At 35.6% G+C, this 72,089-nt stretch overlaps 1 long non-coding RNA gene across 1 annotated transcript; it reads left to right on the forward strand.

Moving 5' to 3' along the window:
- The first annotated feature begins 9,004 nt into the window (after window positions 1–9,004).
- On the forward strand, window positions 9,005–60,387 carry LOC107986068 (uncharacterized). The gene is made up of 3 exons (XR_001740619.2): window positions 9,005–9,092; window positions 46,790–46,905; window positions 57,653–60,387. It is a non-coding gene; the product is annotated as an uncharacterized LOC107986068 (long non-coding RNA).
- Window positions 60,388–72,089: the final 11,702 nt, after the last annotated feature.

Here is a 72,089-nt window from a genome sequence, read left to right on the forward strand (position 1 = left end):
GTATTAAAAATACAAAAATTATCTGAGCATGGTGGCACACGCCTGTAGTCCCAGCTTCTTGGGAGGCTGAGGAGGGAGGATCGCTTAAGCCCAGGAGGTGGAGGTAGCGGTGAACCAAGATCATGCCACTGCACTCCAGCCTGGGCAATAGAGTAAGATTCTGTCAAAAAAAAAAAAAAAGTTTTGTATAATCACTTCCAAAAAATAAAGACAAGTATTATCTTGACATCTCTCAAGAACTAAAATGTCAAAATCTGCGACAAGATTTCAGCAAATTTATGGCAAAAAATGAATAAAAAATACAATATGACTAAATGAGATTTATGTCAGGTGTTCAAGCACTGATATTAAAAAATAACTCAATGTAGTCAGTCCACTCTAACAACAGACTATGGAAGAAGAATTATATGATCATATTAACTGACAAAGAAATGTCATTCGACAAAACTCAAAGACCTGTTCTTGATAAAACTATCAGAAATAGAGGGGGATTTCCTCAACCTTATGAAGAGTATCTCCAAAAACCTACAGCTAACATCATAATTAATGGCTGAAGACTGAATGTCCCTGTAAGATAAGGAACGAAACAAAGATGTGTGCCTTCAATTCTCTTATTCAGTATAATACTGGAAATGATAGGTAATTAAATAATGCAAGGAAAATAAAGGCACACAGATTAAAAATAAACAAATAAAACTCTGTTTGTGAATGAAACGATTGTCCACATAGAAAACCCCAAGAAATCTTTAAACATACCTCTTAGACTGATATGTTCAGTAAGGTTGCAAGTTACATCAACACAAAAATTACAATTATATATACTGATGACAAACAGGTGGAAACCAGAATTTTAAAATATGCAAGTATACCACATACAATTGCTCCAAAAATTGAAATACTTAGATATACATTTAAAACAACATGTATAGATTCAATATAATAAAATTATAAAATTCTGATGAAAGAAATCAAAGAGGACTTAAAATCTTTTAGAGACATGCCATGTTTTAAAATTGGAATATTCAATATATTAAAGTTGTCTGTTCTCCCTAAATTGAGCTATAAGTTTCATACAATTCCTATCAAAATCTTGCAAGTTTTTGTAAACACAGACAAGCTTATTTTAACATTTATATGAAAAAGTAAATTTCCTAGAATAGCGAAAACAACTTGAAAAATAAGAAAAATGTAGGAGGAATAAACATTGTTCTCAATGTTAAGGCTTATAGCTGAAGTAATCATAAGAGTGCGGCATTGGAGGATGTGTAGACAAATAGATCAGTGAAACAAAAATAGTGAACACAGAAATAGACCCACAGGAATATGCCTGCCTAATTTTTTCAAAGGAATAAAAGTCATTCAATGGTCCTGTAGCAATTTGATAGTCATCAGCAAAAAAAAAAATGAATCTTCACCTAGACCTCAGCTCTTATGCTTACATCAAAATTAACTCAAAATGAATCATGGACTTCAGTGTGAAACTTAAGTTCACTAAGAACATAGGAAAAACGTCTGGGGGCCTAGGACTAGATAAAGAGTTTTCAGATTTGAAACTAATAACATGACCCAGAAGAGAAAAAAAAATGCTAAATTGGAACTCACCAAAATTTTTTAAATTTGTGCTGTGAAAGACCTTACTAAAATTACTAAAAATATAACTATAGACTGAGAGATAATATTTTCAAATCACATATCTGACAAAGGTCTTGTACTTAGAGTATGTAAGAACTCTCAAAACTCAACAGAAAAAAACCCACAAAAACAAAAATAGCTGATCCAATTAGAAAATGGGCCAAGGCAAATGTGCACAGATATTTCGCTGATACAGAAGAAGATAACAAAGGCAAATAAACACATTAAAATATCTTCAGCGTCATTAGCCAATAGTGAAATAAAAATGAAAACCATAATGAGATATTACAGTACACCTATTGGAACAGCTAAAATGAAAAAGTGACACCACCTAATACAGGCAAGGCTGTGAAAAAACCTGGATCGCTCATATATTGCTGGTTTGAATGTCGAATGGTATACCACTCTGGAAAATAGTTCCTCTAAAATCTAAAAATATACTCACCATACAACCTAGTAGTTGTGCACTTGGGTTTTACCATGAAGAAATGGAGACTTAATAGGCCATGTTGGTGTGGTGGCTCATGCCTGTAATCCCAGCACTTTGGGAGGCCAAGGCAGGTGGATCACTTGAGATCAGGAGTTTGAGACCAGCCTGGCTAACATGGCAAAATCCTGTTTCTACTAAAAATACAAAAATTAGCCAGGCATGATAGTGTGCACCTGTAATCCCAGCTACTTGGGAGGCTGAGGCATGAGAATCACTTGAACATAGGAGGTGGCGGTTGCAGTGAGCTGAGATTACACCACTGCATGCCACCTTGGGTGACAGAGGGAGAGACTCTGCCTCAAAACAAAAAAAAAAAAAGAAAAAGAAAAGAGAAAAAGAAATGAAAGCTTATTATATTCATGTAAGAACTTGTATGAATATTCCCAGTAGCTTTATTTATAAATTTATAATAAGCAAAAACTGGAAACTATCTAGATGTCCATCATAGGTTAAATGGTTAAACACACTGTGATGCATCCATATCGTGGAATATTACTCAGCAATGAAAAAGAAATGAACCATTTATATACTTAACAACTTTGACCAACCTCAAGAAAATCTATGTTGGGTGAAAAAAGTCAGTCTCAAAAGGATACATGGCTGCATGATTCCATTTATATAACATTTGTGGAATAACACAATAATAAATATGGAGAACAAATTTGTGGTTGCTGGGGGTTAGGGATAAGAAAGAATGGTATGGGCTGGGTGTGGTGGCTCACGCCTGTAATCCCAGCACTTTGGAAGGCCGAGGTGGTAGATCACCTGAGATTAGGAGTTCAAAATCAGCTTGGCCAACATGGCGAAACCCCGTCTCTACTAAAAAAATACAAAAAATTAGCCAGGCATGGTGGTGGATGCCTGTAATCCCAGCTGCTTGGGAAGCTGAGGCAGTAGAATCGCTTGAACCAAGGAGGCAGAGGTTGCAGTGAGCCAAAATAGCGCCACTGCACTCCAGCTTGGGCAAGAAGAGTGAAACTCCACCTCAAAAAAAAAAAAAAAAAAAAGAGAGAAAGAGGAAAGAGAAAGAAAGAAAGAAAGAAGAAGAAAAGAAAAAAAGGATGGTATGGCTATAAAGGGTAACACAGGAAAGTCTTATGGTGATGGTATAGTCGAGCATTCAATCATAGTGGTGGTTATGCAAAACTACATATGTGACAAAATGGTGTAGTCAAGCTGTATACACAAATGCATATATGATCAGTTAAATCTGAATCTGTTCTTTGGATTGTGTCAATGTCAATTTTTTTGTATTTGTGTTTGTAGGGTCCCCTCAATCTCCTCCCCATCCCCAGCCTGCTTGCTTTCTGTATCCTGACCGAAAATCACAAGAGTGACTTGAGCATTTTGTGACCCAGACAGGTGCAGGTTTTTTCCAGTCAGCTTGAACCCGAACTGGAGCCTTGAACATTCTTGGGTGCTGATAAAGATATCTAGGTTGTTCCCCAAAACATTAAAAGAAACTGTCCCCAGCCCTCAGCCAAATCCCTTAAAACCTCATATAAACTGTATACCCTGAAGTGCACTACTTGCTGTCATAACCAGGCAGAATACCCCTTTTCTCTTGCTGCCTGTCATGAGACCTAGTAGATGCTTTGGATTCATTACCATGAGTTCATTATCAAACAAAGTGCTTCTTTGGAATCCCAACTGGCCACATCTTGGGGTGGCTTGGGACACTTCCTTGTGGGAACTCCCCTGCTTACCTCTTTTGGGGAGATTCCATCCACGGATTTGGTGGGAGGAAACAATATTGTACTGTGGTTCTATGGGATGTTGTCACAGGAAAGGGCCTGAGGGAGGAGTGCGTGAGATTCCCCTGTGCATTTCTTTGCAAACTCCTGTGAATCTATAATTATTTACAAAACAAAAGTGATTTGCTTTTGATTTTAAGGTTATGAGTGGAACTGATGTTTGAATATGAGTTTCATTTGTCATCTTTGAAAACAGTCACAGTTTTCTTAGTCTTGGGTCCTAGAGTCCTTTTTATATAAAAAATATAAAATCTTAGCAACACAAGCTGAGGTTGTCACCAAATACTTACATTAAAAAAATCTTTCCAGGAAACTGATGTAATATAACTTTCACTTTTGCTTCCTTTTATCATCAAGACAAATCAACTGGATAGGGAAGGAGAAGGAGAACTGGTGGAGAAATGGGGAAAAATAAAATAAAAAAGGCCAGTAAAAATTAATACTAAGATGGACTTTTTTTTTGAAATAATTGCCCAAATCTTTGGATTTGGAGTAATATTTTCTTTTTGTCTCAATGAAGCCAAAATTTGTGTCCATGTGACCATTTTATTTTTAATTATGTTTTAATTGTGTAATTTTTTGTTACTTTTCCCCAAAATCTTTAAATTATGTATCAATATATATTAAAGTCATGTTTCTTAATGCAAATAAATAAAATATCTAAGGAAAACTTAAGAATCCAGGTGAAATATATTTTAAAGACATAGGAAGTAGATATAGGAGTTCTAATAGTCTTACATTGAACTTCAATGAGCTTTTCTCTTACTCTTAATTCAACTTTTGCTTCTTGAATTTTAATATGTATTCTTCCCTTTCTTCCCAATGGGAAAGAACACAGAGTAGAGGTCAAAAAGTTAGAACACATGGTTCTAGCTCCGTCGTTTATTAGCTGTGTTGTCACTGCTTCATTAGCTTCAGCTTCTTCATCAGTTTCATTTTGAGAATGAAGATGGGACTATAAAGCACTTTATAATGATGTAAAAACTTTAGAGCGCTATTAATAGTAGCTTCTTATCTTCTAGTAAACTGGTCAGTGTGAAGAGAAAAGAGAACAACTGAAATATTCAGATTAAGCCAAAAATCACTGTTAAGGACTTCAATAAAAGATCTCTGGGAGCCTAAAGATAAATCTGTGGCATGAAATTCTTCTTGTCTTATATAAGGGATACATGGCAAAAGGGTCTCAGAGCCTGGAATATTGCCTTTTCATAAAAGTTTTGTGAGTATTGATAAGATCAAATATATGTAGAGGACATACCACTGAAAAGAAAATTTAGATATTGTTGTTTCTCGGTATCTGTAGGGGTTAGTTCCAGGACTTCCATGGATGCCAAAATCCGAAGATGCTCAGGTCCCTTACATGAAATGGCACAGTACAGTATTTGTATATAACCTAAGCACATCTTCTCATATACTTTAAATCATTTCTAGATTACTTATAATGCCTAATACAAAGTAAATGCTATATAGATAGTTGTTATTCTGTATTTTTTATTTGTATTATTTTATTGTTGTATTTTTTATTCATTTTTTTTCTATTCATGGTTGGTTGAATCCTCAGATGTGGAATATGTGTATACAGAGAGCTGGCTAATAATGTTTAAAATATGGTTTTTAATATAGTTTGACTCTCTGTCCCCACTGAAATCTCAAGTCAAATTGTAATCCTTGCATGTCGAAGGTAGAGCCTGGTTGGAGGTGATTGGATCATGGAGGTGGTATCTAACGGTTTGGCATCATCCCCCTAGTGCTGCCTCATGATAGAGTCTCATGAGATCTGTTAAGATCTGATGGTTTAAAAGTGTGTGGCAATTCCTCTGTCTCTTTCTCTTTCTCTCTCTTGTCGCCATGATAAGACATGTCTTGCTTCCCTTTCACCTTCTACCATGACTGTAAGTTTCCTGAGGCCTCTCCAGCCATCCATGCAGACATGTAAGTTAATTAAGCCTCCTTTCTTCATAAATTACTCAGTCTTAGGAGTGTGAGAATGGACTAGTACAGTTTTGAAAACATGACTAACGAACAACAAGATGATTAAGAATAGGAAGATATGAAATACATGCACTATGTTACATGTTCTGAATCTGTGTCTTAATTAATAGTTTTATATGAACTACTTGCTGTAAGTTGGACATCAGTAATATATTTCCTTTGTAATTCATTGATTTTATTTGTTTTGAACTATTTGGGTTCTGAATTTTCCTTTGAGGACTTGCTAACTGCCGTGCATAAGAAACCACCATGTGTACAAAGCACAGTTTACCCTTAGGTGCCATGCCTGCACTTTGATTTTCCTACTCTATTAGTACAAAATAGTAATCAAGTGAATTACCCTTTCAAACCCAGAAGTAGCAAAACATTGAACCAGACCTTAATGAAAGATAAATGGTGAGATGTAAAATATTCCACAGCAAAGAACTTAGTGCAATGAACAGTTTCAGAATAAGGAAAGGAATAATTTTGTGAGTCAAAACCACAGGTGAACAGTAGCTACTGTGTGCTGCGGTTCCAGTGAGAGACAAAAGAATCACCAGTCTCACAGATCAGCCAGAACTATGACATAGGTGGCTCAGAGTCTGACAGGGCCAAGACCCAGCACTGGTCCAATGGTACAAAATGGCTGACACAATTTGCCAGGTAGAAGAGATCACAGCCATCATCTTAGAGAACTCAGATAGTAATTTACTAAAATAGGCCATTTAGAGAAATGGAACCAGGATAGGCCATTTCCCAGAAATGAATGGCATGGCCTTTCTCTGTGTGGCTTTGCAAAAGAATAGTCTGAAAAGTTAGAGGATGTTGGAGGAAGACCCTGAAACAGCCAAAAGGTCATGAAAATTGAAAGACAGGTGATGGGGAAAAGATTTGAGAATCTTAGTTTTCACAGAGGCAGCAGGAGGCATTAGAGCAATTCTAAGGCTTGCAGCATGTGGCATGTAGAGTCTCCTCTTATTGGCAAAGGATTATTTAAAAGTTAATAAAATAAAATTAGTCATCTAATATCATTTTGCTTGATAGAAAAGAATTTAGACTTGAGGTAGTCAATTGATTCTGGTACTAGGACCCCAGGTATAAGGTAGCCCCAAGTTTGTCTTTGCTGACTTCCTCCCTTGTGCCAGACCCTTCCTCAGATCCCTGTAACAAACCTGTGGAAAAGAGAAGACGTAAAATATTTCTTCTACATAAATTTTCTTTTTCTCCTCTGGCTGACGTGAGAGATTTTCACTGGAGAGCCCTGTGCACAAGTCCAAAGATTCAATATAGATTCTTAGTGGAGAATGAGAAAGCTTATTGCTGCTTTATGATACCTTCACAAGGCCATCTCTAATCTTGTTCAGTCTGTTCCCTCTGCCTGGAATGATGTTGCCTTCCTCGCCTTGTTCACATTCTCCTTACACTTCAATACCTACCTCAATCATATCTTTTCCCCTGTGAAGTTAACTCTAATCTTTATCCTTTTCCCACTCAAGGAATACGTTGTACTTTCTGGTATTCCCTTGGTAATTTATTCATGCAAGAGCATTTTTGCTCTTATTATTGTATATTATTTCTACCTGGCTCTCTTCCCCACCTGAACAGAAGAATAAGCTCTGGCAATAAAATTAGAGTAAAAATCTTGACTTGGTCACTTCATAGATTAATAATCTAAGACAAATCACTTACTAACCCTTTTGTGCCTCAGTGTCTTTAAGTATAACGTGGGAACAATAATAACAATGATAAATATGACATAGGGTTATTGAAAATATAATATAAGCAGTACAATTAAAGTACTCCCCAAATGTCTGGTATGTAGTAAGTGCTCAATAAATGTCAGCTATTGGTATATTTATTATTTCCTTTAAGGATCTCCAGATTTTCACAGTTATTGACAAATAATACGTCCTCAACAATGTTTGTTTATGACTGAGGCATACTAATCCTCTAGTAAATATAGTCACTTGATTAATGCATCTTTGGTGAGACAGAAGAACAATGGGCTTCTCTGATTGGTCAGCACTATATTGTGGATCACTTATATTCTGAAAAATTTGGAATCCATATTTGAAAACTAATAAAAGGTGAGACAAACAGCACAATTTTAAGGCAGTAAGAGATTGTGCCCCATGTTCCTTTGCCATAACAGGGGCATATGAAGCCATGAATCTGAAGATGTAGCTGGGATCAGAGTTTAGGCATAAGATTAAATGCTAGCATCTCCCTAAGTTTAGAATAAACAAATACATTGGCACAGGAATCCTGAGAATCAAGCTGGATATGGACCGGGTATGGGCCAGATGCTGACATCCAGAAGATGAAACAGTCAGAAAAGTGTGAGTTAAAGCAGCATTAGACTTTCTAGGCTGAAGAGCTCAGGTTGAGCTTTGAGATAAAAAGTAAGAAGATAAAATTTTAGCGGAGAACCTAAAAATAGGGATGCAATAGGCCGGGACACAGAAATGTGGTTTGAATCTTCAAGCTTAGCAATGCTCACTGGCTGTCTCCCCTGGCTCTAAACAGTCTCCCTGTTGTGTGCAGATAAGAAACGGCAGGTATAAGCTGCTTTCAGGAAGAAAGGGAAGGTTTTTGAAATGCCAGTGCCTGCAGGGAAGGTGCTTCTCACCAGCTAACTAACAACTGATTTTAAGTACCCAAAGCTAATGAAGGATCCCTAAGGGCAAAGACACACTGTACTAAAATGCTAAACCAAGGATTAAGTTCAAACATTCTAGGTAAATTTACCTTTAAAGTCAAGATGCTTACATGAATTTGTTCAATCATGCCTTCATTTTCACGATTCTTTCTTAAGACAGAGTCTTCTAAATTTCAATCTGTATTCAATTTATTTACTCAAGTTTCTATTCTTCGTTGCCCTCCTCTTCCTATTTTGTTTGTGTTATGCAACTGAGGTTACTTTTTTGTAAAATCATATTAGTGAATGTCTAGCGTAAAGAGATAACTATTTTTTTTTCTCCTTATCGCTTCACTCATATTATGGAAACTTCCCATATGCTCTTCTTAACGTCTTATTCCGCAACTCATGATGCTTGAGGAGTGAGTCATATGAACGACCTATCTGCTCATAGTCACCTGATCCAATAAATGAGATTCTCTTTCCTTGGATTTTGTAATTGATTTAGAGACTCTTGTTACTTCCTGTGGAACCCGTGGATTGGAAGGTTATCTAGGCTGCTGCAGAACTCTTCCACCCTGTGCACAGAGAAGTACATAAAGTGGTAAGTGAAATATTTTTGGTTGCAAAATAGAAACCAGACATATTAATTTAAGCAAAAGAGAACACATTGCTTCACCTAACTGAATAATCCAGTAGTCTCAAGAATAGCTAGATCAGGGTGTTTACGCATAGCTGTTAAAAACTTTTCACCTCTCAGTTCTGCTTTGTTTCTATTTGCCCTATTCTTTTTCTGGAAAAATGGCCCACACAGATACCGTTTAAGTGATTTTTAAACCTTTGTTCTGAGAAAAAAGTGAGATTTCTTGTATCTAGAATATTTAAAGAACATTTAAAACTAACAATAACACAATTTTAAAAGACGAGGTTTGAACATCACACCAAAGAAGATACATAGATTGCAAATGAGCCCATAAACAAGTTCAATATAATTAGTCGTTAAACCCAATATTATAGTTAAAATTAACAAGATAGACCATACCCGGTATTGGAAAGAATGTGGAAAAACAGAAAGTGTGGCATTTTGAAAAGTTTAACAAAATTGAATAAACTATTAAGAAGACTCAGCCAAAAATAAATACATAGAAAAGAAAATAAATCACAAATGTGAGAGGGACTGTTACAATAGGTCATATAGAAATTTTAAAAACATAAAAAGTAATATTATGAAACTTTTTCTGCAGATAAGTTTATCAACTTGAATGAAGTGGATAGTTTCTAGAAACATGCAGCTATCAAAATTGAATAAATAGGAAATCTGCATAGCTATATATGTTTTTTAAAAAATGAGTTGATAATCAAAATTCCTCTCACAAAGGAAACATCAGACCCAGTTGGTTATAAGCTGTATCAAAATTTTAAGAAATAGTACAGTTTTTATAAAAGCTTTTTCAGAAACTAGAAAGGGAACTAACAAATTCCACCTTATGGATTCAGAATAACCCTCATAAGAAAACATGACAAAACATTATAAGAAAAAAAATTACAGGATAGTGTTTCTTATGACTAAGTGGGATTTATTGCAGGAAAGCAAATTTGGTTTAATGATTTACACACACACACACACATCAGGCACAGTGGCATGCACCTGTAATCCCATCTACTTGCGATGGATGAGATGGGAGGGTTGAGGATCACTTGAACTCACAAGAATCCTATCTCAAAAACAAAACAAAACAAAACAAGCAAAGTGATTTTTGTCCTTTAAGTAATAAAAATATATAAATTGTAATTTTAAAATTTGAAGAAAAAGAAGTTAACGTAATTCAGCACTCATTCATGATGAAAAAAATAGCATGTAACTATGAACAGAAGGGGCCTTTTTGTTTGGGAAAAAATCTACTAAAATCTACTGATAACATTTTCCTTAATGGTGAAATATTGAATGCTTCCCCCCAAGATTGGAAACAAGTCAAGAATGTCAATTCTCACCACTTTTATTGGACATTGTACTGGAAGGTTCAGCTAGTGCAATAATATATGAAAAAGAAATAAAATCCATATGCACTGGAAGGAAAAATGTGAATTGTTTTTTATTTGTAGATGATGTAACTGTATTTTGAACATCATGAGGTATATACATCACAAATACTAGAAATAGTAAGTGACTTTAACATGGTTGCATAATACAAGATCGATATATAATAATTAATTGCCTTTACATATAAAGGCAGCATACAATTAGAAAGTAGAATTCAAAAAGCTGTTTCATTTATAATTACATCAAAAGCATTAAATAATTAAGTGTAAATTTAATGAAATATATGTACATGTAAACTGAAAAGTAAACACATTAGTGAGACATATTAGAGTCCTATGTAAAGGGAAATGCATTGGGGGAATAGATTTATTCACTCAATATAGTTAGGATGTAAATTCTCTTCAGATTGGTGAATATATTTTATACAAATCCAATCAGAATCTCAAGACTTTTTCATAGCAATTGACAAGCTGGTTCTAAATTTATTTGAAAAAGCAAAGAATCTAGAAAACTAACAATATCATTAACAAAGGAAAATGAAGATAAAAGGACTGACAATACCTAATTTGAAAACATTGTATAAAGCTACAGTAATCAACACAGTAAGATCATGGAATCAAATTGACAAATATGTCGCTAAACAGAATAGAGAGTCCCCAAATAGACCCACATATATATGGTAAATAGTTATTTGATAAAAATCCTAGGCAATTAAATATGGAAAGAAAAGGATTCTCAAAAACTTGTGCTAGATCAGCTGTATATCCATAAGGGGAAAAAAATGAACCTCCACTTTTTTTGTAGTACCAACAAAAGCTAATTTAGGTTGATTACATACTTTGTGGGTGGACAAATGAAATAGCCTGACCTCCTTGGAAACTATTTGGAAAATATTTGTCAGTTGCTCATATAGTTAAAGCATAAAAACTAAAAATAAAAAACCTCTAAAAGAAAGTATTGAGGAATACATTCACAGTCTTGGGGCAGGCAGATATTTCTTAGAGAACACACAGAAAGCACTAACTCAAAAAAAATAAATTTGTCTTCATCAAACTTAAAAACATCTCTTTGCTTTATACCATTATTACAAAGCCAAAAAGGTATGCCACAATCTGGGGTAGAATTTTCACAATAAATACTTCTGAAAATCTAATTATATCCAGAATATATAAAGAACTTCTACCTACAAATCTAAAGGAGAAAAATAATATGAAAATAGGAAAAAGGCTTTTAGAGACATTTAACAAAAGATATTAAAATGGCCAATAAGCACATGATATGTCGCTAGTGAAATACAAAAGTAAACTCACAATGAGATGCCACTATACACATTTTAAAGTGGCTAAAATTTTAAAAGCTGACAATATCAATACTGGCAAGCATGTGGTGTGACTAAAACTATTATACATTATTGGCGCGAATATAAAATCATACAGCCGTTTTGAAAACTGTTTTGGCTGTTTCTTGTATCGTTAAATATTCATCTGTCCTTACAATCAAGCAATTTCCTTTCTAAGTTTTTATCCAAGAATATTGAGGACATGTCCTCAGAAAGACCTGTACAAGATGTTCAGAGCGGCTTTACTCACAATAATTTAAAAAACTGGAAGTATAATTCAAATGTCTATTAATAGTTGAATGTATAAACAAATGGTGAAGTAGTCATATAAATGGATACTACCTTGCAATAAAAGAGAATTTAACTACTGATGTGTGCAACAACATGGATGTATTTAAAAAATATTAAACAAAAGAAGCCAGACACACAAAAGCATACTATTATCTATTCATTTAAAGCTCAACCACAGGCAAAACTAATTTATAATCATAGAAGTCAGAAAGTGGTTGTCTGAATGGTGGAACTGACTGGAGAGAAGCAAGAAGAAATATGTTGGGTTGTAAAAATATCCTATTTTAAGTGTGAATATATAGGTCTATGCAACTGTCAAAACTTACAGAGGTAGACAAATATGTGTTTCATTGTTTGTGAAGTATTCTTTCATTTTTTAAAAGTGAGATATATTTCAACACCAGAATTAACAAAAGAAAACAATCATCAGGACTGAACTAAAGCCAATTATCTTTCCATTTGTTTTTGTGTTGAAACTTTTGAGCAGCTTGGAATAACTGGCCTGAATTGCAGGTTGTTATACTGGAATTTTGTTTTTCCTTCTGCTTTTTGACAGTATGAACTTGGGCTAACGTCTTTATCTTTTTTGACTTTAAACTTTGAAATGAATAAATTAGTTTAAATACTCTGTATGTTTCCTTCAAATGTAGAGAAATGCATTTTAGATATATGCTGAATGTTCAGTCCCATTCAGTCATATGACACTTAGCCAAGTATCTTACTACTGGCACATCACTCATCATCCAGGCATTTGTTATTTTAGTCCAGCACTGTATCTGTACCAAACCAACAAACATCACAAATTATTGACCATCGAGATAGAACCTTAGAATTGTCTTTGGCTAAGAAGATACATAGATGATCCAGGAAATTATTGACATGGGAGCTCTTATTTACATTTCCTTTTCGTGACGGGACAGTTAAGAAACAGAAATAACAAGGTGTCCCTAGGTGCAGAGTTGAGCTCTTCCTATACTATACATTGAAATTCTTTCTTGCAGAGGCATTTAGTCATAGGAAAAAGGAATGTGACTCTGTAGCTTGTTTTGAGTTTTACAAAGAAATTGGAGTAGCTGTTTAGAGTTCCAGTCTTAGTTCTGTGACTTTGAATGAGTCACTTAAAAATAAGCCACTAGGCTTTATTTTTATTGTCTTCAAAATAAAGAAGTTTTCCTGGAGGATATCCAAAATTCATTACAGGTGTAACAAGTCCTCTGTAAGAGTCTCTGCACTTCGAATCCATCCTTAACATTCTGAGATAATTTTTTTTCTAAAATGTCAAACTAATTTTCTACTCCTCAGGTTAAATCTTTTATTGAGTTCCCATTATACCAATGTACCATGCAGAGTTTTGCACCTGCACATATTACCTGTCTTATCTTCAATTATATATCCACCTGCAGTCTTTTTGAACCATTAAGCATTAGGTGTAGTTCCTCAAATGTACTAGAAAGTCAAAAGTTTCCTTTAGTTTGCTCATCAGTTCCTTCTGCCTGAGAAACTCATCTACAACTTAATGAATTTGCAGATTTCTATCTTCAAACCTCAGTTCAAAGTTTTTCCTTTAAAGAATCATTTGACCACTTGCTTCCCCTTCTCCCTAGCCATCCTCTTATCCAGCATCATGTGGAGTTAGTAGTCCCTTCATCATGATCTATTTTCCAGAAAATTCCCACAGCTTTACACATCTTTGTTGAGAGACAAGACACCCTTCCCCTTACATTAAGCAAACACACCAAGAAGCTGAATTATTACTTGATAAGTACAATTATTAAAGTCACTTGATAACTATGCCTACGACACACTGAAAAAGCAGATTCAGTCTTCTCTAAGGTTATAAGAAGTTTGATACTTAGGGATTATCTGACTTTCGGAAGTAACAGAGTGTAGGGACTGGCTGACTTTCTTATGCATGGATTTTAAAAAGAGGCTATCACTAATGGGGTGGGATGAACACTGGTTCTGTGGTCATTTAAAATTTTGGACTAGCACCAATGAAAAGGTATTTTTAATTCCTAGCTTAATCATAATACTTAACATTTTTTATACTAATCATTAATTTTTTTGTCTGTCTTCTCACTAGACTTAAACTCCTTCAAGGTAAGAATGCTGCCGGTTTCATCTTTGTATCTCAGAGGTGCTCAGAGATAAATATTTTAAAATATTGATACTAAAAGTTTAAAATTTAAAAAGTACATAATGTATCTACGTATGCCAAAGGAAACACACAAATCTAGCCCTGATATAGTGGCCCTAACTCAGCTTATGAAAGTATTTATTAAGGTAGATAAAAACAAATGATATGAAGAGCATCGCTAAAAATTTAGTACTAGTTGTAAAATTCTGATATTGGCAATTTAGCAGATTTTTTTCTAATGCCTCCCTCACCCATTTAAAAATGCATTTCGAAGTTACACTATTCTATGTTTAGTTATTTATCTATTATCTGTTTATCTCTGCTTATTATTCCTGTTGAGAATAGAGGTGATAGAGAAACAAAGAAGAGGCCCATAATTAGGGGACAGGCAGTCTAAGGATCAAGGAAGTGTTAGATTTCTTTCTTTTGTGTTTAGGAGTTTAAAATCAAGAAAAAGAAGTCAACCACAAGGAAGGGTGTGCAAGTTGCTTTGTCATCAGATGGTTTTCACTTGTGAAGATGTGAGAAAATGAAGGAATTCTACTTCCATTGGTGCCAGGGATGCTATTTGACATATCTTATTTGCACAATCTCATATTTGCTAAAAACACCTTAATAGGTGTTTTCAGGACTGCCTGTGGAAGGTGATTTTCTTGGTGTCTCCTATCTGTAGAATGCTAACGGTTGAGATTTACCTGGAAAACAATATTGCTTAGAAATGCAGCAACACATCAACACAGAATCACTTAAATGGAAATAAGTGGTATGGCATTTTTGCAATGAGAGATTATTTTTAATATGAAATAATGAGACTGAAGAAGTAGAGAACTGGACAGCTTATGTTGGCATTCAGTTTTACACCATTTATTTTGTTCTATTAACAGTAACTTTCCTAAAAGGGATCATGCTTATTCTCTGTCACTTTTTCTACCTACCTAAATAGCAAATTTAGACTTAAGAATTTTATACTTATATGAAAATGCTAGTTAGGGAATTAGCCGTGTTACTATTGCAAAATAGTTTTCTCAATCATGTTCCAAGACACATGGTCATGAACTGCACTATAAGGAAGTAGCCCCTCAAGCATCTTTGGCTTTATTTGAAAGAACCTTTGAAATTTGTAATAGATGAACTTGTCCCACTTCCCCTCAGGAGTTGTGATCCCACAAAATGGTGCCAGTAGGCATTAGAAGGTATTCAGAGAGAACTTGATTTGGGACAACATTTTTGTACTAAAGCAGCAAGGTTCAGCAGACTCAATCTTTGCTTTAAAATTCAATGTAGTATTGAACTTAAGTCTTGTTTTGTTGTGGGGAACATTTGTGTGGCTGGTGTTCAGTTCCAGACTGGGTCCAAATTTCTATATGGCTTTGGGGATTCTAGGATAGTAATGGTGGGCCATCAAGTATCCTATTTGCAATGAAAGCTCCATTAGATTTGCCTATCTGAAGCTTTAAGGAAGATTATGAGTCAAAATTTTCATATTAGGGCTTCAGGACATCCCTGAGAAGATAACACCTGAAACGTATGTTTGGAGTATAATCCTGAAAGACACAATCCAAAATGCCATAATCCCAAATGTTCCTGAAAGCCAAATTTTGGGGAACAGATTTGTGTGTTTTGAAGTGTATTCAGAATAGTTACATCATATTAGTTGCATTATGTTAGGCCGAAATATTACATTATTATTGTTTTTATTTGCATTTCTTGGAAAATTCAGAGTCATGGATTGGCCATGTGATATTGCAACAGTAAAAACTTCAAGTTAAAAATGTGTCATTTGCCTACATTGGCATTCTTTCCAGCTGATGACATTGCAGGAGCTCTTTATTAATTAAAGCTGCATTTGCCTGAGGAAGCCAAGGAAGTTACTGACTACTTTAAAAGTTTTCACCAAGTTTGTGGTCTATATAAGAGTGTATGTGGAATGGATTTCTGAGTACTTAAAACAACATGGAAGCGTGGCAAAAGATGGGAAAATTGAATAGGGAATGCTCATTTTGGTGGATATCCATTTATAGAACGATTTCAAAAAAAGCAGTGCCATGTAGGAAGTGATCATATTCTCCAAGGAGAGTCATGTCCTGAAAGAAAGAAAGAAAAAAAACAAACAAAAAAAACCCCAGCTAGCTATTCATTGTGATGCAGGACTTCAGACTATAGCTAAAGATTATGAAAGTTGGCCAGCTCTTACAAACTGCCTCTGTGCCAATTGCCCATAATCTGTCCTAATAATACAATTTTCATTTATTAAATTTTAAATTTCGTTTTTAGATTTTTTTTTTTTTAGTTTTTTTTCACTATTTTAAATTGTCAGAATTTTTTTTCTTTTACAATTAATGATGCTGTGTATTTCATCTTCACCTCGTTTCCAATACTGGAAGTATAAATTGTGTAAAGACTTTTAGAGAATTCTAATTTGTTTTATGCACTTTTTGCAAATTTAAGTCCATGAAAGTGCATTATCACAATGTTGCCCTTGTGTATAAGAATTGTGTATATACATAACGTTAAATTTTCTCAACATGTACAAAGATGTTCTTTGTTATGTTTATATTTGTGAAAGATAAAATTTCTTGAGATCTTGGCTCTTTAAGTGACTGCATATGCAGTGGTGACCCAACATAATTTTTGATTTGTGTTGTTCATCATGGTATTTCAGATGACCACAATTGTAAAGCTAGGTGCACACAATTACCAAACATGGTAACGTGTTTATAGTTTCTTTTTGGACCTATTCTTTTATAAATATGGTTCATTTGCTCATAACTATTATACCCATATGACTGTTGTTAGTATACCCGAGTGTTTATGTTTGCAAAAATATCTAAGCTTTTTTTTTTCTATTTTATTGTGCAAAGTGGCCTATGAAGTATTCTGCCATGTTTTTATCTGTTTCTCAGATAAGTCTCCTTTGACACTTGCAAAGAAATGTCTTTTAACTTTTTTAAAATTATTTTTCCAGGATTATATTTTCAGGATTTTGATGTTTCACAATTGTGATTTGGGGAATTTTTGACTTTAAAGATTTTGATGTTTAAAATCATTCAGGATTACGGTGTTTGGGACTGTTTTGGAATTATGATTGGCTCCCCAGAAACACTACTCTTGAGAAGGGTGCCTTATCAAAGTAGTCTTTCCCTCAGAAAAGCTGGCTTCATGGATATGAAATCTGTACAGTCACACATGTCCCTCACTTAGAATGGAGGCCCCGCTCCTAATGTAATGTCCTCTTGTTTACATCATGAACTTCTTAATATATTTTTTAACAAGTGTCTGACATTTTTATCTTGCTTTGGGTTTCACAAATGATGTAGCTGGTCCTGCCTTTTAAGCCAAGAGAAATCCACTGGTGTCTGTCTTGTTCCAGGATAACAAAAGTGTGTGGGAGAGAAGCATTTCAGTAACGTGCTAAATAGGTTTACTAATCTGAGACCATAAAAAAATTGATTTAATTCATTCAACATGGGAAACTGTAGAAAATCTTTCCAGAGAAAGGTAACTCCCTGAAATTTGCATCTATGCTGACAAGAAGAAGAAAGGCTGTTTTGGGCCAGTGCTGAGAGACCACAAGCTTGAAAACAGCCCTACAGATGAGGTCTGCAGTGTCTCTGGCTGGATATACTCACATGGATTTAATTTGAGCCACCCGGGACTCAAATTAAAGAGAATAATGCGAAAGAGATGACTGACATGATCTTCCCACCAGATGTGCACATTGTAACACAGTGGAGGTACTGCAAGGGTAGGAGGAAGGGGACCTACTGAAAGCAGAAGTTACACATTCTGACTAGAGCTGGAATCCAGAAGAACAAGGAATAAAATTCAGATGGAGACTTGCCTCTGCCAGGTATTATCTTGGAAACAAGTATATGAGTTAAAGTTTCTGTGATTTAAAACATTGTGTAAAAATAAAGCTGCTTAGAGCTTGAACGAAGTTGAGGAGAGGCCCTTAGGGGGAAATATCAGGAGCTCAGCTTTGCATTTTTATTACATTTTGTGAAAACTCAGAGGAAATTATCTATTCTGTGCTTTTTGTCTTAGTGAAAATCCAAGTATTGTGAGTATATACACATGTGTATAAAAAAGGCTTTATGAGAAAGGTTGCAAAATTGGAAATTTGTAGAGAGCCCAGTAGATGTGTAGACGTAAGATAGGTCTATCACACAAGGATCAATATATTTTTTAAATATGTCCATAAAGCAGACTTGGACCCTGTTATAGAAACAGACGGTCTTGTAGACAGTTTGGATTGGAGTGAAAAGAAGTGTTGCTTGCTGTGAGATGGCCCAGCATTCAAATGAGAGCTACTCCTCAGTCTAAATGCAGGGTTAAAATCTGACCAAAAAAAAAAAAAAAAAAGGCAAACAGGAGCCGACTTTATACCTTGGGTACTTTATACCCAAGGACAGAACCTTTATACCTTGAGTACTTTATACCCAAGGAATAAAGTATGCCTTTATACCTTGGGCACTCTATACCCAAGGACAGGACCAGTACCTGCCATGGTGCTGTTGGTAATGAAGATGCATGGGTCATGATGGTGAGCAGAGATGTGTTCCTGAGTAGCAGCATCAAAGAACAAGTTAAAAAGATAATATTTTAACAAGTCATATAAATTATTTTGCTTGTATGATAAGGTGGGGCTACAATTTTTAAAAGTCTAATTAATGGTCAGAAAGCTTCTCTGAATTGATCAGTGTCAGGCTGGTGTTGTTTCTGAAACATTTTTCTTTGGTTAGATATCATGATATCTGAGGAAGAATCTCTACCAGAGAAATTCTGCTCTGTCATTGTAATTCAAAGGTAAAACAGATGACAGCAATTAGTATATATTCTCCATCTAACTGCTTCAAAAATAAAACATCATGTATTACCATTGCTCATTTGTAAGACAGACCTCTAGATTTCAGGAAGATGCCACTGTCATTGGCTTCATATGTATCGATTGACTTAAGACATTAACAAATGTGAGAAACTCCACAGCATGTAAGGCAGCATGGCATAGCACAAATGACATGGGGTTTTGATAAAATAATCTTGGGTTTGAATAGCAGTCCCATCAATCAATAGCCATTTTATATTGGAAATAATTTATTTTTTCTCATCTATCAATGAACATTACATTATTCAGAATAAGGTGTATTATGTTGTTGTAACAACTACATCAAAATATCAGTGGCTTTACAAAAAAAAAATGTTTATTTCTTGCTTATAACACTTGTTCCACCTGGGTTGATGGGAGTCTGCATGCTGTAGTCACTTGAGGATGCAGGTTTACAAAGATTTCATCATGATCGGTGCTTCCATGGAAACATGGAAAGGGGAAATGTTCTGCATATTGTGCATTAGATCTTGCAACTTCCACCCAGAAATGACATATGTCATTGTCAGTTACATTTTGTTAGCCAAACAGGTTGCATTGCCATGCCAAACCTCAAATGGAGTGGGAGGATGCAATCATACCTTGTGCCCTAAAGGAGAAGAGGACTTGAAAATGTGTGATGAATATCAATGACTACCACAAATAACACTAGTACAATTGTCATTTAATCATTTATGTAAAGCATCTTAACAGTAGTATGAGCTCAGTGAATGGTAGTTATTATCAGAGGTAGGTTTGATTAAATGAAACATTTATAACCAAGACTTCCAAGTAAGTGTGAAAGATTAAATACTCATTCTTAACTGCAAACTACCCCCAAATTTCACTTGTTATAATGATTGACTTTTAGTTCGAAATCCACAATGATAAGGAAAATGAGAGAATGAATGAGAGAAGAAAAATCTCAAAGACTATAAAGGTGGAAATAGAGAGATGGGCAATGACTTACTCACCCGAGCAGATAAAACCAGAATCTGCCTGCAGAACAGAATCCAAAGAGAAGCTAGTAGATAGGAGCATTACAGCCTCAGAGTGGCTCAAATTAGAGAACCGGTTTCAAGTATAACATAAAGCTGAAAAGAAGCCATGAAATGGACAAGATAATGCAAAATGCGGTTGATTATAGATAAATTGCTACAAACATATCTTAAATATTTCTCAGTTTTCAAGAAATAATAAGTATTCTTGAAGCATATATAAAAGAGAGCAATCAATGAAAGCCAGGAAGCAAGTGTGGATGCCAGGTCTATCCTGGAATTTTACAAACTTAAAATTGTGGAAATTCTTAATCACAAGGGAATTAGAAGACTAGGCCTTAGGAAAATGCTGAATGGAAAACTGGAATCTGAGATTCACACATTTTACTGGTATGTTAAAAGCCAAGAGCTTCTATGACATATGGTTTAGAAAAAAAAAAATTGTCCGCCAGCAAACAAAGTACACAGGAAATCTATCAATTTCTGTCACAGTTCCAAATGAAAAAGGACTAACAAAAATATTCTCCTGAGGCAGAATAACTAGCAGCTCCCACTTGGATGGATGGAGCAGCATGTGAAGACTCACATTGTGAGCTTTTGCTCCAAGAACTAACTCAGGAAATTAGCAGGAAAAGTGAGAGAATCCACAGACCTTTTGTCCCAGGCTCCATGGGACGGCTGAGAAACTGTGAGTTGGCTTGCTTTCTCAGCTGGGGGGCTTGTAGCCTAGGGCAAGTTCTCAGCCCTGCTCACCAACAGGCTGGATATAAAGTCAGTGCTGTTGTAGGGGAACAGTGGGAGTGTGATCGGCCTTTCAGGTTGCAGACTGCATGGGAGCTAGGTGAGGCCCGTACCTGCTGGCTTTCCCCCACTTTCCTGGTGACCTGTGCAACACGGCAGAGGCAGCCATAATTTCCTCGGGAAAATAATTCCTTTGGCCTGGGCACTATACCCCTATCCCTCACAGCAGATGCAGCAAGCCTTGCCCAAGGAGTGGCTGAGCTCAGACAAGCCTATCCCTGCCCTGACCTAGTGGTCTTTCTCTACCCTCCCTGGTAGCCAAAGACAAAGGTTATAATCTCTTGGGAGCTCCATGGCCCTGTCCACTGCTTGGTCCTCCCTATATTACTGCAGCTTATGTGCTTTGAAAGTGCCGCCTTCTGGCTGGAGGCCAACCAACAAAAAATGAGCACATTTAACACAAAACAACCAAGGACCCTCACAGAATCCACTTTACTCCCCTGCTACCTCCACTGGATCGATAGGGTGTTGATACCCGTGCCCGAGAGACCTGAAAACAGATCACATCATAGGACTCTTTGCAGACACTCTCCAGTACCACCCCAAAGACTGGTAGTTTGCAGGCTGAGTAGATCCAGAAAAGAAATTATAATCACTGCAGTTTGACTGTCAGGAAGCCCCATCCCTGGGGGAAAGAGGAGACCACCACATCAAGGAAGCACCCTGTGGGAAAAGAGAATCTGAACAGCAGCCCTTGAGTCCCAGATCTTCCCTCTGATATAGTCTATCCAAATGAGAAGGAACCAGAAAAATGATTCGGTAGTATGATAAAATAAGGTTCTTTAACAGTCTGCCAAATACTGTCTCACCAAAAATGGATCCAAATCAACACAAAATCTCTGAAATGCCAGAAAAAGAATTCAGAAAGTTGACTTATTAAGCCAATCAAGGAGGCATCAGAGAAAGGTAAAGTCCAACTTAAATAAATCAAAACATGATACAGGATATGAATGGAGAAATCTCCATTGAAATAGAGAGCATAAATAAAAAACAATCGCAATTTCTGGGAATGAAGGACACACTTAGAAAATTGCAAAATACACAGGAAAGTCTCAGCAATAGAAATGAACAAACAGAAGAAAGAATGTCAGAGCTCAAAGACAAGGCTTGAGAATAAACCCAATCCTACAAAGACAAATAAAAATGAATATTAAAAATGAATAAAGCCTCCAAGAAGTTTGGGATTGTGTTAAATGACCAAACCTAAGAATAATTGGTGTTCTCAAGGAAGAAGAGAAATCTAAAAGTTTAGAAAACATTTGAAGGGATAATCAAGGAAAATTTCCCCAACCTTGCTAATAATCTAGACATCCAATTTAAAAAAACTCAAAGAACACCTGGGAAATTCATTGCAAAATGATCATCACCTGGGCATATAGTCATTAGGTTATCTAAAGTCAAGATGAAGAAAATAGTTTTAAGAGCTGTGAGACAAAAGCATCAGGTAACCATGAAGGAAATCTATCAGATTAACAGCAGATTTCTCAGCAGAAACTCTACACACTAGAAGGGATTGGATAGAATTCTATCTTTAGCCTCCTTAAACAAAACAATTATCACTAAGAATTTTGTATCCAGCAAAACTAAGCTTTATAAGTGAAGAAAAGATACAGTCTTTTTCAGAAAAACAAATGTTTAGAGAATTTGTCACTACCAAGCCAGCACTACAAGGCTGCTAAAAGGAGTTCTAAATCTGGAAACAAATCCTCAAAATACACCAAAATAGAATCTCCTTAAAGCATAATTCTTACAGGACCTATAAAACAACAACACAATGAAAACAAAACAAGGTATTCAGGCAACAAATAGCATGATGAATAGAATAGTACCTCGCATCTCAACACTAATGTTGAATGTAAATGGCCTAAATGCACCACTAAAATAATATAGAGTGGCAGAATGGATGAGTTAACCAACCAAGTATCTGCTGTCCTCAAGGGACTCAACTGACACATAAGAATTCACATGAACTTAAGGTAAATGGATGGGAAAAGATATTCCATGCAAATGGACACCCAAAGTGAGCAGGAGTAGCTATTCTTATATTAGACAAAACAAACTTTAAAGTAACAGCAGTTAAAAAAGTCAAAGAGGGACATTATATGATGATAAATTAACTAGTCCAACAGGAAAATGTCACAATCCTAAATATATATGCACCTAATACTGGAGATTACAAATTTATAAAACAATTACTACTAGACCTAAGAAATTAGATAGACAGCAACACAATAATAGTGGGGGACTTCAATTCTCTACTGAAAGCACAAGACAGGTCATCAAGACAAAAAACCAACAAAGACACAGTGGACTTAACTATACCCAAGAACAAATGGACTTAAGAGATATTTACAGAACATTCTACCCAACAACTGCAGAATATACATGCTATTGATCAGCACATGTAGCATTCGTTCTCCAAGACAGATCATATGATAGTCCACAAAATAAGGGTCAACAAATTTAAGAAAATTGAAATTATAGCAGGTACTCTCTCAGAACACAGTGGAATAAAATTGGAAATCAACTCCAAAAGGAACCCTCAAAATCATGCAAAAACATGTAAATTAACCTGCTTCTGAATGATCGTTGGGTCAACAATGAAATCAAGATGGAAATTAAAAAATTCTTTGAAATGAATGATAATAGTGACTTGATCTATCAAAACCTCTGGCTATGGCAAAGGCTGTGCTAAGAGTAAAATTCATAGCATTAAATGCCTACAATAAAAAGTCTGAAAGAGCACAAGTAGACAATCTAAGGTCACACCTCAAGGAACTAGAGAAATAAGAACAAACCAACTGAAATTGAAACAAAAAGCAATAATACAAAAGATAAATGAAACCAAAAGGTGGTTCTTTGAAAAGATAAGTAAAATTGATAGACCATTAGTGAGATTAACCAAGAAAAGACAGAGAGAAGATCCAAATAAGCTCAATTAGAAAAGAAATGGGAGATGTTACAACAAATACCACGGAAATACAAAAGATCATTCAAAGCTACTATGAACACCTCTATGCGCATAAACTAGAAAACCTGGAAGAAATGGATAAATTCCTAGAAATATGCAACCCTCCTAGATTAAACCAGAAAGAAATAGAAACTCTGAACAGACCAACAGCAAGCAGTGAAATTGAAATGGTAATTAAAAAGTTACCAACAGGCTGGGTGCGGTGGCTCACCCCTGTAATCCCAGCACTTTGGGAGGCCAAGGTGGGCAGATCATCTGAGGTCAGGAGTTCAAGACCAACCTGGCCAATATGGTGAAACCCTGTCTCTACTAAAAAATACAAAAATTAGCCGGGTGTGGTGGTAGGTGCCTGTAATCCTAGCTACTTGGGAGGCTGAGGCAGGGAGAATTGCTTGAACCTGGGAGGTGGAAGTTGCAGTGAGCCAAGATCAGGCCACTGCACTCCAGCCTGGGAGACACAGCAAGACTCCGTCAGAGAAAAAAAAAAAAAAAGGTACCAACAAATAAAAGTGCAGGACCAGATGGATTCACAGCTGAATTCCATCAGACATTCAAGAAATTGGTACCAATCTTATTGACACTATTCCACAAGACAGAGAAAGAGAGAGTCCTCCCTAAACTATTCTATGAAGCCAGTATCACCATAATACCAAAACCAGAAAAGGACATAGCAACAACAACTATAGACCAATATCCCTGATGAACATACATGCAAAAATCCTCAACAAAATACTGGCTAACCAAATCTAACAGCATATCAAAAAGATAATCCACCATGATCAACTGGGTTTCATACCAGGGATGCAGGGATGATTTCACATCCCCAAGTCAAAAAATGTGATACATCACATAAACAAAATTAAAAACAAAAATCACGTGATCATGCCAATAGATGCAGAAAAAGCATTTGACAAAATTCAGCATCCCTTTATGATTTAAATCCTCAGCAAAATTGGCATAGAAGAGATATAACTTAAGGTAATTATTGCAAGATCTGGCCAGCAGCCTGCAATGCAACCGGGCTTTCTCTTTGTTCCCAGGCAGGTCGGCCGGTCGAGAAATAATAGACACATACAAGACAGCGAAAGCTGGGTCCAGGGGGTTCACCGCCTTCTGGTCCCGCGGTGCCAACAATGCACTGGATATACCAGCATTTATTATTAAGTTTAGTGAGGGTGGGGGTAGGTTAGTGGGGGATTTAGGGTCATTTGATTATGAGGTGAGATGGTCACATGGGGATGAAGTAATTCTTTAACATAACATCTGTATGCAGAAGTATAGTATACAGGGAGAAGAATTTACAATATAGTGTGTGCATCAGTAATTTCTAACAGAGCCTTAAAACAGAAACACAGTCTTTCCATAATCTATGATTAGCAAGATATTAATCAGCAGTAACAGTTGCAGCAAAAGCTGGTTACAAGCAATCCATAGAAACAGGATGTGAAGCTAGACAACCGGTTAGACCAGAAATTCTCAGAAGGGAGTGTGCCTTAACCCTAAAGAGGCCTAGAAGAGCCGTGACAAGATGAGGGCGTTTATAGCCCTATCTTATCCATATGGACAGGCGCCCCTCATGCATCCATTTATAGGCTCTCCACAAGTGTCACATTCCATTCCCAGAGCTATGAACATTTGCTTTTCTGGTATAGGAACCTTGGTGATGTGAAACCTCCCTGACTGCATGTCCATTCATAGGCTCTCTTCCGGGGGAAGCACATCATGTGCTGTTGGCTCATTCTGGCAGTCCAACCTGGCATTGTCTTTACACAATCCTGCATGCAATTTTTTATTTACAGTAATCAGGAGCATTTCATCTTTTATTCCATAGCAATAGTTTCAGGGGGTCTCCCTACAGTAATAAAAACCATCTATGACAAACCCACAGCCAACATTATACTAAATGGGGAAAGGTTGAAAGCATTCTCCCTGTGAACTGAAACAAGACAAGGATACCCACTTTCACCACTTCTATTCAACTGGAAGTCCTAGCCAGAGCAATGAGACAAGATAAAAAAAAAAGGGGCATCCCAATTAGTGAAGAAGAAGTCAAACTGTTCCTATTTGCTGATGACTTCATTGTATACCTAGAAAACCCTAAAAACTCTTCCAAAAAGCTCCCAGAACTGGTAAATGAATTCAGCCAAGTTTCAGGATATCAAATTAATGCACACAAATTAGTAGCCCTGCAATACACCAACAGTGACCAAGCCGAGAATCAAATCAATAAGTCAGCCCCTTTCAATATAGCTGAAACAAACAAACAAAAACAACAACAACAATAATAACAAAAAATCTTAAGAATACACCTAACCCAAGGAGGTGAAATACTTCTACAAGGAAAACTACAAAAAACTGCTGACAGAAATCATAGACAACACAAACAAATGGAAATACATCCTAGGCTCATGGATGGGCAGAATCAATATTCTGAAAATGACCATACTGCCAAATGCAATCTACAAATGCAATGCAATTCCCGTCATTATTCCTCACAGAACTAGATAAAACATTCCTAAAACTCATGAATCCAGAAAAGAGCCCACATAACCAAAACAAGACTAAGCAAAAAAAAAAAAAAAAAAAAAAAAAAAAAAAAAAAAAAAATCTGGAGGCATCACATTACCCAATGTCAAACTATTCTGTAAGACCATAGTCACCAAAACAGCATGGTACTGGTATAAAAACAGGCATATAGACCAATGGAATAGAATAGAGAATGCAGAAATAAAGCCAAATACTTACTGCCAACTGATCTTCAACAAAGCAAACGAAAACTTAAAGTGGGGAAAGGACACTCTATTCACTAAATGGTGCTGGGATAATTGGCAAGCCACATGTAGAAGAATGGAACTGGATCCTCATCTCTCACCTTATACAAAAATCAATTCAAGATGGGTCAAGGACTTAAATCTAAGACCTGAAACCATAAAAGTTCTAGAAGATAACATTGAAAAACCCCTTCTAGACATTGGCTTAGGCAAATACTTCATGACCAAGAACCCAAAAGTAAATGCAACAAAAACACAGGTAAATAGATGGTACTTAAATAAACTAAAACACTTCTGCACAACAAAAGAAATAAGCAGTAGAGTAAACAGACAACCCACAGAGTCAGAGAAAATCTTCACAATCTATACATTTGACAAAGGACTAATATCCAGAATCCATGAGGAACTCAAACAAATCAGCAAGAAAAAAACAAACAATCTCATTCAAAAAGTGGGCTAGGGACATGAATAGACAATTCTCAAAAGAAGATATACAAATGGCCAACAAACATGAGAAAACACTAATGATTACAGAAATGTACATAAAAACCACAATGGGATACCACCTCACTCCTGCAAGAATGGCCATAATTAAAAAATCAAAAAATAATAGATGTTGATTGATGCAGGGAAAAGGGAACACTTTTACACTGTTAGTGGGAACGTAAACTAGTACAACCATTATGGAAAACAGCATGGAGATTCCTTAAAGAACTGAAAGTAGATCTACCGTTTGATCTAGCAATCCCACTCCTGGGTATCCACCCAGCAGAAAAGAAGTAATTATACAAAAAAAGTAATTGCACACACATATTTATTATAGCACAATTTGCAATTGCAAAAGTATGGAACCAGCCCAAATGCCCATCAATTAATGAGTGAATAAAGAAAATGTGAGATATATATATCACACATATATATATGTGTATATACACACACACACACACACACACACACACACACGCACACACACCATGGAATACTACTCAGTCATAAAAAGGAAAAAAATAATGAAACTTGCAACAACTTTTATGAATTGGCTACCATTAGTGATACAGTGGACTTTGGGGACTTAGGGGAAAGGCTGGGAGGGGCATGAGAGAAAAAAGACTACACATTGGGTACAGTCTACACTGCTTATGTGATGGGTGCACCAGAACTTCAGAAATCACCACTAAAGAACTTATTCATTAGCCAAACATCATCTTTCTCCCAAAACCTATTGAAATAAATAAATAGATAAATAAAAAGAAACATTTTTCTATAGAATTTTGTCAACCCAAAATATATGAGACAGGCCTCAATAAATTTAGAAAGTGTATTTTGCCAGGGTTAAGGATGTGCCTGTGACACAGCCTCAGGAGTACCTGACGACCTGTGCCCATGGTGTTCAGGGCACAGCTTGGTTTTATACATATTACGGAGACATGAGACGTCAATCAATATGTGTAGATGTACATTGGTTCTGTCTGAAAAGGCGGGATAACTCAAAACGAGGAAGGGTGCTTCCAGGTCATAGGTAGGTAAGAGACAAATGGCTCTATTGTTTTGAGTCTCTAATTAACCTTTTACTAAAACAACAAGGCAGAGGAAGCAATCAGATATGCATTTTTGTCCCATGAGCAGGGGGATGACTTTGAGTTCTGTCTGCACAAGGAATTTGCTTGTGGGCAAATTGTGAGTGAGGCACGTAGCTTTTTAATCTTTGTATCTTCCTATTTAGAAATAAAATGGGAGGTGGGTTTGCCTAATGCAGTCCCCAGCTTAACATTTCCCTTTGACTTAGTGATTTCGAGGTCCTGAGATTTATTTTCCTTTCACAATTTGTAACAAGGATTCCTTCCCAAGCTGGTCTCAACTCTTCATCTATACTAACTAAACAGTTTGGGAAATTCAGAGCACAGACATTAAATTGATGTGGTTCTTGGCTGGTGGCTTCCCTAGTGCCCAGTGGAAGCAAATGCAAATATTCTCTACAACAAAGCTCCTGATTGTTTAGGTTATTCCCATGGGTTAATTTCTGCCAAAGCATCAATTCACTGTAAAAAAATAACACACACTCACAGGGAAAAGCCAACATGAGCAACAGTAAAAGTAAAAAGTCCCCAGAAAACAAAAACCTCACAAAATTTAGAACTGTGATTGGCAAATAAGCACCCATGGGGCATATTTAGCCTGCTGCCTGGTTTCATAAACAAATCTTTAATGGAACAAAGCAAGTTAGTAATAGAGTTATCCAAGAAGTATTCTGAAGGCACAATAATAGGAATGCCTATATTTTTGGAAGAATCCAAAATTTGATTCATTATGTGTGTGTGTGTGTGTATACAACAAAGCATAGTAAGTTATGGCATAATAAAACTGCTGCATGGTATACTTATTTGTGAAGTATCTCATGTTGAATTTTATAAAATTACTTGACAAATAAGGGTGAAAGTGATGGGTGTAGTGTAATGAGGATCATTAGAGGTAGTGTCTCAGCTAAGTCATAATAGAGAAGAAGCATAGCATTGGTTTGCAGTTAAGTGAGAATTCAAATCATTTATTAATTTATGGATTATATAAGTATTATATAAAATATCTGTATACGTGTTATACAAATATTACATACATTATATGTATTTATATAATTCATTCAAATATATTATTATATTATTCCAGGCATTGTTACATATGTATGCATTATATATGTATTATGCATATATAATGTATTATATATTATATGTATGTATATATTAGTAAGTCATTTTTTCACAATACTAGATATTAATAGCTATAATATATAATTACATGTATATTAATCTTATGTTTTATAAACCAGAAAGGGAATTCATGAGTTTATTTATATAGATATATATCTTTATAAGAAAGAAGTTCTATAGGAAGGTGCTTAGTGGCCTTGTATTAGTCCATTTTGCGTTGCTATAAGGGAAAACCTGAGACTGGGTAATTTATAAAGAAAAGAAAAGAGGTTTAATTGGCTCATGGTTCTGCAAGGCTGTGCAAGCAGGCACCGGCATCTGCTTGGCTTCTGGTGAGAGACTTCAGGGAGCTTTTACTCATGACAGAAGCCTGAGGGGGAGTAGGCAGACTGGTGATAGAGGGAGCAAGAGAGGGAAGGGGGAGATCCCAGGCTCTTTAAAAAAAACCAGATCTCCTGTGACCTGATTACCACAGAGAGGGTATCAAGCCATTCATGAGAAATCCACCCCATGACCAAACACCTCCAACTAGGCTCCACCTCCAACACTGGGGTCACATTTCAACATATGTTAGGAAAGGACAAATATCCAAATTATATCAGGCCTTATGATAAATACTTTTCTTCTTATTCATTGTAAGTTTTAAAATAATTGTTGTAAGGTTTTTTTTTAAATTTACTTTTTAAAAATTTCTGCTATATTCACATTCAAAAATTATATAAAAACATTAACTCTTCTGCATAGAATATAATGAGGTATCCAGATTAGTGTCAGCCTTGTATCCAAGAACCAGGTTCTTGACTTACTCTTGTGGAAAATGACTTCTCATTGAATCATAGAATGATTTCAAGCAGGCATTCATTATGATTTGATCTAATTTTTGAAAAGAAAGCTTTACAGGCCGGCGCAGTGGCTCACACCTGTAATCCCAGCACTTTGGGAGGCCAAGGTGGGTGGGTCACCTGAGGTCAGAAGTTCAAGACCAGCCTGGCCAACATGGTGAAACCCCATCTCTACTGAAAATACAAAAAAAAAAAAAAAAAAAAAAAAAAGCCGGGCTCAGTGGCTCACGCTTGTAATCCTAGCACTTTGGGAGGCTGAGACGGGCGGTTCATCTGAGGTCGGGAGTTCAAGACCAGCCTGACCATCATGGTGAAACCCGTCTCTACTAAAAATACAAAATTACCCGGGCATAGTGGCATATGCCTCTAATCCCAGCTACTCGGGAGGCTGAGGCAGGAGAATTGCTTGAACCCAGGAGGCGGAGGTTGCAGTGAGCCAAGATCACACCATTGCACTTCAGCCTGGGCAACAAGAGTGAAACTCCATCTCAAAAAAAAAAAAAAAAAAAAAAAAAATTAGCGGAGCGTGGTGGTGCCTGCCTGTAGTCCCAGCTATTTGGGAGGCTGAGGCATGAGAATCGCTTGAACCCAGGAGGCAGAGGTTGCAGTGAGCCAAGATCACATGACTGCACTCCAGCCTGGGCAACAGAGTTAGACTCTGTCCCAAAAAAAGAAAAAAAAAAAAAAAAGCTTTACATTCAAAAAGCATGTCTGACTCCAATGATGATTGTTCTCTTCATGCCCCACTGCATTTGCCTCAAAGCTTAGATTTAGCTCTAGCCTATCTATCTATCTATCTATCTATCTATCTATCTATCTATCTATCTATGTCATCTTTCATCTATCTATATCTATCTATATCTTTCATCTGTCATCCATCTATCTATCTATCATCTCTGTCTCTCTTTCTCTCTCCATATGTATATATCCATAATCAAATGAGGTCAGACATTTCAGAAGTGTCTTCTCAAATACATGTATCCTTAACAGAGCCCTAGAGTCACTTTTTCACAGTCCATCACGTCTCTTTCAGCACTTCCCATCTTTAAACACTGCGAGCACTTCAGGCAAGGCCAGTGTAGCAAAAGTAAAATAAAATACCCTAAAGGATAATGCCAGGTTTGATTTGTTTTTGTGTTTTCCTTCTTCGAGTTGACATGTCCTGTCCCAATATTTGCTTTTGTTCTCACTTCCGATTTTGACGATGGCCATATACTGGACTCATAGCTTTAAGGATTTTTCTACAGCCCCCTTAAATCTCATTTTTGGTCGTTATCTTATATGACTCAATATACTACGTGTTCTCATTTCTGTTCCCTGCTTCTAGACTTATTGCTTTCCCAACGTGTATGTTCTGCTTGAGCATATTTTCTCATCTGGGGATATATAGCTTGAGTTTCTGGGATTGCTGATTTTTGATATTTTATATTTCCTGTTCTTTTAAAGTTATTTACCTTTACAATGAGCAAAAGATGTTTTAAAAATGACTCTTGAAACATAATCATTCCACTAGTCAAGACTTTCCATCATAAACCCTCTCTATCTCCTAATATTAAGCTACTCTTCTCTCTTGTGCGTTGCTCCTTTGCACATCTCAGTGTTGTGATCCTTTACAGCACTTACCTGATCACTGCTCTAATGTGACAGCACCTTCTACAGAGCCTTTGGCTTTAGAGTGAAATTTTACTGGAACTGTGTATATTTACATTTAATATGCTAGGAGAGAAGGAAGAAGACATCTAAACTTTACTTCTCCCTAGAGAATCTTCACATCGTTGCTCATTGTTTAATCTTTACTCTCTGAATTAAGTATGTTGTTAAAGCTATGTTATGTAAAGCAAGGAAAGGGAAAATTAGTTGTTTTTCTAAGAGAGAAGACAAAGATACAGAAAAGAAAAATAATGGGAAGAAAAAAGAGAAACATTTGTTAAATATAATGTATCTTCATTTTTTTGCTTCACTGTCACAAATAATTGATCAGCTTACTTTTATTTTTTAACTCTCTAGGTGTAATATAGACCACTCTCAGATTTTAAAAGTAAGCAGGACTGTGTACAGGAAAGGTTCTAATCATGGTTCAGGAGACAATCAGCTGTGAACTTGAAAAAGTGACTTTGACTTCTTGAGCCTTAGTTTTCTCAACTCTAAAATTATTTCCAAATTATATTACTGGGAATCTTGGATGTTTCATGGAAGGAGGTGTTTGGGGACCCATCCGCAATGATACTCACCAGAGTCACTATATGTTTAACTATTTAGATCTATTGTACATCTGCTTAAGAATTATTCTGGAGGAAAAACTCTACCACTAAAAATGTTGAAGCTATGCCTCTAGACAATCTAAATTTTCTTTCTCCAACATCTTTTGAGTCTATGAAAGCTACCACCTCAAGCGTTATTATAAAACAAGCTGTTGGTACCAAGTCACTGATTTTCAAGTCTGTCTACATATCAAAATCACTTTGGAGGTTGTTTGTTTGTTTTTAATAACAATTCCTACCTTTCCTTTCAAATTATCAAATCAGAGTCCTTATGGTGAGGGCTGGGCAACTGCAGTTTTTTTTGTTTTGTTTTAAACCTATCCTCAGGTCTTTCCCATTGCAAGCAATAGTAAAACCATTGCCTAAGGACCAAAATGTGGACCTAAACTCAAGAAGTCAAATGAGCCCTACCTGTACTTAATATAACTGATAAATTTTTATTGATGTAACAATTTATATAACAAATAAATTATTTTCGTATAACAAGAAGAATCTTCATATAACAAGAAGAATCATGATATATATGATAACAAGAAGAATCTTTATATATCTGCTATATAAATTTTTATATCAAAAACAATTTATCTGTTATAGCAAGTATAGGTACAAATTATATAACAATGTATATAACAGACAAATTCTTTTTGATGTAACAGATAACAATTTATATGCTTTACATATGTTACCTATTCATCCTGAAGACTCTGATTCAGTAGGTCTGGCATAGGCCCTAGGAAAGTTTCGGAAATAAAGCATTAGAATACATTTTTTTTCAACTCTTTTCTTTGTAATGAGCTGTACTTGTAAATCACGTTTTCGTTTATTTGCTTGTTTTTGCCTTTCACACATATTGAGGGTTGTTGGGTGATCCAAAATTTAGCTAAAATTCAAAATAGCTTTACTTAGTATTTAATTACAGATGCATAATAGATAACACCTGTTGAATAATTGCTAGGTACTAGTGTCATAATTGTTTCTTAATGTATTATTTTACCATCATAACAATTCTGTGAGTTAGCTCATTATCATGTCTATTTTACAGATGAGAAAATAAAAGCACAGTGTATACAATGCATAAACAGAAGCTTGCAAAACTAGCAAGTGTCAGACCCGAAATTCAAACCCAAACTCTTCCTTATAATACACAGATTCTAATTTATTTTGTCTCACTTCAAAACGATTTGGAAAGTACTCCTCTGTGACAGTGCTGCCATCATCTGGCAAAGTACCCCCTTCACATGGGAAGAGAGGAGGTGAAGATAGATTAGCAGCAATTGATTCATAAGGCTAAGTGTTACATAAGACGTTTACTCAGACCCCTGGACAGGTAGTATCTTGGGGATGGGAGAGGTAAGGGACAAAAGTAAATTTGTTATTTACTCACTATTTATTTCCACAGGAGCATGGAAACATGCTATGGTTAAAGAACATTTAATAAGCAGCAAGAATGAAGTTTTTGGTTCAGACTTTACTTAGGGACCGAATTCAGAGAAGCTTCTTGTATTTCATATTATTATAAAGGGAAATTTTAAAACTTTATCCAATTTTATAATTTGCTGGAAACATCGAAACTTGGAATTAGACAACAGTCTGTAAATTTGCAAAACCACATTATACAAATCTTTCCTCTACAATGTCTAAGCAGAAAATATTCTTTTATAATATGGAAAGAAAATTTTGTGTACATGAGGACTGATTATTTAGGCTTCTTTTGCTAATCTTACTTTGGCTTGTTAGTCGAAAATTGCACAATTAAATATTCTTTGAAAGCAGTTCCATAGCTTGAAAATATGCTTGTCTTGGACTCCCTGTAACTTCTTGCCTCTATATTACATTAAATGTTGTTAAAACATTTTAAGAAAAAAATGAATCGAGGGTGTGTCTAGTCTTTGGTGCGAATTGGTATTATTTGGTCTATGAAACAGTGAGATCAAGGAAGAAGTTGAGCTTCCATCTGATGCCTAGGAAAGCCTACCCTTCCAATTTGAGTGACTTTATTGATTTCTAGCCCTGGATTTGAGAAGAATGTTTGTAACGTGTATATTATTTTCCTTTGGATGGAGTCATTTTAAGAACATTCTTGCTTCAATAGATTTGATCAGATAGATGTCCATACCCTCAGTTCTCTGAAAGCTGTCGTGACTGGCTTTTTCTATAAATTAATTGTGGAGAATGTCTTGACAGTGTATATGTCATGCTTTTTATACTCCACTTTGCCCCACCCCTTCAATAATGTTTTTTTTCCTTGGCTTATCTCTTGCAATGGTCTCCAAGTTGGTGAGAATGTACAATTTTTGTCAAATAAATGCTAAATGGCCACCAATCCCTCTAATGCTTGAGCTCAGAATACAAATGACCCTGCAGTCCCTCTCTTTTCAAGTCAACTCTTGGGCTCTTTTCAGATTCTATCTGGGCAGGTTTTATGATTCACCTATTTTCTCTCATATCAGCCTGAAAATTCCTGGCATTCACACAATTTTAACTTGATTAAAATTTGGCCTAAATATGTCGGCTGTTCTTTTGGCACAATATATTACCAAGGTGGTAAGGGAAATAAAAGTACTACCTGCAATTTCTCTTAAGTTTGTTGAATGGTGGACTGTGTGGTATATATCTGTGTGAGTATGTTTTTTCCCAATTAGCATATACAAATCTGATTTATTTGCTCTTAAAGTGCCATAGAACTGTTCTGTATGACAACTGTTTATTTGGAATTATTTAATTCAATGAATGTAAACTGATGCATAAAATGATTTACTTGGATGAAAGATAATTATGTGACTAAAGATCCTGATTAATTGTATTATTCAATTCACATCAAATCTGAATCTAAAATGTGAAACCATTTTATTCCATTTAAATGGGGGGGAACTAGGATCATTTTTTTAAGAAATGAGAGTTGAAGACAGGGCCTTTGTTGCTATGATTATGCTTGTGATTTTAATTGCCAAGATATTCATGTTTGAAAAGGATCTGCTGTCAAAGCAAAGAAGCAGTAAATGTTCATAACACTTTTCTACAATGGCAATTACATTGACAATCCATTTTGAGAATAACCATAATGGTTCCATTTAGCGTGTGTTCTGTGAAAGAGCATCAGGGTCAATATCATGCCTATGAAAACTTCTGATATAACAGATACTTCTATTATGTCATTTCCATTGATGTTATGGAAGGAAAAATGGAGACCTGAACCCTGAAATAATGGAACAGGAAAAGAGCCTTTTATTATGCTACTATTATCACATCTGAGAGGCACTCTGGTGGGAAGCCATGCAGCAGAAACTTCTATTTGAACTTTTTAATGCTGTTTTTTAGAAAATTGAAAAGGGGTGGGGAAAACATTGATTTGAAAAAAATACACGAAGACACTCTGGGAAAATGTTGAGTTGTAAAGTCAAATTAGTGACCTAACTCTCTATTATTTCTTTAATGAAGTATTGCTTGGAGACTAGAGGAAGGATAAAATGAACTTTCTGACCCATTTTGATTCTCAAATGATCTGATACAGACAAGCTTTTTAAAAACCGAGAGCAATTAACATCAGCCTTGAAATAAAAACTAAACCAAAATGCAAACACACACACACACACACACACACACACACACACACACACACACCCTAAATAATCCCAATTAGTTTACTGAACTCCAAAATATTTTAAATAGTTTTGTCTTGCTACTTTCAAGAACACTGAAAGTGAAAGCTTTTAGAAGCGAGGTCAAGAGAGGCAAGAAACATTCCTAGACTTCTGCTCTTCCCTTTCAAGGTGGAGGGAGTAAGCCCTAAGGACAGTCTGGCATGTACGTACCTATGTTGGTGTGCTTTCGCGAGCCTCCCTGGCTCAGGAGGGTCAATTTTTAATTTTCAGAAAATTTGCAATTCAGTTGTTCAACAAAACCATAATTTGAAAATAAACTATGTAAATATGAAATTAAATGATATTGAAAACAAAAGTAATAAATATTCAAACTCATCTTTTTCCAATTAGTTTATTATATTTTATGACTATCTATGCCCTTGAGGTCATTTATATTTATTGTATCTGTATGTAGAAGATACCATAGAATGGTATGCTACTGCACATTTCTTCCCAGCACTGTATTATGATGTCTTGGTAGCTTGAAACTAAAAATGGTGAGAGTATTTGAAAATGGTCAAGGTAGTAGTATTTACACCACAGATATCAGATATCGGCAAATGCTACAAAGTCTTGATTTACTGTTTTGTTGATGGTCTAGACTTAAGAAAGTGCTATATGATGTTAATAATTCAGATTAAATTTAAAAGTGTGTGGTGTGTATAGCTATTACATTGCTTATAAGTCTGTAGGTTGCCTGAGAGTTAACTGCTGTAGGCTGAGCTCAGCTGATCTTGGCTGGGCTCTCATGTGTCCACAGGCTGGTTGGAAGCTTTGTTTTAGTAAAGGCTGAGCAAAGCCAGCTTATATACAGCAGCTCTGCTTCTCACGTAAGGCTATTTGGGACACCTTTGGTTAAGGCCCTTTTTTTCATTCTGGTCATTGAAAGCAGCCTAGTAAGTACAGGCTTATATACGTATGCTGCATGGTATGCCTCCTTTCCCTGGGTGTGCAGACTTGCTGGGAGGGCTCTTAGGGAACGTAGATATGTATTTGTTTGGCATATAGGTGTTGTTCTGAAACCAGTAGGCAAACCCAGGCATGTCTTTTGATGGCCATGGCTTTTTTAAGCATCTACTTAACAAAACGTTTGCTAATGTTTCACTAGGCAAAGCCAGCAATACCATTTAACCCAGACTCATAAAATAGGGAAATATGCTATACCCATAGGGAGAGGGCATTGTAAAGGCTTTTTGGTAAAGAAGTGTACGTGAGGGAAGTGAGTATGTGAGGCTAATGCCACCTACCTCAGACACTGAGGCTGAATGACCAATAGCATTGGAAGAAAACAGAGAACGTGCTGTCCTGGAGGCAAATGAAGAACATATATGAAGGAAAACATGATCTTCTATGTGAAATGTTGCTAATAGGTCAAGTAAGATGAGCACTGAGCATTGAATGTTAGAAGCCATTAGTGACCTTTACAACAGTTTCGGTACAGTGATGGGGATGAAATTCTGATTGGTGTAGATTTAGGAGAGAATGGAAGGAAATTGGAAAGAATGATTATAAAATAATATTTTCATGGATTTTAGCTGCAAAGGAGCATAGGAAGGATAGACTAGTACCTGCCTGAGATTGGGGTCAGAAAAGATTTTGAAGTTATTTTATTTATTTTAATGTGAGATAAATAATAGCAAGTTTTATATGTGGTGAGAATCACTCAGAAGATTGCTGCTCTGCAGCAGGGGTCCCCAGACCCCTGGCTGTGGACCAATACTGATCTGTGGCCTGTTAGGAACCAGATTGCACAGCAGGAGGTGAGCAGCGGGCAAGTGAGCATTACCACCTGAGCTCCACGTCCTGTCAGGTCAATGGTGGCACTAGATTCTCATAGGAATGCAAACCCTCTGTGAACATTGCATGTGAGGGATCTATGTTGTGTGCTTCTTACGAGAATGTAACTAATGCCTGATGATCTGAGGTGAAAGAGTTCCACCTGAAACCATCCCCCTCCACCTGCTGGTCTGTGGAAAAATTTTTTCTTCCATGAAACTGGTCCCTGGTGTCACAAAGTTGAGGACCACTGCTCTACATAGAGCAGAGTATTGTTGGCATGAAGTTTTTGCATAAGCAGAAGAGAGAGAATCTGGTACACAGTTGGAGATTTGTCTTTAGGTGGATCCTGGGGAGTTTATAGTAGCAGAAGAGAGGGTAGAATATGCTGGTATTGAAGAAACGTGGTTATGTGAGTCTAAAGAAGCTCCACAGACTTCTAAATTCTGGAATTGTGTGATGTAAAACAGAAAGGACTATTAGCATAATTATCTACAGCTGATAACATTACTGTATTATTACTACTGAATCGTATCCTCCCAAAATTTTCACTTTCTTTGGCAACTCTCAGTTTTTCTTTTTGTGATTTTCAGCTAGCATATGTATACACTGGGTGTCAGCATAAAAATGTTCCTCCCTCTGCTCCAAGGACAAAAAATCATATTAAAGCACATTCATTTCTAAATGTTGCTTTATACCTGAGAGTTTAAAAGTATTTTTATACCAACTGAAACCAAATTCATGGTTGAAATTACTCTTGAAGTATCTCTTCAGGATTTAACATCTGAAACATTCATTGACATGAATCAACCACTGATAGCGATTGGCTATTAAGTTTTCTTTTTTGCAGTAACTAGGGCTTGACTGACTCAATGGATAAGAAGCCCCAAGTACTTGTAGCAGTCACACACACACACACACACACACACGCGCACACACACACACACACACACAAACACTAAATTAGGAGAAAAATAAAAGCTAAGGATGAACAAAACATCTCAATATCATAAGACCTAAGTGGAATTTGCTAAAGAATGCTATTTGTTCTCCTTATTATGAATTTTATTTTCAAAAAGCAACAAAAACTGTAACTGTTCTCAAGTATTGCAGTATTTAACTAGAGCCTTTTCATATTAAAGTTGCAGAATCTATACTTTATTATTTTTTTTATTCTGCCAGAAATGAAAGTGGCCTCTAGCAATAGTCAGGGGTGACCTTGTTTTCGGACCAGATTGCTTAGCCCAGTGTTTGAATGAAAACAGATAATGCTACGATGTAAATCTGTTCTAATAATAAAAAATTGGAGATAGTGAAAGGTGACAGATGGATTTCAAACTAAAGTTATAAAGAAATCCATCCTCCATGAGTTTTGGCATTTAAACAACAAATTCTATGCCAGGGATAAGAAGGGCATTTGGGACACCTTTGGCCAAGGCTCTTCTCTTCATTCCGGTCATTGAAACCATCCTAGTGACTACAGGATTACATACCTATGCTGCATGGTATGACCTCAGCCTGACTCCTTTGCCAAGCTGTGCAGACTTGCTGCGAGGGCTCTCAGGGCCCTTAGGTATTTGTTTGGGTAGAGATACCACAATGTTTTCTAGCTCTGTCTTGTAGCCTGCTATTAAGAAATCATTTGAATGACTGCTTTAAAGCTGAGCTGTCTTTGAAAAAATTTTGAAATTTATGTCTTTTACCAAAAAAAGGCATAACCTTTAAAATTAAAACCAGCCTTCCAAATGAGCTAAAACTATTTTCTCTTCATTTTGACTAATGAAGTCATGTACCATATACCTTTTGCCAAGTCATGTATAAGGAAAATAAAATAGAGTTTCCTTAGAAAGGAACTGGGCAGTTATATGCCAAGATTGTTCATGACAATGTCTGGAGACATTTTTTGTTTGTCAAAATGATGTAGAGAACTTGCTCCTGACCTCTGGTGGGTGGAGGCCAGAGATGCTTCTATACATTCTACAATATATAAGACCCCTCCACCATTCCCATACCATCACCAGGAGAAAAAATTATCTAGCCCAAAATATCAAAGGCTCTTGCTGAGCTTGAGGAACTCTCTGTAAGATGATAATCATGTCAGATCTTTATACCATCTCCTAGGGAAGCAACAAAGTTAACTTTTTCCCTACAGCATTAAACTAGATCCTCAAAGGATTTCTGCTTCCAATGTAGTATGTGAGAAGGTATAGAAAACCTTCAGTCATAACACCAAGTAAAATATGGGTGGTATAAACATCATACATATTTTTGTAACCTTTGAATAATTATGGATGCAAGAAAGTCTTGAGAAAATAATTTCCAGAGAATAGAGTCCTGCACAGCTGAGCAGTGAGCTGGAGTAGCTTCTGGAACAAAAATTGGACCTGGTTGCAGAGAGATGATGGAGAAGGCAGGCAGGAAACCTAAAACTTTGAGTTTGAGAAGGTAGCCAAGCCACTGGCAACAGTAGGAGCAGGTGGGAGATACTGGAATCTAGAAAATCTTCTAAACAAAGTAATAATTTGCCTGGCATAACAGAGCTACCTGCCTATCCATTTCTCCAATTTGTGTGAAAAAAATAAAGCTAAAATAGGATTAAAAAGAAGAAATAATGCAGAGCAGGTGAGACCCCCAAACTGGGGCTTAGCCCATCATTTCTTTCTCACTTATAAGTGAGAATATGTGGTATTTGGTTTTCTGTTCCTGTATTAATTTGCTTAGGTATATGCAGTTGTAAAAATTCACTGTATATACTTAATATCTGTATATGTTATCTCATACAAATATACCTATATTTTGAAATGTTAATTATTATAACATGAAAAGCAAAAATGTTTATTTTTTAGAGATATACAGTGGGATATTTGTAGATCAGTGATGCACACTTTGAAATTTGCTTCAATGTAACAGAGTATTTGGGAAGTGGGTGGAATCATAGATGAACCAAAAGTGGCCATGAGGTAATAATTGTTGAAACTGAGGAACTGGTACGTAGAGATTCATCCCATAATTCTTTATTCTTTTATACATTTTAAATATTTCAGTAAACGACTTTTTAAAGTTTTTTTTTTTTTGCTTGAATACTAGCTGGTGTAGAAGACTTGCTATTAAGGATATATATTTAATACACAACAAAATAAAATGATGATACCATCAGAGGCATTGTGGGAACCTAATAAGATGTAGAAGTGGCATCAGAATTTTGGAAATCCATCTCGTGTTCACTTCAGGGTGTAGAATAATAAATGACTCTATTTATTAACAATCCTTCTCTTATGTATGATCTTAAAATAAAATAGTAGTGTCAGAAGTCAATTCAATATAGAATTTTCAATGGCAAATTGCTACTTGACCTAACATGTCAGGTACATGTTAGGTAAAAATACTCTGATATCCATTGGTTCTTAAACTTTTTCTCTTTTATTACCAAAACAGCTATAAACATGGGGCTTCCCCATTACAAATTAACATCTGAAAATACTGTACACCCGCTCCTTTCCACGACTAATCTGTGCATATGGGTTGAATAAAGTCTCTTTCAGAGTGTAGTCACATATATTCACTCCCATTCTTACCCTGATAACAAAATAACAGATTTGAAACTTAACAGGCCATTTCAAACATTTGCTATTCTTTGATGAAATTATAAATTAGAAACTTTTGCAACTTCTGGTTTGGGTAGTTTTATTTTTCTTACTTAAAAGTTTTCTCTTTATTTTTAACATTTTGAAGTATAATATACACATAGAAAAGTGCACAAATAAAAAAACTTCATGAATTTTCACAAAGTGAACAACACGTCCATGTAACCATCATCCAGACTGATAAATAGATCAACTTAGAAGCTTTCAATGTGGTCAGATCTAGTCACCATACTACCTACAAGGGTAATTATTATCCTGACTTGCAAAAGTGTAGTTTATTTTTACTCTGTTTAATACTTTTATATTTATGGATCTGTACACAGTGTGACATTTTGAGTCTGTCTTCTTTTGCTTAACAATATGTGCATTAGGGACTTGTGTATTTAGTGCATAATAATATATTACTCAATCCCATGGTTGTATAGTATTCCATCATGGAAATATGTGACTTTATTTATTTCCAGTCAGGGGCTATTATAACTAGTGTTGCTATAAACACCATTGAACATGTATTTGGATAAACATTTATCTGAATTTCTATTACATATATACCTGAGTGGAATTACTGGGTCATAAACTATATATATATGTTTAGCCGATCAGTTATCTAATGTAATTATATCAAATTACACTGCTACTGGTGGTATATGGGAGTTTCGTTTCTTTCACATTTGAAGCAACATTGTATATCACTGCCTTTTTCATTGAACTGTTCTGTGTGTGTAGTGGTATTACATTGTGTGTGTGTGTGTAACACTTTTATTAAGATACAATTGACTTAAAATAATCTGCACATAAAACACACCATTTGTTAAATTTTGGCGTGGGTACTGTATGCATCCTTGAAACCATTACCACAATCAAGGTAAAATAATAAATATACTCATTATCCCACAAATGTTTTCTCATGCCCTTTGTAGTTTCTCCCTTCCGCCACACCCCCACTCCCACGTCCAGTTTTTTGATTGTTTCAGGCAGAAGGGTAGATCTGATTCCTGTTACTTTTACCTTAGCAAAAGTGAAATTTGCACTGTGATTGTAACTTGCACTTCTCTGATGATTAATAAAATTGCATAGTGTTTGATGGACTTATTTTTGATAGCATTATCTTTTAGCTTTATTTTGACCATAAAGAAAAGCATAAATGGAAGAAAACTTGCTATAATCTCTAAGATAGCCACACAGATGGAAAGTTTATCATTTTATTGAATGAGATCATAGCTCAGCTGTCATCTTCACCTTGTATCAACGTATTTATATTTTATATACATTTATATACTTATCATATTGGGTATCCAAATGTCCCAATGATCTTATAAACAATGCTCTATAGATCTCAATTAAAAAATGTGATTAAATGATAAGGCAATGAGTTTCATAGGTCATAACATTTGGGGGTATTTGATTTGGCTACTTACTAACTAGAACTCTTATATTCTACTCTTGTTATGAAACAATTGACAAATAAGACCAAAAAAAAAGGAATGAGATAAACAAAAGTCAAAATGTCACCCTTATTAAGCAGATAATGGAGAAGATGATTTAGATAATTTTGCAATTCTAAACCAAGACTTAGACAGATTGCTGCACTGCATCCAGGCATAACTGGACTAAAGGCCTTTATTCACATGCAGGTAGGAAAGAGAGTGCGGGTCACACACATCAGACTTTCCCCCTAAAGACAAGAGTTTTATGAAATTCTTTCCTGTCCCCAGGGTAGCTGTGAGTGATAGGGTGAGAGAGCATTGTTATTGCCAGTGGAACTCAATGAATGGATGAAAACGTTGGAGGTTCCCAAGAGTGAGAAGCAGCTTTTTATTCTTTTAATCCACTGATTTAATCACTAAATCTTTGCTTAACTAAGAATGAGACTATCTGGAGATTTCTTTGAAAAGAAGAAAACAGTTCCAAAAAACATAAAATAAGGAGCCAATGTGGTGTAGTCTATGTGTCTATGTGCACTGCATATTGGAGCTACACTAGGAATATTGATAATATATAAACCATTAATACTTTTCTCCAAGCCTGGAACTCTTCCCTTGCCATAGACGTGCCTGCTTAGGAAAAGATGTGCTTATTATAATTCAAACTGTAGCAACTGCATCATGATATAATAAAATAGCTTCCATTTAGTGAGTATTTCCTATGTTCCAGGTATTGGTATCACTTACGTAAAGTACTTTTCGTTAACATTTTATATAGTAGGTATAATTATCCCTATTCGGTAGACATTGAAATAGACTCATAAATGTTAAGAAAATTGTGCAAGCACATACAGCCAGCAATGGATGAAGCTAAGATTCAAATTCAAGAATGTAAATATGATACTAATCAGCACATATAAGAAGATGTACAGAATAAGGTGCACAGAGACTCTGGAGTATCACATTGTCCATGAGAAAGGGCAATAAAAAAACATTCTCAGGTCTAATGGGACTTGATACCTGAGTGGAGCGATTTTAACTTGACCTTGGAGAGTGACAGCAACAAAGGCATTTAGAAATTTAAAAAAAAATAGCAGTCTTGTTAAAAAGTAAAAAATAAAACCAAAAAGTCAGCTGGGAATGGCTCCAAAACTTTTAAGAAAATTCCTGCAGCTCTCAGCTTCCAATAGCAATTTGAGGTCCCATTGCAAATGACATGTCTCAACATTAATGGCCTTTCTTAGCTTCTTTTCCTCCTTTGGCTTGTTAAGTCCTGGAAGAAACTTGGGTTTTGGAGGGGTATTTGGGTTATACTATTAAGGAAAACTAAGTGAATCATAATGGGAAATTCTTGACCTCTTTTACTAGAGGTTTGTTGGAGTATGATTCTTATTCTAGAAAGAAGATTAATAGGGGGATTTCTCCTATTACTCCTATGCTCTCAGAGACTTGGGAATTCTAAGGGTCACTTGATTCCTCTTCAGGGACCTACGAAGAGAAGATGTGTAGTGAAGTGCGTTGAAGACATTATTGCACAGTCTTTTATAGTTATCCTGCTACAAGCAAAGAGATAAAATGGAAATTGTCCCAAGCCTTGTCTCATATAATTTTATTTAATCTTTTCTTCTTAAAGAAAGCATAACCAAACACAGTGAAGAGACCTTTAGAAACTTCTATATCTAGTAAGCTGAATTAAGAAATGGTGATTAAATAAGTAATATTTATATTATTAGTACTGATCATTAATACTATTATTAATACTGCCCATTTTCTACATCTGCTTACTGGTTATTTTAATCATTTTAGAGTAGAAATAATAGTTATTGAGCTTAGAAATAGAAGTCAATGGAAATAAAGATCAATTATGGCTTGTCCAAGATTACAAAAATGTAACAGTTGTGAAAGGGTTAGTTTGGTTTCAGGTAATCTAAGTTGACTATCTTACAAAGTCCTTCATTGGTTATTTACAGGTAGTGATACTCTTTCTATGTGTCCAGAAGCATATGGGACACAGTTGCATTTTTAATACATCACATAAATAAATAGTGTAACAGCCACTTTGAAGGTGGTTGAAGGAGAATTAAGGTAAAGAAATTCAGATATAAAGATGGTTGTAGTGCTCTTTGTTTTAAATTTGAGTATGGTTTCATTCTTACCAATAAGAAAAAAATGTCATTTCATAAAAACTAGTAGAATTTTTTTAAATTAAAAAAGTGTATCTTACAATAATTTAAAAATTTATAGAAAAGTTGCAAAAAATTGGAGTCATATTATACTCTTCATCCTGTGTTATGGGCTTATTTATGTCTCCTCAAATTTATATGTTGAAATCTTAACTGTTAGTACCTCAGAATGTGACTGTATTTGGAGATAAGGCCTTTAAAGAGGTAGTTAAGGAATAATGAAGTTATAAAGGTGGGCCTTAATCCAATATGACTGGTGTCCTTATAAAAAGAAAACTAGGTCACAGTTACACAGACACAGAGACAACCCTGTGAGGACACAGTAAGAAGTCAGCCATGTGCAAGCCAAGGAATGAGGCCTCAGAAGAAACCAAATGTGCAAACACCTTTTTCTTGGATTTAAAGCCTCCAGAATTGTAAGAAAGTAAATTTCTGTTGTTTAAACCATCCAGTGCATGGTAGTTTTTCACGGCAACCCTTGTAAACTAATGTTTCTAGTTTTCTCCAGTGTTAATGCCTTGTATTATCATGGTACATTTTAAAAACTGACATGGATACATTACAATTAACTAAATTCCAGACTTCAACTTTCAACAGTTTTTCATTAATGTCCTTGTCCCGTTCCAGAATTCAATTCAAGTACCACATTGCATTTAGCTGTCTGATCTCCTCAGTCTTTTCTGGTCTATGGTGGTTTCTCAGTCTTTCTCCGAAAATTCAGTAGGATTTTGCCAGTGCAGAAAAACTATATGGAATATAGAAAAGGGGGAGGGTTAGATACGTTGCTTTCAAAAGTAAAGAGAGAAGAAAATGAAGAGGGGAAAGAGCCCAACTATTATTGTTGGGGAAAAGGGGATGTTTACAAAATTAGAATCTTATCTATCAAAATATATTGTAGGAGAAAGGAACAAATTCTTACAAATTACTTTGAAAGTTTCATACCTCTAGAAAAAGAGGAGAGTTTGGATTTGTGAAAGCATTTGGATTGTGAAAGATTTGTCCTGGAATTTAAGACATAGCTCTTCTTATGTCCTATTTAGACAAAAAAATTATGCAGTTACCCTAATGGCAATTCAATAGGGTGTGAAATCCTGTAACTCTCAGGAATTTCCAGATCATGTCTCTTTTCCCAGAGGCATGAAAAGACCATTTGATCCTTTACATGTTATTAAGTTGAAGGAAATAAAAGAAGCTAACACTGGAAATACGTCCTCTTTGATAGATTACTATTGGAGGAGTTCATTTAGCCACACGAGTCAGTCACTGAAAACAATGGGACTAAAAATTACTTTAATTTATGTCATCTTTAACATTGAAATATAACATCTTCACTGAACCTGATTGGAAAGCTAGTTCCTGTCTGAGTTTGGAAAGTCTTCACTGCCTTGACACAGTTTAAACTTTATTTGAACCTAAGTCTTGTAAAGTGTATTTAAAAACACAGAAATGGATATCTCTCACCTGGCTAATGTCTGACCCAATCAATGAGCTTGGAGCATTCTGAATCAATCAGAATTTTGGAAACAGAAGAAAACTAATTTTAGCTTGATTGACTATAATAGTATATCTTCAACTCTTTCTTTTTTCACATACTTTACATATTGCATCTGTTTAGGGATCTTTCTCAGTGGAGCAGTATATAAAACAGATGCAGACTGAAGGATGTTAGAAGCACAAAGAAGGTCATGTGCACGACATTCAGCTGAGTACAAAATTCAACATCTGGAAGAGGTGAGTTTTGATTCCAGTTCTGCCATTGCCTTGCAACATCACTTATGAAAAATCCATCCTTTCTTCTGGGCTCCAAAACCATTTCTTAAGAATGGGAAGCATCCTGACATAAATTTTATGAGTTGAACACTGAATGAAATAGCTCATCTCAAAAGGAGTGAAAATTCTTACAAAAACAATGTAAACTATTGTTAAATTTAGGCTAAGGTACACATAATCTATCTTTAGAAATTTTATTGATATTGGCCGGGCGCGGTGGCTCACGCCTGTAATCTCAGCACTGTGGGAGGCCGAGGTGGGCGGATCACGAGGTCAGGAGATCGAGACCATCCTGGCTAACATGGTGAAACCCCATCTCCACTGAAAATACAAAAAATTAGCCAGGCATGGTGGCGGGCACCTGTAGTTCCAGTTACTTGGGAGGCTGAGGTAGGAGAATGGCGTGAACCTGGGAAGCGGAGCTTGCAGTGAGCCAAGATCGCGCCACTGCACTCCAGCCTGGGTGACAGAGGGAGACTTGGTCTCAAAAAAAAAAAAAAAAAAAAAAGGAAAGAAATTTTATTGATATCATACTCTGCTTGGTAGTGTAATCTACATATTCTGCTCTAAGAATTTTTTCAAGATCTTTGGATAAGAAGTTGGGGAGACGCTCATTCCATGTAACTCCCTCAACAGATTATTCCTGTTCTGAGGCTTAGCCATATTGTTAATTCTAACCCTAAATTTGTGCTGTCCCATGTCATCACAAAACCTTTCCTTAATCTGATATTAAAAGTAATATATTTTATTTTAGAAAATACACAGTCTTAAAAATTAAATTACCTGTTATCTCCTTGCTCAGATTTAACCTCTTTTAACACTTTGTATTCTTTGTTTCCTTTTTTTGAGTAAATCTGTCTATATATAAATAATACATGAGGATATATGTGTAAATGTGACTGTATGTGTGTATCCTACACTTCTCTGGTTAATGCACGCTTTCACTTTTTAAGGCAGCTTGATTCCAATTTTTTCCAGGCTCTTTAAATTTTTAATGCTATGTCTGTCTCTTCCCTCTCAACACATTATCTCACTTTTAATATTGAGAAATAAGAAGCCATCAATTGGGAATTTTCTCAACTTCTTCCCACCAAACCTACAAATTTGGAACATCTTCAACTATCTTTCTATGCCATCCATTTACACTTGAGAACGTGTCTCTTCCCTTCCACGGACAATAGATTCAACTGTGCATATTCTGAAGAATCTTGTAATTGTTCTTTTAGAGTCTTCCTTTTTAATTAGTTCATTCACATTGGCATTTAACTTTTTTTCAGATGTAGAGTGTTATTTCTATGAGTTTCATGTGCATATTGGAGTTATTCATACTCCTCAGTTCATCACTGGCAATCAACAGTTTCACATTTTGTTCCTTCAAATCCTAATTCTGTTTTTTTTTTTTTTTTTTTTCAGCCAGGACTTGATCCAAACAGCTTATCGACACACACATTCTTATTCTTGTAAAATATATTAAGTATTTGTGGTGTTGAAAGTTTTTGCCTGAGATTAGAACAAAGGTATTATCAGAAGAATATGAAAATATTAGTTTTAGAACTAGTAGAGAAAAAACAAAGTGGAGTTTTTGTCTGTGTTACGTGGTCAAATGAACTTCCTTACAGTTTTGTCCACATATCATCTTGTATTTCTTGTTATTTCTTGCATTATCACACAGGGTGGAACCTCTAGTAAAATTCTGAATCACAGTTATTACATTAAACATTCTTACTCTATTCTCGGTCTTGGAGAAAGAACATTTAGTCTTTCACCGTCACTTATGATAATAGCCCCAGGTTTCTTTGTAGATCCCCCAACTTTTTCTTCAGGTGATCAATTTTCCCTTTTGTTCCTAGTTGAGTGATAATTTTCATCAAATTTTTTCAAATTTTGTCCATTGCATTTTCTGCATTTATTAAGAATATTATGTGTTTCTTTCTTCTTAAATCGGTTAATATGATGAAGTGTATTGACCAGTTTTCTATGTCAAATCTATCATGCATTTAGGGGATAAACCATATTTGGACATGATCTATTTATCATTTTCTGGATAATGGATTTAATATATATTCTGTCAAACAATTTCTTGTCTCCATTCCCAAAGAATATTGATCTGTAGTTTACTTGTGATGTCTTTGTCAAGTTTCATACAGAGTATGTCTGAGATCATAAAATATATTGAAATATGTTTTTGTATCTTTCGTTTTCTGCAAAAGTTCGTGTAGAATTGGTATTTCTTCTTTAAATGTTTGTTAGAAGTCACCACTTAAGACATCTGGGGCTAGAATTTTTCTTGTGCATTTTATAAACAATTTAATAGCTGTAGGATCTGAAATAATAGCCTCTCCTTTAATCTTTTCCCTCTTTCAATCTTTTTCTAGATTCTTAAGTTAGAAACTCAGATGATTGACTTGAGATATTTCTTTTTTTCTAATATAATTGTTTAGTAATATTATTTCCTTCCTAAAAAACTTAACTGCATCTTACACACCTTAATTTGCTATGCTTTGATTTTCATTTAGTTAATTTTTTTCTAATATTTTTCTAATTTTCTTTGTGATTTTCTTTCATCCATGAGTTATTTTGAAGTTTGTAGTTTAATTTCAAAATACTTGGCAATTTTCCAGATATCTTTTTTATATCAATTTCTAGTTTAAATCAGTTTTGGTCATAAAACACACTTTTCATTATTTCAGCCCTCTTAAACTGAACAAGATGTGTTTTATGGCCCAGACCTATATATGACCTATATATGTTCTATCTGGATGAATATCACATATTTATTTGAAAAGCATGTGTAGGCTATTGTTGTTGGGGGCATTGTTCTATACAGGTTAATTAGATAAACTTTTCTGATAGTGATGTTAAATTCTTCCATATCCTTACTAAATGCCTATCTACTTTTTGTATTAAGTAGTGAGAGAGGAGGATTAACATTCTCAACACTATTTATGAATTTCTATATTTCTTCTTTTAGTACTATCATTTTTTGCTTTCTTTATCTTTAAATGTTATTAGGTGCATGAACATTTAAGAATTTTTATATTCTCTTCATGAATAAACCCCTTTATTATTATAAAATTTTTCTCTTTAACTCTGGGATTGTGCCTTTCTCTGAAATCTTTTGGTTAATATTAATAGGATACTCTATATTTCTTTCAATTTGGGTTTTCACGGTCTAGATTTTTTACTATTTTTTATTTTTTTATTTTTAACTTTTAGGTTCACTGGTACATTTATAGCTTTGATAGATAGGTAAACTCATGTCATGGGGGTTTGTTGTACAGATTATTTCATCACCCAGGTCCTAGGCCTAGTACTCAATAGTTATTTTTTCTGATCTTCTCCCTCTTCCCCTGTTCCACCCTCAAGTAGGCCCCACTGCCTGTTGTTCCCCTCTTTCATCATTCAGCCCCCACTTACAAGTGAGAACATTTGGTTTTCTTTTCCTGCATTAGTTTGCTAAGAATAAAGGCCTCCAGCTCCATCCATGTTCCCACAAAAGATATGATATTTTTCTTTCTTATGGCTGCTTAGTATTCCATGGTGTATATGCACCACATTTTCTTTATCCAGTCTGTCATTGGTGGGCATATAGGTTGATTCCATGTCTTTGCTGTTGTGAATAGTGCTGTAATAAACATTTGTGTGCCTGTGTCTTTATGGAAGAATAATTTATATTCCTTTGGGTACATACTCAGTAATAGGATTGCAGGGTCAAAGGGTAATTCTGTTTTTAGCTCTCTGAGAAATTTCTACTCTGCTTTCCGCAATGGTTGAACTGATTTACACTCCCACCAATCTTACCAGCATCTGTTATTTTTTTGACTTCTTAATAAAAGACATTCTGACTGTTGTGAGATGGTATCTGATTGTGGTTTTGATTTGGATTTCTCTAATCAACAATATTGAGATTTTTTTTTCATATTATTGTTGGCTGAATGCATGTCTTCTTTTGAAAAATGTCCGTTCATGTCCTTTGCTCACTTTTGAATGGGGTTATTTGTTTTTTTCTAATAAATGTACTTAAGTTACTTATAGATACTGGATATTAGACCACTGTCAAATGCAAAGTTTGCAAATATTTTCTCCATTATGTAGGTTGTCCGTTTACTCTGTTGATAGTTTCTTTTGCTGTGCAGAAGCTCTTAAGTTGCATTAGATCCCATTTGTCAATTTTTGCTTTTGTTGTGATTGCTTTTGGTGTCACCATCTTGAAATATTTACCCATTTGTATGTTCAGAGTGGTATTGCCTAGGTTGTTTTCCAGGGTTTTTATAGTATTTTATAGTATTACATTTAAGTCTTTAATCTATTTTGAGTTGATTTTTGTACATGATATAAGGAAGGGATCCAGTTTTAATCTTCTGCATATGGCTAGCTCATTATCACAGCACCATTTATTCAATAGGAAGTCTTTTCCCCATTGCTTTTTTTTTTTGGCAGCTTTGTCAAAGATCACACAGTTGTAGGTGTGCAGCCTTATTCGTGGGCCCTCTATTCTGTTCCATTGGTCTATGTGTCTGTTTTTGTACCAGTACCATGCTGTTTTGGTTACTGTAGCTCAGTAGTATAGTTTGAAGTCAGAAAACGTGATGCCTCCAGCTTTGTTCTATTTGCTTAGGATTGTGTTGGCTATTCAAGTTCTTTTTTTATTCCACATGAATTTTAAAATAGTTCTTTTCTAGTTCTCTGAAGAATGTCATTGGTAGTTTGATAGGAATAGCATTGAATCTATAAATTGCTTTGGGCAGTATGGCCATTTTAATACTGATTCTTCCTATTCATGAACGTGGAATGTTTTTCCATTTGTTTGTGTCATCTCTGATTTCTTTGAGCAGTGTTTCATAATTTTCATTGTAGAGATTTTTCATCTCTCTGGTTAACTGTATTCCTAGGTATTTTATTCTTTTTGTGGCATTTGTGAATAAGATTGCATTTCACATTTGGCTCTCAGCTTGGCTGTTGCTGATGTATAGAAATGGTAGCAATTTTTCTACGTTCATTTTGTATACTGAAACCACTGAAGTTGTTTATCAGCTCTGGGAGCTTTGCGGCTGCAACTATGGGGTTTTCTAGACATAGAATCATGTCATCTGCAAACAGTGATAATTTGACTTCCTTTTTTCCTATTTGAATGGCTTTTATTTATTTCTCTTGCCAAATTGCTCTGGCCAAGACTTCCAATACTATATTGAATAGGAGGGGTGAGAGAGGGCATCCTAGTTTTGCTTGTTTTGCTTGTTTTGTGCTGGTTTTCAAGGGGAATGCTTCCAGCTTTTCCCCATTCAGTGTGATATTGGTTGTGAGTTTGTCATAGATAGCTCTTATTATTTTGAATTATATTCCTTCAAAACCTAGTTTACTGAAAGTTTTAAACAGGAAGGGATGTTAAATTTAATTGAATGCCTTTTCTGCATCTATGAGATAATCATGTGGTTTTTGTCTATAGTTCTGTTTATGTGATGAATCACAATTATTGATTTGTATGTGTTCAACCAACCTTGCATCACACGGATGAAGGCTACTTGATTGTGGTGGATTGGCTTTTTGATGTACTGCTAGATTCAGTTTGCAAGTATTTTGCTGAGGATTTTTGCAATGGTGTTCTTCAAGGATAGTGGCCTGAAGTTTTCTTTTTTTGTTGTGTCTCTGCCAGGTTTTTGTATCAGGATGATGCTGGCTTTATAAAATGAGTTGGGGAGAACTCCCTCCTCCTCAATTTTTTGGAATAGTTTCAATAGAAATGGTACTAGCTCTTCTTTAGTTCTGTATATTTTCCTCTTAAAACTGCCTTAGCTGTGTCCCAGAGATTCCAGCTTATTGTGTCTTTGTTCTCATTAGTTTCAAATAACTTCTTGATTTTTGCTTTATTCACTCAAAGGCCATTCAGAAACATGTTATTTAATTTTCATGTTATTACATGGTTTTGAGTGTTTGTTTGAGTCTTGGCTTCTATTTTTATTGCACTGTGGTTCGAGAGTATATCTGGTATGATTTCAATTATTTTGCATTAGCTGAGGATTGTTTTATGTCTGATTATGTGGCCTATTTTAGAGTATGTGTCATGTGACGATGAGATTGTGTGTTGCTTTTGGTTGGAAAGTTCTGTAACAGTCTTTCAGATCTGTTTGGTCCAACCTGGTCTTGGTTGAAGACCAGGTTCTGAATAGCTTTGTTAATTTTCTGCCTCAATGATCTGTCTAATATTGTCAGTGGTGTGGTGAAGTCTCCCACAATTATTGTGTGGGAGTCTACATTTTTTCATAGGTTTCTAAGAATTTGCTTTATGAATCTGGATGCTCATGTGTGTTGGGTGCATATATATTTAGTATAGTTAGGTGTTCTTCTGAATTGAACCATTTGCCATTATGTAATGTCCTTCCTTTGTCTTTTTGGATCTTTGTTGTTTTTAAGTCTGTTTTGTCTGAAATTAAGATTGCAACCCCTGCTTTTTTCTGTTTCCCATTTGCTTGGTGTATTTCCCTTCATCCCTTTATTTTGAGTCTATGGGTATTATCTGCATGTGAGATAGGTCTTTTGAAGAGAGCATACCATTTGGTCCTGTTTTTTTTTTTTTTTTTTTAATCCAGCAGTTCACTCTGTGTCTTTTAAATAGGGTATTTAGCTTTCTTATATTCTGGGACAGTATTGATATGTGAGAATTTGATACTGTCATTGTGTTGTTAGCTGGTAATTATGCCAGCTTGTTTGTGTGTTGCTTTATAGTCTCACTGGTTTGTGTACTGAAGTGTGTTTTTGTATTGGCTGGTAATAATCTTTCTTTTCCAAATTTAGTGCTCCTTTCAAGATTTCTTTTAAGGCAGGTCTGGTGGTAACAAACTCCCTCAGCATTTGCTTCTCTGAAAAGGATTTTATTTCTCCTTTGCTTAGGAAGCTTAGTTTGGCTGAATATGAAATTCTTGGTTGAAGATTTTTTTTAAAAGAATGTTGAATATAGGCTCCAGTCTCTTCTGGCTTGTAGGGTTTCAGCTGAGAGGTCCGCTGTTCGCCTGATGGGGTTCTCTTTGTAGATGACCTGCCCTTTCTCTCTAGCTGCATTTAACATTCTTTCTTTCATTTCTCCCTTAGAAAATCTGATAATTATGTGTTTTGAGGATGATCTTCTTAGACAGAATCTTGCAGGGGTTCTTTGTATTTCCTGAATTTGACTGTTGGCCTCTCTGGGAAGGTTGGGGAATCTTTATGGACAATATCCTGAAATATGTTTTCCAAGTTGTTTGCTTTCTCCCTGTCCCTTTCCAGGATATACTGATTAATAGATTTGGGCTCTTTATATAATCACATATTTTTTGGAGGTTTTGTTTATTTTTTCTTATTATTTTTTCTTTATTTTTGTCTGACTGTCTTATTTCAGAGATCAGTCTTCAAGTTTTGAAATTCTTTTCTCAGCTTGGTCTATTCTGCTATTAATGCTTGTGATTGCATTGTGGAATTCTTTAAGTGTGTTTTTCAGCTCTATCAGATTAGTTAGGTTCTTTTTTATACTGGCTATTTTGTCTATCAGTTCCTATATTGTTGGGGAGGTTCCCCTAGATCTGTGTCACTCCCAGGTCATTCTGCCTTGCTTTTCTCCATTCTCCATGGGTCAAGTTGTTTCCTCAATGAGTCTCAATGCAGGTACCTGGATGTTTCAGTTGAAGGTGCTATATTTACTTGCCCCTTTCATTTCTCTCCAAAACAGTGGTCTACACTAGCTACTTCTAGTCAGCCATCTTGGCCACCCTCATTATTTTACTTTCAATCTATATATGTCTTCGCATTTAAAGTGTGTTTCTGCCGGGCGCCGTGGCTCACGCCTGTAATCCCAATACTTTGGGAGGCCGAGGCAGGTGGATCATGAGGTCAAGAGATCAAGAGCATCCTGGCCAACATGGTGAAACCCTATCTCTACTAAAAATACAAAAAAAAAAAAGCTGGGCTTGGTGGCACACACGCCTGTAGTCCCAGCTGGGACTACTACTGGAAGGCTGAGGCAGGAGAATCGCTTGAACCTGGGAGGCGGAGGTTACAGTGAGCTGAGATTGCGCCACTGCACTCCAGCCTGGCAACAGAGCGAGACTTCGTCTCAAAAAAAAAAAAAAAAAAAGATACAGATTAAAGTGTGTTTCTTATAGACAACATTTGGTTAGATTTTTGTTTTTAATCCCATGTGACAGTTTCTCACTTTTAATTAAAATGTTTAGACTATTACAGTTAATATAACTGAATAAAATTATTGACATTTTTGGGTTCAAATCTTACATGCTGTTATTTTTCCTCTATCTATCTACTCCTCTTTTCTTTTTCATTTTTTTCTACATTCTTTTATTATTCTGCTTACCTACACTATTGGTTTAGTAAGTAAACACCATTGTTTAATTTTTAACAGTTTTTCTAAGGTTCACCTATAAATCTTTAAACTATAACAGTCTAAATTCATATAGTATAATTCCAGCATATGTATAGTATAAAATCTTATAAAAGTATACTTTTAATCTTCTATCTTTTTTGTGAACTTTAGTAAACATTTTACTTCTACAACATCTAAAAACCTAACAGTATTTTATGATATTTATAATTTTTGCTTTAAATAGTCAAATATATTTTTAAATGTTTTTCAAATATGAAGGTGTAATAAAGACTTCTTCAGGCAAACATGTTGAGAGATTTATCACCAGCAAACTATTATTATAAGAAATCTTAAATAAAGTTATTTAAGGAGAATACCAACAAAAATTTAGATCTACACAAAGAAATGAAGAGTATATATATGTCTTAAAATATATTTGACTGTTTAAAGAAAATGTGTTGTATATACATATTAGAACACTATTGAGCCATAAAAAGAAACAAAATTATATCATGTGCTGTAACATGGATGAGCTTGAAGGACTTTATGTTAAGTGAAACAGCCAGACATAGAAAGATAAATACTGCATGTTCTGACCCGTATATGAAAGATAAAAAAGTTGATTTCATAGAAGTAGAAAGTAGAATAGTGAATACTAGAGGTGGGGAAGGGTAGGGAGGAGGGGAGATAGCCATAGCATGGTTAACAGATACAAAAGTATAGCTAGATAGGAGAAATAAGTTGTAGCATTCTGTAGCACTATAGGATGACTATAATTGACAACAATTTATTGTATATTTTTAAATAGCTAGAAGTGCAAATTTTGAATGTTCCCAACACAAATTATTACACATTGTATACATGTATTATTGATTATTGATTATTACACATTGTATACATGTATCAAAATATCACACTGTATTCCATCAATATGTATAATTATTATGTATCAATCAATAATAATAAAAGCAAAAAGCTTAAATATATATATTTCCACATTTTAACTATTTGTTACACTGTTCATTTCCTTGTGTAGATCCAAATTTTTATCTGGTATTCTCCTTAAAAAACTTTAAGATTTCTTGTAACAACTGCTGCTGGTGATAAGTTCTTTCAACATATGTTTGCCTAAAAGAGTCTTCACGCTACCTTCAAAATTGAAAAAAAGTATTTTCACTTAATAAAGCATTTCTTGTTTTTTTTTAAATTTTTCCACTTATGCAGATGTTTTTGCATTGTATTTTGACTTACACAGCATTTGATGAGAAGTCTGTTTTCATTCTTGTTGTTTTTCTTCTATTTTTAATGTATCTTTTTCTATGTCTGCTTTTCAGAGTTTCTCTTTATTGCTAGATTTCAGCAGTTTGATTACAATTTACCTTGATTTGGTTTTCTTTAAGTTTCCTCTAAGTGAGAGGTTTATTGAGCTTTCTAACTCCATGGATATGCAGTTTTCATCCAATTTGAAAAAAAAAAATTGTGAATATTCCTTCAGGTGTTATTTCTGTTGTCTCATATTTCTCTTTTTTTTCTGAAATTCTAGTTACACACAAGTTATCTCATTTTATATTGTACCACTGATTACTGGTATTTTTTTTTGTATTTCAATCTTTTTCTTCCTTCTTCATTTTGGTTAATTTTTATTGCTATTTTTACAACGTCATTAATCACTGATCATTTGTTCTGTAATGTCTTTTCTCTTAACTTCATCCACCGTATTTTTCATTTCACAAATTACATTTTCTCACCTCTAAAATTTTTATTTGCACATTTTATACCTTAATTTTCTCTCTTTATTATAGTAATATTTTCTACTTTCTCAAATATATAGAATATCTTTATAATATCTGCTTTAACAGCTTTGTCTGCTATTCCCACTGTACCTCATTCTTAGTTCTATCATTGATTTTTATCCTAATTAATAGCTATCAATTCCTGTTTCTTTGTGCGCCTGATAATGTTTTATTAGATGCCAGATATTGTGAATTTTCTTATTCTTTCTGTTTTGTTGTATCCCTTTAAAGAGCATTGGTTTTTGTTCCAATAAATTTTTGGAAAATAGCTAGATCTTTTTGAATTTGTTGAATTATTTAAAGCTTTGCTCTTAAGCTTTGGTAGGACAGGTTCAGAGCAGCTTTAATCTAAGGTTAAAATAATCCCACTTACTAAGGCAATACTTTGTTTTTTAGACGGAGTCCGGGTCTGTCGCTAGGCTGGAGTGCAGTAGCGCGATCTCGGCTCACTGCAACCTCCTCCTCCCGGGTTCAAGCGATTCCCCTGCCTTAGCCTCCTGAGTAGCTGGGACTACAGGCGCAAGCTAACACGCCAGGCTAATTTTTTTTTTTTTTTTTTGGATTTTAGTAGAGACAGGGTTTCACCATGTCACCATGTTGGCCAGGATGGTCTCGATCTCCTGACCTCGTGATCCGCCTGCCTCGGCCTCCCAAAGTGCTGGGATTACAGACGTGAGCCACTGCGCCCAGCCAGGTAATACTCTTCTACATTTTCTATATGATGCCCTCATGAGTTACAATTATTCCTAGCCCTGTGTGAGCTAGTGGAATTGTTAGACCTACTCCTTTGTACTACTCCCCTCTGGGGGTTCTTTTTCGAGTCTTGGGTAATCTTTTCTCCCATTGCAGATATCCATATTTACCTAAATACCCCAGCGGTCCATCTTCAGATTTTCAGCTCTCTCTCTCTCTCTCTCTCTCTCCCCCCACTATTTTTCTTTCTCTCCAGCTCCCTAGTCTCCAGTACTTCACCCTACAAGTTCTGGCCAACTTGGCCTTGCCAAACTCCAAAATCTGTTTCCTCAATTGAGTGATATTTCCAGACTTTGTTTGGGTACATCTCACTCTGCTGTGCCTTAAAAATTGCCTTTCAGGTAGTAAGTTGGTACAACCATAGGCTCACATTGTTGCTTTGTCTTTTCTTAGGGATTATAGTCCTGCATTACATACGGTCTGATGCCTGAAATTATTATTTTCCATATATTGTCTAGTAAGGTAAATCTGAAGTCTTACTATACTCCTTTTGCATAACTCCGCTCTGCCATTATGCTGTGTAATTTTCATTAACATGCTTTCTTTTTCCTCCTTTTCTCTCTCTCATTAAATGGCTCAATATTTTTTTCAGCTCTTTTGAAAATTCAAAGTCCATTTTATTTAATCTACTTTATTTTCCTTTAGGTAGTTATCCTTAATTAATTATAATCAATATTTTGGGTTATTTTTACCCATCATTTTGTTAAATTTACCAATATCTATATTTTGCCTCAAACTAGATACTCTGGCAAGTTATCTTTTTCCTCTTGTTTTTCACCGACCTGCCCCTGTTGCCTAACATTATATTTTTATCTAAAACTTCATATCTGGATTGTTATCACTGTACAATTTGGATTTGTTTATTTAGATAATAGTTGACATAATTATGATATTTTATTACCCACTTTAGAGCATCCTCCTATTTTTATTTACATCTTTCTGGTATACCTCCTCCAACAACACTTTCAGAGAGGGTCATTGTGTGATAAAGTCGTTGAAGCCTTTTATGAGTGAAAACATTACTCTTCTTTTGCTTTTTTGGATCTAAAGTTATCTTTAAATTTGCCCTGAACATATGAGGGGGCTCAAAAAGTTCACAGAAAAATGTGTATTGTGAAAAAACTATGCATGGATTTCAAAATATTTCTGGCACCAAAATAAGCTTACACTAACTTGTTATAACATGTCTGAACAGGATCTAGTTTGAAGCATTAAGAAAGATAAGACATCAGTTTGAAAAGAGCCCCCATTGTAGCAACATGAATTCAGCTGAAATTGAAGCAGGAACTTCAATTGTGGTGAAGCTTGGGTGAAAGAATGGTAAAATAATTGATGCTTTACAAAAAGTTTATGGGGACAATGACCCAAATAAATCAACAATTTACAGATGAATAACTCATTTTAAGAAGAACAAGATGATGTTGAAATGAAGCCCACAATAGCAGACCATCCACATCAATTTGTGAGAAAAAAATTAATGTTGTTTGTACTCTTGCGCTGATTGAAGAGAACTGACAATTAACCGGAGAAAAATAGTCAACACCATAGATATCTCAATTAGTTCAACTTACACAATTCTGACTAAAAAATTAAAGTTGAACACATTTTCCCCTCAATGGGTGCTAAAACTGTTGTGCTCATATCAAGACAGAGAACAAGCTCTGTCTTGTGCAGACAAGAGCAGAGCTTTCAATGGAAATTTTTAAAAAGTGGGATCAAGATCCTGAAGCATGTCTCTGAAGAAGATCCTGAAGCATGTCTCTGAAGACCTATAATAGGAGATGAAACATGACTTTACCAGTACAACCTTGAAGACAAAGCACAATCAAAGCAATGGCTACCAAGATGTAAAAGTGGTCCAGTCAAAGCAGAAGCAGACAGGTCAAGAGCAGAAGTTATGGTAACAGCTGAAGTGCCAAAGAATAATAACATCTGCTTATTATGGGAGTGTTTTGAAAAAGTTAGCAAAAACTTTAGCAGAATTAGCAAAAGCTTTAGCAGAATTAGCAAAAGCTTTAGCAGAAAAATACCCATGAAAGCTCCAACAGAGTCTCTTGCCACCACAACAAAGCTCCTGCTCATTCCTCTCATCAAACAAGAGCAATTTTGCTAGAGTTTCAATGGGAAACATTAAGCGTTCACCTTACAGTTCTGATTTGACTCTTTCTGATTTCCTTTAGTTTCCTAATCTTAAAAAAAAAAAAAACAGTAAAGATCACTCATTTTTCTTTAGTTAGTAATGTAAAAAAAAAAAATGCATTATATGGTTGAATTCTGAGGACCCCTCAATTCTTTAGGCGTGGGCTAAATGGCTGGGATCATTACTTACAAAAGTTTCTTGATCTCAGTGGAGCTTATGTTGGGAAATCACGGTGATATTTTTAATTTTCAACTTTTAATTCCATTTTTCCATGAACTTTGTAAAGCCCTTCATATTATTCCATACTCTTATTTATCTAGCACAGTTGCCAGTTAGTTTCTTGTCCAGTGGTCAGTGTTGTACTGTTACTTTACTAAAATGTATCGAAGTTTCTCTTTGTGTTTGATACTCTTAATTTTTTACATTGTGGCTGGGCACAGTGGCTCATGCCTATAATCCCAACACTTTGGGAGGCCAAGGCAGGAGAATTATTTGAGCCCAGGAGTTTAAGGCCAGCCTGGACAGCATAGTGAGATTCCATCTCTACAACAAAGTTAAAAAACAAAAGTGCTGGGCATGATGGTACATGCCTGTAGCCCAGTTACTTGAGAAGCTGAGGTGGGAGAATCACTGGAGCCTGAGAAGTTGAGGCTGCAGTGAGCCGAGATCATGCCACTGCACTCCAGCTGAGTCAAAAATACGTGATGAGGTATTGAGCAGAAAATATATTCTAATGTAGTGGCTACGGGGAATTAGTGAGAATGACACAGCTTTGGTCTCATTAAATATTACAGACCATGCCTGTGTGGAAATTCTCCTATTATCCTCACGCTATTTGTGGAGATTGGTGGACATTTTATATAGTGTTTTTCTATATACAGTTCTGCTATTCTGCCTAAGGGCTTTATTATAACTTTTCTTAATGAAAATAAATTCCATCTGTAATATGAAAGTTCATTGACTAATGCTTGTTTCTGTTTTAATTTGGGAATTTTTTAATGTATAATTTGGTAGGAATGTAGGAAAGGCCAAATCAGGCACTGCTAGAATTTTACCATAAAAATCTGGAAACCTTAACATTTCTGTGCCTCATACATGTGATTCACTCCCTTCTATAGTTCCTTTTGAGTCCTGTACTGGACAACTGTTGTTTTGTTTTACTTTCCCATCTTTCTTCCATTCTTTTTCTTGGGAACTACTGCCTCTCCATTCCCTGTGTAGCGGTAGTCATCAATGTGCTTCCTTTTGCCAGTAGCTCATCCTACCTCAGGTAGGGGGTGAACACTATCTTTTGTAAAGTGTAGACAATGAGATTCTGTCCTGGGAATTTGCATCTTTAACAAACTGATAAAATAATGGAAAATGTTGAAGAATTTTAGAGGGTCCCTATTCCTGTCCTTTCCAAGGCATGTTTGTAAAATCTTTAATCTATGAGTGACTTGCCATCCTTCCAATAAATTTCTTTTTTTTTCTTATGTAAGCCAAAATGTATTATTTTCTTGGAAAGAAAGAATTTAACTGATAATGAGATTTGTGTCAAAGAGTTGGCTGCAGGAAACAGATCCTCTGAGACACTGCAATGTTTGGAATTAGTTTTTGAATAGAGATAAAATGAAAGACATTACGACTTTTCTCATTTTTATGGAAGTAAATTAGCATCCCATGGCACACAATTCAGAAACAGCTAATTATGGTCTGTCAACAACTGAAATCATGTAGGTAGCTCTAGGATACCAGGTAGATGTTGCCATAACAAAATTTAATGGGAGATAAATTGTAAGAAAAAAATCACAGTGTAAGATATTTGTTTCGGATAAGAATAGATAATTCAAAGCAAGAGAATGACAAGAAACAAGGTCAAAAGTCTTGCCTTAAGGCAAAGAATGACACTCAGTTGTGAAAGTATTACATACTCCTTGTATGTTCAGATCTGTGAGTTTATAAATACTAAAGGCAAATTCAGTGATTAATGTCAAGTTGCTGAGTTCTAAAAGTAGGATTCACAACCTCTTAAGCTTCTTATGTGAAAGTTATGTTATTGATCAAGAATACATTGAACCCTAACAGTTGAAATGAAAATATTTAAGTATTCCAGTGAGTCACTGCAATACTCTGAAAAAGTTCAGCTGCATTTTCCAAGTCTGATGATTAAGTTTTGCTTTTAAGAGAAAGTTAAAATGGTTCTCTTTCATTGTTTCTTACCCTGTAACTAAATCCTGGCTTCATTGTACCCTGAGAAAATATTTAGAATCAGAGTGTTTAAGAAAAAGAGAGACAGAGAAGGGACATAGGGAGGGAAAAATAGAGGAACTTCTTGTTTACAATCTAAGTGCTGTGGTTTTGATAATTGTACTACAGTTATATAGGATATTAACCTTAGATGAAGCTGGTGAATGATAAATGGGAAGTCTCTGTTAGTAAATATGTATCAGTTTGCTAGGGTTGCTATAACAAAATACCACAAACCAAGTGACTTAAACAACAGAAAGTTATTTTTCACAGCTCTACAGGCTGGAATTCCAAGATCAACATGGCAGACTTGGTTTCTCCTGTGGCTTCTCTCCTTGGCTTGGCAATGCCTGCCTTTTTATGTGTGCTTACCTGGTCTCTCTGTGCATCCATGGTGTCTGTGTATTCAAATTTCCTACAAGGACACCAGTTAGATTGCATTAGAGCCCACTCCAGTGGCCTCATTTTAACTTAATCACCTCATTGAAGGCCCTATCTCCAAACAAAGTCACATTTTGAAGTACTGAGAGATAGGGCTTCAACATACAAATTTTGCTGTACACAATTCAGCCCATAACATAGTCAAAAGTTATTTCAAAGAAGAAGTTTTTAAAAATCTGGGTATTATTTATGAGATTGGATATTAAGATAATTGCACCAATAAAACAAATTCCATATGACTAGATTCATTGATGTGGGTAAACTGGCCAAAGTCTCCCTTCAAGGATCCAACAGGGGCCACACACTAATGTAATTGCTTGCTGAGTTGAATATTGCCAACCTGCATTAGCCTAACTAAATGGCATTTAAGAGCCAGAAATGTTTCTTGTCATAATCTATAGGAAAGCATTGAAAATATTCTGGAATTTAAACAACCAAAAGTGGTTGTTTAATCTTTATTCATCTATGATGAGCTGCAGCTGAACCCAGGAAACTTTACCTACAGCTTTGGCTAAAGAATTAATTACGGGGTAAAAATACCAAAATATTTTCAAAACGCTCTAGGGCCTGTTCTTTAAATGGTCTAAATTCTGGGGGAAAGAGTTGCTGTTGAGTGGGCTTTCCACTGTCTGGAACCTGGCAGAAATACAGGTTTTTGACCTAGGAATAGCCTAAGTCAAAACAGCTGCACATACTGAGAAGGCATTGTTTTCAGAACATGGAGTCAGGAAGGGAAGTGTTTTAATTGTAGGCTTGTTCTCATCAACTTTTTTCATGTGTGCTTTGTTCACAAGTTTAGAAAAATGTTGTCATGTAGAAATTATTGAATAAAGGTATAAACTATAATAATATCTGAGTTTTAAGGAGGGCTTACTACATGCCAAAACTTTTTTTTAAAGATCTCTTATGTGTTAACTCATGGAATCATCAAAACTTCTCTATTAATATTGGGCCTTTATTTTCTCCACAGTGCACATAGGGAACAATTATTTTCCCATTATTTCCTAGGTGATTACTGGTACAACTAAGACTTGACCCCAAGTTCAAGATAGGCTCAAAAGCCCATGTTCCTTAAAACTATTTATATTATTCTTAGCATTTCCAGAAAGAACCTGTGGACTTTTATCCACATAACTATATTCTCATCTGGAAGATTAGATGGCTAAAGTGAGAATCTGTAAAAATTTCCTACTAAACTAGCTGGAAAGTTAGGGATCTGGAAAGAGTAATATTGATTGTGTGAAAGGAAAATAAAACTTGGAGCCCCCAAATCACTAAGCTAAATGGAGAAGTCAAGCTGGGAACTGCTTAGAGCCAACCTGCTTCTCATTCTATTCAAAGTCACCCCTCTGCTCACTGAGATAAATGCGTATCTGATTGTGTTCTTTGGAGAGGCCGATCAGAAACCCAAAAGAATGTAACAATTTGTCTCTTCTCTACCTATGACCTAGAAGCCCCCTCCTTGCTTTGAGTCTTCCCACCTTTGCTTTGAGTTGTCCTGCCTTTCCAGACTGAACCAGTGTTCATCTTACATATGCTGATTGATGTCTCATGTCTCCTGAAAATGTATAAAATCAAAGTATGCTCTGACTACCTTGGGCACATGTCATCAGGGCCTCCTGAGGCTGTGTCATGGGCGTGCATTCTCAACCTTGGCAAAATAAACTTTATAAATTAACTAGACCTGTCTCAGACATTCAGTGTTCACATTTTGGTAACCGTGAAGGGATTCTGAGTAGAGATGCCCCTGACTTTTGACAAATCTCCTATCGGTGCTTGGTACCAGCATGAGCTAACTTTATGATTCAAACCAATAGGACAATTTGCTGAGGTCTGGGAGCACCTGCTCCAGAGAATCCGTGATCTCACAAAATTAGGCTGAGGTCTAAGGTTTATTTTGCTGTACAACTCCTCTCTTTTTGGAGTTTTACTTGCTTCCAACAAGGAAGGCAAGATTTCCTGCTTCTATGATGATGGAAGGCAGGTAACTCCTTTATACAGTTTGAGCTCACTCCCATCAGGGAAGATGAGTTTGCTTTTTTTTTTGTTTTTTTCTGCTTCTAGGATGGTAGAGTGCAGACATCAGCCTGAGACCTATCCCTGGGCAAGTGACTGAATTGGTGTTTTATTTTGGCTAACATTAAACAACCAGCTGGTCTTAATTTCTCCTTACCATTAGAGTGCTCAGTAACAATATAAGTCGTGTGATACTTTGTTTTGCATAACTGTTTTTGTTGTTGTTATTGTTTGTTTGCTTTTGTTTTTTGTTGTCGTGGTTTTTTCCCCATTGGGTTTGATCAACTCTGTCTGACTTGATCAAATCTGAAGGAGAGTTCCAAATTATGGGGAACAAGGCCTCTGAAGTGCTTAAATTTCCACCACAAAAAGAGGAAGAAAAAAGGAGATCTGGTGGGGAAGAAACCATTGTCAAATATAAAATGGTATTTGGTTTTCTTTGGAATGTATTTGTATAAATATGTTATAGGTGTGTGTGTTCCAAAATCATGGGAAACTCCTATAATTCTGATATGACTTAGTGTCCATTATCAGTAATAATTATAAGTGTTATGTTAAATTATTGTGTGCCACAGAGGTAACAAATGTCCTTGTCAATTGTGTCTTTGGCTATGTCTGCTCTGAAACTTTTTGTCCTTTACAGACAATTGTTGTCTTGTTTTGGTCCTCTTTAGAAGGTGGTTTTAAAATCAGCTATAAAACTCTAACAGGTGCTCTTGAATTCAGGTTTCTGATAATTTTTGAGATTATGACATTAGAATAGAGGAAAAACTTTCAGGACTCACGGAAAGCTAAAATATTCATGAATATCAAGCAGAACAGGAATTAACTGCATGGACTGAACTAATGTAAGACTGAAGTAATCTTTTTGACTTTTTGCTTAAAATGTTGCTGATGCTGTGTTTTGTTCTTCAGAGTCAAGAAAACTTTTCTTTTGAGCTGTTGACAGCTTTTAACAATTTAATATACTCCTATGAACAAAATTTGGAGAACACTTGTTTCTCTCTACCTGATTGTAGAATTTGGAAACTATTTGTGAGTATTCTTAACTTACGGTAATACAGTTATTTGCATAAGTGCAATAAAAATCTGTGTTCGGCTAGGTGCAGTGGATCATGCCTGTAATCCCAGCAGTTTGGGAGGCCGAGGTGGGCGGATCACGAGGTCAAGAGATCAAGACCTTCCTGGCCAACATGGTGAAAGCCTGTTTCTACTGAAAATACAAAATTAGCTGGGGATGGTGGTTTGCACCTGTAATCCCAGCTACTCAGGAGGCTGAGGCAGGAGAACGTCTTGAACCCGGGAGGCAGAGATTGCAGTGAGGCGAGATCACGCTACTGCACTCCAGCCTGGCGAGAGAGCAAGACTCAGTCTCAAAAAAAAAAAAAAAAAGTCTGTTTTCATTTGTAACAGGACACAGTTGGAGAAACTGGTTATTTTATCAAGGCTTTGATTGGAATAGAATACTTGTCTTTAAGAAATCAAACTTGACTTATGGAACCAATAAAGGCCCCTGGGGAAAACTGACCTCATACCTTGTCTACACAGTCCCTGTACAGGGTTCCTGACCTGTGATAAGTAAAGAATGTCACTTTCTGACAGACCCAGGAGCCCCAAGTTTATCTCGGAAACTCAAGAGGAGAGGAATTCACCCAACTCATTGGTATTTGAGGGTACAAACCTATGGCTGGGCTTGGCTTTAAAAACGTCTTATCTGAGATTCCTTCTATGGAACAAGGTTCCATCAAAGCCAATTTACAAGCCTATGTGAAAAATAATTGTTCTTGCTGCACTGTATAGAAATAATCAGGCCAAGTGTAATGCAGCAAATTCATCCTATCATGATTTGTCTTTAGTAAAAATGGAAAACTGGGGAGAGAAAAATTATGTCTCAGAAACTATAGTACACCTGTTGTTACATTCTAGTCTTGCCTATGTTTTTCAATATGTGTTATTTTCTACAGTTTGGACTGAGTTATAATTTTTCTTGGCTACAAGTCTGAAAAATAATGTTTTCAATTTTTTTCCTCCTTTTTTCCTGATTTTTTCTAACTTGGAGTCACCAAAAACTAATCTGTACTTTTGTAAAGCCCTGAACTGAAGCTAGACAACTTAAACTTCAGAAGAAAATAACAGCCACCTATTTACATACATAAAACCACCTTCATACCTGCCTACTGATATATGGACCTCAGAGTAATGCGGAGTATATCAATTTTCCAGGATTGTTCTTTTGTTTGTTGTTGTTTTTCTCCCTTCCTCCCCCTATTTTCTCTTCATAGGACATGAGACTTCACAACCTGCTAAAAATGAGCTTTCCTAATAACTCAGGACATACCCATCTAGGAATAAACCATCCTAGTCATGAGAGATGAGATGAAACCTGAGACCAGAGATTCTTTTTCTTCTAAAATGCTTTCTCCTAAAGATTTTCTTAAAAGGAGGTGAAACATGAAAGCAAAAAAATCTTGGGGCTCTGAAATCACTAAGCTAAAGGGAGAAGTCAAGCTGGGAACTGCTTAGGGCCAACCTGCTTCCCATTCTATTCAAAGTCATCCCTCTGCTCACTGAGATAAACACATATCTGGTTGCCTCCTTTGGAGAAACTCAAAACAAATGAAGCCACTTGTTTCTTCTCCACCTATGACCTAGACACCCCCTCCCCACTTTGATTCTTCCCACCTTTGCTTTGAGTTATCCTGCCTTTCCAGACTGAACTAATGTTCATCTTACATATGTTGATTGATGTCTCATATCTCCCAAAAATGTATAAAACCAGTGTGTGCTCTGACCACCTTGGGCACATGTCATCAGGACCTCCTAAGTCTGAGTCACAGGTGCACGCCTTCAATCTTGGCAAAATAAACTTTCTAAATTAACTGAGACCTGTCTCAGACATTTAGGGTTCACAGTAAACTGGTTATTGTGAGTCATAACAAGAACATTCTGGAAGAATAATCCTATTTAATTTTTTATTTATACAAATTTAAGAGGTACAAGTGCAGTTTTGTTAAAGTATATATTATGTAGTGGTGAAGTCTGGGCTTTTAGTGTAACTACCATGTGAATAATATACATTGTACCCATAAAGTAATTTCTTATCCCTTTCCCCCTTTCCAGCCTCTTGAGTCTCCAGTGTCTATTAGTCTATACTCTACGTCCATGGGTACACATTATTTAGCTTCCACTTATAAATGAGAACATGCAGTATTTGACTTTCTGTTCATGAGTTGTTTCACTTAAGATAATGACCTCTAATTCCATTCATGTTACTACAAAAGACATGATTTCATTCCTTTATATAGCTGAATAGTATTCCAATGTGTGTGTGTGCATGCATGTGTGTATGTGTGTGTGTATACATACACTTATATATATACATACCACAATTTCTTTATCCATTTATCCACTGATGGAAATTTAGATTGATTCCAAATATTTGTTATTGTGAATAGTACTGCGGTAAATATACGAGTCCAGGTATCTTTTTTGGCATAATAATTTCTTTTCCTTTGGGCAGATACCCAGTAGTGGAATTGCTGGATCAAATGGTAGTTCTATTTTTAGTTCTTTGACAAATCTCTATACTGTTTTCCATAGAGGTTGTACCAAATTACACTTGCGCCAAAAGTGTATAAGTGTTCTTTTTTCTCTGCATACTTGCTAACATTTGTTATTATTTGACTTTTTCATAATAGCCATGCTGCACTGTATAGAAATAATTAGGCCAAGTGTAATACAGCAAATTCATCCTATCATGATTTGTCTTTAGTAAAAATGGAAAACTGGGGAGAGAAAAATTATGTCTCAGAAACTATAGTACACCTGTTGTTACATTCTAGTCTTGCCTATGTTTTTCAATTTGTGTTATTTTTTACAGTTTGGACTGAGTTATAATTTTTCTTGGCTACAAGTCTGAAAAATAATGTTTTCAATTTTTTTCCTTCTTTTTTCCTGATTTTTTCTAACTTGGAGTCACCAAAAACTAATCTGTACTTTTGTAAAGCCCTGTGAACTGAAGCTAGACAACTTAAACTTCAGAAGAAAATAACAGCCACCTATTTACATACATAAACCACCTTCATACCTGCCTACTGATATATGGACCTCAGAGTAATGTGGAGTATATCAACTTATGTCTCATCATAAGTTTAATTTGCATTTCTCTTAGTGATGTTGAGCATTTTTACATATGCTTGTCAGCCATTTGTATGTCTGCTTTTGAAAAATATCTATTCATATCCTTTGCCCATTTTTTAATGGCATTATTTGATTTTTGTTATTGTTGAGTTGTATGAGTTTCTTGTAAATTCTATATATCAGTATCCTGTCAGATTTATAGTTTGCAAATATTTTCTCCCATTCTGAAGGTGATCTGTTCACTCTGTTATATCTTCTTCTGGCAGAAGCTTTTTAGTTTAATTAAGTCGCATTTGTGTATTTCTGTTTCTGTTGCCTCTGCTTTTGAGGTCTTGGTCATGAAGTCTTCGCCTAGACCAATATCCAGAAGAATTTCCCCTAGGTTTTCTGCCAGTATTTTTCTAATTTCAGGTCTTACATGTAAGCCTTTAATTTATAGTGAATTAATTTTTGTAATAGGTAATAAATAGGGGTCTGGTTTTTTAATGGTAAATTTTTGTAATGGTAATAAATAGGGCTCTGGTTTTATTCTTCCATATATGGCAAACTAATTTTCCCCTCACCATTTATTATAAAGAGTATCCTTTCCCCAGTGTATGTTTTTGTCAATTTTGTCAAATATCAGCTGACTATAAATAGCTGATATAAAGGACTCTTTTCTGGGTTCTTTATTCTGTTCCATTGAACTATGTATCTATTTTTATACCAGGGCCATGCTTTGTTGGTTGCTATAGCCTTATAGAATAATTTGAGGTCAGTAATATGATCACTCTAGCTATGATTTTTTTTTTTTTTTTTTTTTTTTTTTTTTGCTTAAAATTGCTTTGGCTATACATGCTATTTGGTTCCATATGAATTTTAGGAATTTTTTAATTCTGTGAAGAATGATTTTGGTATTTTAATAGGAATAGCATTGAATCTGTAGATTGCTTTGAGCAGTATGGTCATTTTAATGATATTAATTCTTCTGATCCATGAGCATGGGACATTTTCCTACTTGTTTGTGTTATGTGCAGCTTCTTTCATCAGTGCGTTGCAGTTTTTTGTACAGATTTTCCTTGGTTAAATATATTTCTGGGTATTTATTTTTGTAGCCATTGTAAATGGTATTGTGTTCTTGATTTGGTTCTCAGCTTGATTGTTATTAGTGAATAGAAATACTACTAATTTTGTAGATAGATTTTGTTTCCTGAAACATTGCTGAATTCATTTATCATATCTAAGAGTATCTGGAAGTTTCCTTAGGAGTTTCTAGGTATAAGATCGTATCTGTGAAGAGAGATAATATGACTTCCTGTTTTCTAATTTGGATGTCTTTTATTTCCTTATTTTACCTGATTGCTCTGGTTAGGACTTCCAGTACTATGTTGAATAGGAGTGGTGAAAGTTGACATCCTTGTCTTGTTCCAGTTCCTAGGGGGATTTCTTTAAACTTTTCCCCATTCAGTATGATGTTGGCTGTAGGTCTGTCATATATGGCCTTTATTATTTTAGGGCATGTTCCCTCTATGCCTACCTTGTTGAGGGTTTTTATTATGAGGGGATGCTGACTATTGTCAAATGCTATACTATTATTACTTATATAATTTGGTCAAATTATTTTTTATCCATTCTGCCAATCTATATCTTTTACATGGAGCATTTAATCTATTTACATTCAAGATTAATATTTATATGTGAGGTTTCATTCCTATCATAAGGTTAATTTTAATCTAGTTGTTTCATAGGTTCTTTATTCTTTTTTTTCTTCTATATGTTTGTCTTTCTGGTTTCATGGAGTTCTGTCATGCTGCTATTTTATTTCTTTTTATTCCTCCTTTGTATAATTTTTTATAAGACCTGAGAATTTTATACTTCCCTGTAGTTTTATGCTGGTGAATATTGACCTTTTATTTCTGTGTTTAGAACTCCTTTTGGACTCTCCTGTATGGCTGGTTTAGTGCTGATGAATTCTTTCAGAATTTATTTGTCTGGGAACAATTTTATATCTCATTTTTTAAAGAAGCTTATTGTACATAATATAAAATTTGTGATCGATAGCTTTTTTCTTTAAGAACTCTGAAAATAGTACTTCAAATTCTTATGGCCTGTAAGGTTTCTGCTGAGAAGTTCACTGTCAGTTGGATAGTGCTTCTTTATAGATTATTATATGCTTATCTCTTGCTGAATTTAGAAATTTTTTTCTTCACATGGACTTTAGACAGTTTGATGACTATATCCTTTCATGCGCGTCCATGTGAAGAGACCACCAAACAGGCTTTGTGGGAGGAACATGGCTGTTTATTTCACCTGGGTGCAGGCAGGCTGAGTCCAAAAAGACAGTCAGCAAAGGGAGATAGGGGTGGGGCCATTTTATAGGATTTGGGTAGATAAAGGAAAATTACAGTCAAAGGGTGTTGTTCTTTGGTGGGCAGGGGTGGGGATCACAAGGTACTCAGTAGGGGAGCTTTTGAGCCAGGATGAGCCAGGAGAAGAAATTTCACAAGACAATGTCATCAGTTAAGGCAGGAACAGGCCATTTTCACTTCTTTTGTGGTGGAATGTCATCAGTTAAGGCAGGAACCGGCCATCTGGATGTGTACGTGCAGGTCACAGGGGATATGATGGCTTAGCTTGGGCTCAGAGGCCTGACATTCCTGTCTTCTTATATTAATAAGAAAAATAAAATGAAATAGTGGTAAAGTGTTGGAACGGCAAAAATTTTAGGGGATGGTATGGAGAGATAATGGGCGATGTTTCTCAGGGCTGCTTTGAGCAGGATTAGGGGCGGCATGGGAACCTAGAGTGGGAGAAATTAAGCTGAAAGAAGATTTTGTGGTAAGGGTGATATTGTGGGGTTGTTAGAAGAAACATTTGTCATGTAGAATTATTGGTGATGGCCTGGATATGGTTTTGTATGAATTGAAAAACTAAATGGAATAACGGAGAAAAACAGGTATAAAAGGTCTAAGAATTGGGACGACTCAGGATATCTGATTAGAGAGTGCCTAAGGAGATTCAGCATAGTCCTGCCAGCAAAGATTATTTATTTACTTTAAGAGTTAAGAGTGGCAGTTTGGGGATAGCACCAGGAGATATCAGCTGTGATGGCTTGAAGAAACAGTGTAAACCGGCAGTGTAAACAAGAGCGGGCATGTATGAGTAGTTGAGAATGGTGAATAGGAGTATGACTAGACAGAAGATAGTAGGGATGACAAGTTTTTGGGGGCACAGTCTAAGTTGGTCTGATGTCCGGAATGAGACTGGGGCCTAATAAAAAGGAGCATCTATACGGGAGCTTAAGTAG

This window comes from Homo sapiens, chromosome 3 (genome assembly GCF_000001405.40).
Source record: "Homo sapiens chromosome 3, GRCh38.p14 Primary Assembly".
Classification (NCBI taxonomy): Eukaryota; Metazoa; Chordata; class Mammalia; order Primates; family Hominidae; genus Homo; species Homo sapiens.